Source organism: Hyla sarda, chromosome 9 (genome assembly GCF_029499605.1).
Source record: "Hyla sarda isolate aHylSar1 chromosome 9, aHylSar1.hap1, whole genome shotgun sequence".
Taxonomy (NCBI): domain Eukaryota; kingdom Metazoa; phylum Chordata; class Amphibia; order Anura; family Hylidae; genus Hyla; species Hyla sarda.
This window is the reverse complement of record NC_079197.1, coordinates 5,353,299-5,425,387: the sequence shown is the minus strand read 5'-3', so window position 1 is coordinate 5,425,387 and position 72,089 is coordinate 5,353,299. Positions and strand designations below refer to the sequence as shown.

Genomic DNA, 72,089 nt, shown 5'->3' with positions numbered 1-72,089 from the left:
AGCTGGAGGCACGCCGCATATATGTTCCTTAATACACTGCCGAAGAATAAATGTGAACCCAGTGTTAATTATAATAATTAAAATCAGACATTTTCTTTCACTATTTATTTATTTTGCTATAAGATTTAAAATAGTACAAAAAAAAAAAAAATAATACAAAAATATCTACACGGAGAGGCCAGATGTTATATTAATACAGTAAATGTCCAAAAAAACCATATATATACATATTACAACATTATATGAGTGCGGTCAAACTAACAAGAGTAAAAATATATATTTAAGCGCCGTTTGCCTATTCTTTGTGCTTTATCTTCTCGTGTATCAAACCTTCAGTCCGTTCCTCCAAACGCCATAGGAAATCAGTCCATACCTGGAAGCGCCGCTCTCCACCAATAAACCTGAATATACGTAAGATTACAGCAGGAATCCCCATCACACGTAGTCCAGAAGTTCTGTCTCCATCTCGTTCTCGCTTCCTTCAGAAGGATGAAACTCCTCCTCTTCATCTTCCTCTTCTTCTCCAGACTCGTAGGTGAGTGGCTCCTTGTTGTCATTGGGGGCCGAGGGCCCGGTGAACAGAGCTGATAGAAAAAGACAAATATCAGGGCAGTGCCTGGTGATGGCAACAATCTAAAACAGTTTCCCAAGCAGGGTGGCTCCAGCTGTTGTAAAATTACAACTGTATTCCCTTATAATCAATAATATACTATACAGTGCCACCTAGTGGAGGTATATTCTCTTATAATCAATACTATACAGTGCCACCTACTGGAGGTATATTCCCTTATACTCAATGCAATACAGTGCCACCTACTGGAGGTATATTCCCTTATACCCAATGCTATACAGTGCCACCTACTGGAGGTATATTCCCTTATACTCAATGCAATACACTGCCACCTACTGGAGGTATATTCCCTTATACTCAAAGCAATACAGTGCCACCTACTGGAGGTATATTCCCTTACACCCAATGCTATACAGTGCCACCTACTGGAGGTATATTCCCTTATACTCAGTGCTACACAGTGCCACCTACTGGAGGTATATTCCCTTATAATCAATGCTATACAGTGCCACCTACTGGAGGTATATTACCTTATAATCAATGCTATACAGTGCCACATACTGGAGGTATATTCCCTTATAATCAATGCTATACAGTGCCACCTACTGGAGGTATATTCCCTTATACTCAATGCTATACAGTGCCCCCTACTGGAGGTATATTCCCTTATAATCAATGCTATACAGTGCCACCTACTGGAGGTATATTCCCTTATACTCAATGCTATACAGTGCCACCTACTGGAGGTATATTCCCTTATAATCAATGCTATACAGTGCCACCTACTGGAGGTATATTCCCTTATAATCAATGCAATACAGTGCCACCTACTGCAGGTATATTCCCTTATACTCAATGCTACACAGTGCCCCCTACTGGAGTTATATTCCCTTATACCCAATGCTATACAGTGCCACCTACTGGAGGTATATTCCCTTATACCCAATGCTATACAGTGCCACCTACTGGAGGTATATTTCCTTATAATCAATGCTATACAGTGCCACCTACTGGAGGTATATTCTCTTATAATCAATGCAATACACTGCCACCTACTGGAGGTATATTCCCTTATACTCAGTGCTATACACTGCCACCTACTGGAGGTATATTCCCTTATGCTCAGTGCTATACAGTGCCACCTACTGGAGGTATATTCCCTTATACTCAGTGCTATACAGTGCCACCTACTGGAGGTATATTCCCTTATAATCAATGCTATACAGTGCCAACTACTGGAGGTATATTCCCTTATAATCAATGCTATACAGTGCCACATACTGAAGGTATATTCCCTTATACTCAGTGCTATACAGTGCCACCTACTGGAGGTATATTCCCTTATGCTCAGTGCTATACAGTGCCCCCTACTGGAGGTATATTCCCTTATAATCAATGCAATACACTGCCACCTACTGGAGGTATATTCCCTTATACTCAGTGCTATACAGTGCCCCCTACTGGAGGTATATTCCCTTATAATCAATGCAATACACTGCCACCTACTGGAGGTATATTCCCTTATACCCAATGCTATACAGTGCCACCTACTGGAGGTATATTCCCTTATGCTCAGTGCTATACAGTGCCCCCTACTGGAGGTATATTCTCTTATACTCAGTGCTATACAGTGCCCCCTACTGGAGGTATATTCCCTTATAATCAATACTATACAGTGCCACCTATTGGAGGTATATTCCCTTATGCTCAGTGCTATACAGTGCCCCCTACTGGAGGTATATTCCCTTATACTCAATGCTATACAGTGCCACCTACTGGAGGTATATTCCCTTATACTCAATGCTATACAGTGCCACCTACTGGAGGTATATTCCCTTATACTCAATGCTATACAGTGCCACCTACTGGAGGTATATTCCCTTATACTCAATGCTATACAGTGCCACCTACTGGAGGTATATTCCCTTATACTCAGTGCTATACAGTGCCACCTACTGGAGGTATATTCCCTTATACCCAATGCTATACAGTGCCACCTACTGGAGGTATATTCCCTTATACCCAATGCTATACAGTGCCCCCTACTGGAGGTATATTCCCTTATACCCAATGCTATACAGTGCCCCCTACTGGAGGTATATTCTCTTATACTCAGTGCTATACAGTGCCACCTACTGGAGATATATTCCCTTATACTCAATGCTATACAGTGCCACCTACTGGATATGCCTTTTCTTACAATCAATGCTCTACAGTGCTACAGAATATAAAGAAGAGTTTTGATCTTAAATAACTATAATTATGATAAAGTCTTTTTCCTTGGAGACCACAACAATCCCTTCCTCTGCCGTCTGATTATGAAGATCTCTAGGACCAATTTTCTATGTTTATTTACATGTTTATTTCTTATACGTCTTGTTTGAGTTTAGGTTTATATTATCCGTCCTGTACACAAACTCTTTCTCTTTGGGTCTCATGTATAGATCTGCGTAGGACTTTTACCCAGCGGGGATACAGTTAATTGTTGATTATGCACCATATATCTAATATAAAGTGGTGTATATAGACTTTACACATCTCTCATCTCACCGGGTCTCTTGGAGCGGATGATCTGCTTGATCATTAGGGACATGGAGTCTCGGAGCAGGTCGCTAGTTTTGGGGAGACACCAGCCGTCTCGTTCAGTACATTCAGACTCCACACCGTCGTTCCGCTTGATGATCTCCTGTAGACTAGAGCAAAGTATCCACAGTTACATCGGTTATAAGGGTGATCATAATATTGTATCTGAGCCCCATAAAGTATTGGACCAGTTACACACAGGTTACCTGCTGGGGATGTGTAGGCAACTGTAAATTAACAGGATTCTCTACACTACAGCTTTATCTGCTTTTAACCCCTAAAAGGGCTACTCCGCTGCTAGACATCCTATCCCCTATCCAAAGGATAAGCTGTCTAATCGCGGGGGCCCTGCTACTGAGACCCCTCAGCAGCAAACCGGCATTCTTAAACGCCAGGTTCCTGCGGCAGTGGTTGTGCCGTCACAGCCACACCCACTTGTGCCATCACACCACGCCCCCTCCATTCATGTCTATGGGAAGGGGTGTGTTAGCCACATAGACATGAATGGAGGGGGCGTGGCGTGAAGTCACATTCCCAGTCCCGGAAACCCGGAGGTTTCCAAAACTTGAGATTCAGCACCCGTATAGAAAGCGGGTGCTGCAGGGAGATCGCGGGGGGTCTCAGCAGCGCGGCCCCCCGCGATCAAACATCTTTCCCCCTATCCTTTGGATAGGGGATAAAATGTTTTTGCCCAGAATACCCCTTTAATATTTCCCTATTCTGATCCCTATGACTTTTTATTTTTTGGTGCTGTTTAGGTCATTTTTTGCACTGTGATCTGTTGTTCTTATCGGTACTACTTTTGCGTATATGGGCTTTTTGATGACTTTTTATTCAATTTTTTTCTGGGACGTGATGTGACCAAAAATCTGCAACTTTAATTTTTTTCTTTTTTTTTGTGTGTTTTTACATTACTGTACTTTTTAAAAAAAGCTTTATTTTTTTTTAAATACTTAAGTTTGCATGTTAGTGAAATCGTCCTATTAGCCATAGCTCTAACAGGTTTATGAGTATGGTGGACTGGGGGCGGTGATAATCCGGTAGCACGCTGCATCGGTATCATGGCGCATTGATGATCAACCATGTTTTCCTAACCCTGGTGGATCCCTATAACTACATCCCACATACCTGTCCACATTCAAATCACACAATTGGTAAAACATCTGACGGTATGGCGGTAAGTTCCCTTCCTGGAAAACGTAAACCGCTTCCTGTGATAAGACAAAGGGGGTTATAATCTTAAAATAAAACAAATTAAGATACAGCGGTCAGACACACAATCCATTATAAATCTGGACAACTAAGAAGAAACAGGTCCATTTTTGCTCTAACATGTCGCACAGTAAAATAACATGGCTGCCTGCATCATATATAGTCGCTCTGGATCCTCTAAAGTAGTGTTTCCCAACGTGTGTGCCTCCAGCTGTTGCCAAACTACAACTTCCAGCATTCCCAGACAGTCGACCGCTGTCTGGGCATGCTGAGAATTGTTGTTTTCTAAGAGCTGGAGGCTGTTTCTCAACCAGGGTTTCTTCAACTGTGGCACAACTACAACTTCCAGCATGCCCGGACAGCCGTTGGCTGTCCGGGCATGCTGGAAGTTGTAGTTTTGCAACAGCTGGAGGCTAGAACAGGAACAGCCCTATATACCATCTAGAACAGTGATCCCCAACCTGTGGCTCTCAAGCATTTGCAAGACGGCAACTCCGGACATGCCATGAAAGCCTGTGGCTGTCAATGCATGCTGGGAGTTGTAGTTGTGCAATAGCTAAAGAGCCACAGGTTGGAGGTCACTGATAAAATAGGACCCTCGGAAAGGGCTATACACGACAGCCCTTAGAGGTAAAGAATAAAGATCTTAAAGGATGGCAGAAAGTTATACAGATTTGCAAATTACTTTTATCGAAAAATATTAACCCTTCTAGTATTTATTAGCTTCTGTATGCTCCACATGAAGTTGTGTAGTTCTTTCCAGTCTGACCACAGTGCTCTCTGCTGACACCTCTGTCCATGTCAGGAACTGTCCAGAACAGGAGAGGTTTGCTATGGGGATTTTGCTCCTACTCTGGACAGTTCCTGACATGGACAGAGGTGTCAGCAGAGAACACTGTGGTCAGACTGGAAAGAACTACACAACTTCCTGTGGAGCATACAGCATCTGATAAGTACTGGAAGGATTAAGATTTTTCTATAGAAGTAATTTACAAATCTGTTTAACTTCCTGGTACCAGTTTATTTGAAAACTTTTTTTTTTCTTCTGGAGTACCCCTTTAATTTCACAACAGTTAAAGGGGTACTCCACTGGAAAACATTTATTTTCTAATCACCTGGTGCCAGAAAGTTAAACAGATTTGTAAATTACTTCTATAAAAAAAACGTAATCCTTCCAGTACTTATCAGCTGCTGTTATGATTCACAGGAAGTTCTTTTCAATTTGAATTTCTTTTCTGCCTGACCACAGTGCCCTCTGCTGACACCTCTGTCCATTTTAGGAACTGTCCAGAGTAGGAGCAAATTCCCATAGAAAACCTCTCCTGCTCTGGACAGTTCCTAAAATGGACAGAGGTGTCAGCAGAGAGTACTGTGGTCAGACAGAAAAGAAAGTCAGAAAGAAAAGAACTTCCTGTGGATCATAACAGCAGCTTATAAGTACTGGAAGTATTAAGATTTTTTAATAGAAGTAATTCACAAATCTTTTTTAACTTTCTGGCACCAGTTGATTTAAAAACAAATGTTTTACAATGGAGTACCCCTTTAACAACTAAAGACATAATATTTCCCACACTGCAACAAAAAAAAAGTTTCTATTGTTTATTTATCTTTCCAAAACTTTAAGACCATACAAGAGATGATTGGAGACTTGCCCGGGGTGGCAGCACTCACCTTCAGGCGATATTTGTTAGATGGAAGCTTTTTACCATCTTTTGAACCCAGAGAGCCCAGTCCATGGGTCAGGTCCTGCATGCTGACTGCTTGGGCCACTGAACAAAACACAGAGGGGTGCACATATTTAGTCTGTAAAGTATCAGCAAGGAATAAAAGACAAAGACAGATGATATGCATTTAACGTTACGCCTCTGCATTTACATTGGTTTTCTGCTGAGCTTGCGTTTGTACTGTACAAAGGAAAAATTGATTGGGAGCTCTACAGAATCCTAAACTGAGCATACAGTGATACACATTACCCTATGTGACCAGGACAAAAGAGAAAAAAGAGGATTAAAAACAGTCCTGCTAGGTTAAGGATATGAAGATGAAAGAAAACAAAGAAAAGACAAGGGGATATATGTCCAATAGATTAAATTTCAATTTATTTAAAATATACTAAGATGTCTTCAGCAGGGCCTTTGTTTGTACTGTACACAAGCTGATCTGAACAAGCAGACCTGCAGCAAAGAAACAGAGGATCAACCTTGGGTGTCTGATTAGATAGGAGGTTGATTTCAGAGCATCTCAGACTCAAACGTAGCTTGGGCTTGGTTCACACTCCCTACACTCTTGACCTACTCAATAGAGATCTCCATAGGGGGTCTATTAAAGGAGAACGGTAGTGCAATATAACTTATAGATCACGGGGGGGAAGGGGGGTCCGACCGCTGGGACCGATGTGCTTCAACCCGTTCAGGGTCCCTTCGGTGCAAAAAAAAAAAAAGGCGAATGGACATGGAACAGGAAGGAGTAAAACCCTGGTGTGAACTGAGCCTTAGTCTACGGGTGATGGATGACACTTTTAGGAATCCTTCACAGACTCATGAAGACAGACAAATTAAAATGAGGCCAAAAAAGTGTAACCCCAACCTAACAGTTACTGCGCAGAACAGACCTAAAAAGCAGGTATGGGTAAATGAAACACTACATCCCCCATAATAGGAGATATAGTTTTACTACAGCTGGAGAAACAGGTTGGGAAGCACTAGGGTTGTGAAGGCTTTTATATAAAAAGATGGCTGTAGAGTGACTTACCAGGCTTTTTCAAAGTGATGGGCAAGCTGTAATTGTAAGTGCTGCGTTTGGCTTTGACTGGCATTTCATTTGGGGTGTACCCTGTGTGAGGGAGAAGAGATGGTTAGAAATTATCACGACACCTTAATTCACTTCCATACAGCCCTACGTCCTTTATGGTAGGGTCACACACAGCGCATGCGCAGTGTATTTTATGCTGTGTGAAATCCGTTGCCTATGCGCTATGAGCAGACACACAGGGCTTTCATCGCAGCAGCCTTGTGTGTGCAGTAAGGTTTGGAGGCGGGCCTAGGGTGCCCACGTGACTATGAAGCATGGGGCCGCCTTCAAACCTTACTGCACACACACACAGCTGCGGCGGGGATGAGCCTTGTGTGTCTGCTCATAGCGCATAGGCAGCGTTTATCCCACTGCCTGGTGGATTCTATGCAGTGTGAAATATGCTACGTATTTGATGTGCGTGACCCTACTCTTAAACGATTACTCGCGTGCCCAAGCGTTCTGAACATTTTGTACAGAACGCTTTGAGCGGGCAGCCGTGATCATAACGCACCCTCCATTCATGTCTAGACATGAATGGAGGGGGCGTGGCCATGACTTCATGAGGGGGCATGGCCGTGACGTCACGATCACAGCTGCCCTCTCCAAGTGTTCTGAACAAAATGTTCAGAACGCTGGGGCACGGGAGTACCCCTTTAAGGGTAATTGTCATTAGAAAAAACTGTGTTCTTTTATATCTGGCGTGTTACAGTTTTACAGCATATAAAGGGTTACAGTAATTAAAAAAAAAAAAAAAAACTTTCAATATCTTGCCCACACATGTCAAAAGTTTTGATTGCACCGGGTCAAACAAACACTTGATACCCGCTGCAATTGCTAGTTATATGCCGGGGAAGTTAGGGGAAATGTGCAGCTCATTCCCTGGCTGTCAATCAAATCCGACCTTTTCTCTCAATGCACACTTGTACAGAAAAAAAGGTCGGATCTGCCGGCTGGCCAAGGAGTAGAGAACACTGCTGCTCGCTTCCCCTGCTTAAAACTCGCAATCGCAGCGGGTCTCAGGCGTGAGGGTGACGCAGTGTGACCAAAACTTTTGGCATGTGTGGGTAACATAAAAGTTTTTTTTGTTTTGTTTTTTTAAATGACAGTAAAAAAATATATTTTTATGCTGCAAAAGCAGGACTGATGTAACACGCCGGGTATTAAAGAATACAGTTCATGCCAATGTAAATTCATACTTCAGATAACAGGGAAATGTAAATACCGCTTCAATGGAGAGTTCACGAAGATGTGCTGATCCCCCACTACTTACCGTACTTCATCCCGCAGCGTATCCGGAAATCAAGGACTTGGTAAATTTTAGCTTCTGGATTTTTCCTTGGGTCGTAGCCAAACCGCACCCAAAGACTTCTCCATGGCCCAGTCAACTACAATGAGGAGCAAACACATAGTGAAGGTAGGTGCACGTGATATGCGGTTTTTACATTATCAAGATCAAGGCTGCTATTGGTTACCAAGTATTAGAGTGTAAATTTCGTTTTATTTCATTGAGGTTACACTTACATCCAGCTGCAGCCAGAACTCTGTACTTTGCTTAAAGGGGTACTCCAGAGAAAATAAAATATTTTCAATCCAACTGCTGATAGCAGATTATACAGATTTGTAAATGAATATTAACTATATAAAAATCTTAATCCTTCCAGTACTTATCAGCTGCAGTATGCTTCACAGGAAGTTGTGTAGTTCTTTCCAGTCCACTAGACATGTTAAAGGGGTACTCCGGCTGATTTTTTTTTATTTTTTAATCAACAGGTGTCAGAAAGTTAAACAGATTTGAAAATTACTTCTATTAAAAAAATCTTAATCCTTCCAGAACTTATTAGCTGCTGAATACTACAGAGGAAATTCTTTTCTTTTTGGAACACAGAGCTCTCTGCTGACATCACAAGCACAGTGCTCTCTGTTGACACCTCTGTCCATGTCAGTAACTGTCCAGAGCAGGAGCAAATCCCCCATAGCAAACCTCTCCGACTCTGACATGGACAGAGGTGGCAGCAGAGAGCACTGTGGTCAGACTGGAAAGAACTACACAACTTTCTGTGGAGCATACAGCAGCTAGTAAGTACTGGAAGGATTAAGATTTTTAATAGAAGTCATTTACAAATCTGGATAACTTTCTGGCACCAGTGGATTGGAAAACACTTTTTAGTTTCCCTTTCATATAAATCTTTAAAAAAATTAACACAAATATATTTCCTTTACTCACCATGTAATAGGCAAAATAAGGCAGCAACAACTTGAGCTTATCGGGGTGGATACTAACGTTGGCTTTGATTGCGTTCCGGGACCAAATGGGGCGACAGTTAAAGAGCTGAAGAAAGAGCATAATGATATTGTAAGACTATGACAGATGGTAAACATGGCGTCAAGGGGTCATTCCGCCAATGTAAGAGGTATCATATACACACACAAACAGTATGGCCACTTTATTACCGCCGCCCAGCTAGTAGCATGTTTGTATCCGTTAAAGGGGTACTCCGTGGAAAACACTTTTTTATTTTTTTTTATTTTTTTTAAATCAACTGGTGCCAAATAGTTTAACAGTTTTGTAAATAAATTCTATTTAAAAATCTTAATCCTTCCAGTACTTATCAGCTGCTATATGCCCCGACTGGAAGTTGTTTAGCTCTTTCCAGTCTGACCACAGTGCTCTCTGCTGCCACCTCTGTCCGTGTCAGGAACTGTCCAGAGCAGGAGCAAATCCCCATACCAAACCTATGCTACACTGGACAGTTCCTGGTGTCAGCAGAGAGCACTGTGGTCAGACTGGAAAGAGCTAAACAACTTCCTGTGGGGGCATACAGCAGCTGATAAGTACTGGAAGGATTAAGATTTTTAAATAGAAGTAATTTACAAATCTGTATAACTTTCTGGCACCAGCTGATTTAAAAAAATGAGGTTTCCACCGGAGTACCCCTTTAAACAGTTTCCATTCTATCCTATGTGTGCTGGATCCACTAAACACATCACTAGCCGTAGCGTTTGTCACCCATAGGCTATAATGGCATCTAGGTAACATGCTATGATACAGCTCACTATGTGCCCTTTAAAACAGTGTCTTTCAACCAGGGTGCCTCCAGCTGTTGCAAAACTACAACTCCCAGCATGCACGGACAGCCGTTGGCTGTCCGGGCATGCTGGGTGTTGTAGTTTTGTAACAGCTGGAGGAACCTTGGTTGGAAAACATTGCATTAAAGTGACAAAGAGACATAGGTTTTGACTGGTCAGAGTCTCTGAGACCCCCTACGATCATTACAACAACCCCGGCTAGTCTACCCCAATGACCAGGACTCACTCCAGGTGGCTCCGATCCCTGGATTGTTTGATGGGTCACGGCTCCATATGGGGAAGATCTGATCATGAGAGGCAGCGGGCTCTAATATAGGAGACATTCTTCAAAGATGGCCGACTGCTGGACTCTACTGAGACGACTCCAGAGAAGCACGTATTAAAGGGGTATTCCAGGCCAAAACTTTTTTTTTTTTATATATCAACTGGCTCCGGAAAGTTAAACAGATTTGTAAATTACTTCTATTAAAAAATCTTAATCCTTCCAATAGTTATTAGCCTCTGAAGTTGAGTTATTGTTTTCTGTCTAACTGCTCTCTGATGACTCACATCCCGGGAGCTGTGCAGTTCCTATGGGGATATTCTCCCATCATGCACAGCTCCCGGGACGTGACATCATCATTGAGCAGTTAGACAGAAAACTTCAGAAGCTAATAACTATTGGAAGGATTAAGATTTTTTTAATAGAAGTAATTTACAAATCTGTTTAACTTTCCGGAGCCAGTTGATATATATAAAAAAAGGTTTTGCCTGGAATACCCCTTTAACAGCGTCTTACCTTCTTCATCTCCTGCTCTACTTTCATGTCCATAGAATTGGTGCACAGCTTCTTCCAGTTCTTGACGGCAGCTGGGTGAGGCTGGGTGGGCACCTCTCCATCCTCAAAGTAAACAAATATGGCGTTGTGGGGTCGGCGGGCACGGCTTAAACCAATCAGGTTCTCACTGGACAGATGTGGAGGCTGATAGCCATCCCTAGAAAAAAAAAAGAGAAAAATCAAAAGCTGCAGTGAATAAGTAGAACAGTAGATGGCGCTGCAACGCTATAGGAGTTCATAGGGAACAATGTGCTTGGGTTGAACCTGCACCGTACACCGGGGGTATGAATCTAGGAGCCAGCCAAAAAAAAAATTAGGAGCCAGGATGCCGCACGTCATGTGACGTTACATCATATGAGCAGTCATTACTGCACCTCATCTCCCATGTGTCACAGCCATTACTATTCCTTTATCTCTCCGTGTGTCACAGTCATTAGTGTCCCCTCATATCTCCCTGTGTCACAGTCTCTAGTGTCCCCTCATCTCTATGTCACAGTAATTAGTGTCCCCTCATCTCTCCCTGTCACAGTCTCTAGTGTCCCCTCATCTCTATGTCACAGTAATTAGTGTCCCCTCATATCTCCCTGTGTCACAGTCTCTAGTGTCCCCTCATCTCTATGTCACAGTAATTAGTGTCCCCTCATATCTCCCTGTGTCACAGTCTCTAGTGTCCCCTCATCTCTATGTCACAGTAATTAGTGTCCCCTCATATCTCCCTGTGTCACAGTCATTAGTGTCCCCTCATCTCTATGTCACAGTAATTAGTGTCCCCTAATATCTCCCTGTGTCACAGTCTCTAGTGTCTCCTCATATCTCCGTGTCACAGTCATTAATGTCCCCTCATCTCTCCCTATGTCAAGTCATTACTGTCCCCTCATCTCCATCTGTGTCAGTTATTGGTGTCCCCTCTCTTCTTGCGCCACAGTCATTAGTGTCCCCTCATCTCTCCCTGTGTCAGTCAGTGTCCCCTCATCTCCCCCATGTCACAATCATTAGTGTCCCCTCATCTCTCCCAGTGTTACATTAGTGTCCCGTTATTTCTCCTTACGTGTCATGATCATTAGTGTCCCCTCATGTATTATATTAGTGTCCTCCTCATATCTCCTCACGTGTCACGATCATTAATGTCCTTCTCATCTCCCCTCATTTGCCACATTCATTAGTATCCCCTTTATCTCACTTCATGTGTCACATAATAAATGGCCACCATATTTCCCTCTATCAGTCATTAGTATCCCCTCATCTTCCCCATGTGCCACAGTCATTAGTATCCCCTCATCATCCCCATGTGCCAGTCATTAGTATCCCCTCATCCTCCCCATGTGCCACAGTCATTAGTATCCCCTCATCCTCCCCATGTGCCAGTCATTAGTATCCCCTCATCTTCCCCATGTGCCAGTCATTAGTATCCCCTCATCATCCCCATGTGCCAGTCATTAGTATCCCCTCATCCTCCCCATGTGCCACAGTCATTAGTATCCCCTCATCCTCCCCATGTGCCACAGTCATTAGTATCCCCTCATCTTCCCCATGTGCCAGTCATTAGTATCCCCTCATCATCCCCATGTGCCAGTCATTAGTATCCCCTCATCCTCCCCATGTGCCACATTCATTAGCGTTCCCTCATCTTCCCCATGTGCCACATTCATTAGCGTTCCCTCATCTTCCCCATGTGCCACAGTCATTAGTATCCCCTCATCTTCCCCATGTGCCACAGTCATTAGCATCCCCTCATCTTCCCCATGTGCCACAATCATTAGCATTCCCTCATCTTCCCCATGTGCCACAATCATTAGCGTTCCCTCACCTTCCCCATGTGCCACAATCATTAGCGTTCCCTCATCTTCCCCATGTGCCACAATCATTAGCATTCCCTCATCTTCCCCATGTGCCACAATCATTAGCGTTCCCTCACCTTCCCCATGTGCCACAATCATTAGCGTTCCCTCACCTTCCCCATGTGCCACAATCATTAGCGTTCCCTCATCTTCCCATGTGCCACAATCATTAGCGTTCCCTCATCTTCCCATGTGCCACAATCATTAGCGTTCCCTCATCTTCCCATGTGCCACAATCATTAGCGTTCCCTCATCTTCCCCATGTGCCAATCATTAGCATTCCCTCATCTTCCCCATGTGCCACAATCATTAGCGTTCCCTCATCTTCCCCATGTGCCACAGTCAATAGCGTTCCCTCATCTTCCCCATGTGCCACAGTCATTAGTATCCCCTCATCTTCCCCATGTGCCACAGTCATTAGCGTTCCCTCATCTTTAATAAAAAAAATAAAAAAGCTTTACTTACCTTTGCCTCCATTCCCACACTAAAGGGGAGATTTATCAAAACCTGTGCAGAGGAAGAGCGGTGCAGTTGCCCATAGCAACCAATTAGATCGCTGCTTTCCTTTTCCACAGGCCTCTTTAAAAATAAAAGAAGTAATCTGACTGGTTGCTATGGGCAACTGCACCGCTCTTCCTCTGCACAGGTTTTGATAAATCTCCCCTTTAGTGTGGGAGTGGAGGCAAAGGTAAGTAAAGCTTTTTTTTTTTTTTTTTTAAAGATGAGGGAACGCTAATGACTGTGGCACATGGGGAAGATGAGGGAATGCTAATGACTGTGGCACATGGGGAGATGAGGGGATACTAATGACTGTGGCACATGGGGAAGATGAGGGAACGCTAATGATTGAGGCACATGGGGAAGATGAGGGGATACTGATGACTGTGGCACATGGGGAAGATGAGGGGATACTAATGACTGTGGCACATGGGGAGGATGAGGGGATACTAATGACTGGCACATGGGGAAGATGAGGGGATACTAATGACTGGCACATGGGGAAGATGAGGGGATACTAATGACTGTGGCACATGGGGAAGATGAGGGGTTACTAATGACTGATAGAGGGAAATATGGTGGGCATTTATTATGTGACACATGAAGTGAAATAAAGGGGATACTAATGAATGTGGCAAATGAGGGGAGATGAGAAGGACATTAATGATCGTGACACGTGAGGAGGTATGAGGAAGACACTAATATAATACATGAGGGGACACTAATGATCATGACACGTAAGGAGAAATAACGGGACACTAATGTAACACTGGTAGAGATGAGCGGACACTAATGATTGTGACATGGGGGAGATGAGGGGACACTAATGACTGTGACATGGGGGAGATGAGGGGACACTCATGACTGACGTAAGAAGAGAGGGGACACCAATGACTGTGACACAGACGGAGATGAGGGGATACTAATGACTGTGGCACATGAGGGGAGATGAGGGAACACTAATGATCGTGACACATGAGGAGATATGAGGGGGACACTAATGATCGTGACATATAAGGAGAAATAAGTGTCTCTGCACAGGTTTTGATAATTCTCCCCCTAAGTCCCGGTCGCCTCTTCGGTGTTACATGAGCAGCAGATGTCATGTGACTTCCACAGCCAATCAGCATCTTCTGCGGTCATGCACTGTTCTCCTGAGAACAGATCGTGAGCACTATGGCGGCGGATTGCCTGTGGCGGTCATCTGCCGTCCGTTGCTCACATAACACTGCATCGCCGACCTGAGGAAGAACGAGGGAATTAGCACAGGAACAGAGGCGGTGGTAGGTTAACATGAAATCACCTAGGATTTGTCGAGTCCCGCCATACACAGTAGGTAAAGTAGACTATAATACCGCCATGCGTCACAGAGGTGTTATTACAGGGAAAGGCATTGCAGCCATAATGCAATAATACATAACACTTACATAAGGCGGCACATTATACCAGAGACCTGACTGTGCAGAACGGATGAGAAAGACTCAGCTGTGACCGACTGATACGTCGCGGTAATAACGGAACTAAATTAGTCCGACTGCGGGACTCAACCTTGAGAGATTTATAGTAAACAGAAAGCTCAAAAGGCTGTGCGGGAATGCTGGTAGTTGTAGTCACATGATGACAGCGTATGACATCACTAAACCAGGTTTAAGACTATGCAGGGATACTCAGTGGATTATATGATATTAGGAAAAGACAGTGTTTCCTAACCAGGGTGCCTCCATTTGTTGCAAAACTACAACTCCCAGCATACCCTGACAGTGGAAGGCTGTCCGGGCATGCTGGGAGTTGTTGTTTTGGAAAAGATGTGATCGGATGAGACGGATCACATGATGACACCGAATGACATCACTAGTGGATCATAGAGTATTAAGGAAAGACTGTGTTTTCCAACCAGGGGGCCTCCAGCTGTTGCAAAACTACAACTCCCAGCATTCGGCTGTCCGAGCATGCTGGGAGTTGTAGTTTTGCAACAGATGTGATAGGATGAGACGGATCACATGATGACACCTTATGACATCACTAGTGGATGATAGGGTATTAAGGAAAGACAGTGTTTTCCAACCAAGGGGGCATCCAGCTGTTGCAAAACTACAACTCCCAGCATGCCCAGACAGCAAAAGGCTGCCCGGGAATGCTGGTAGTTGTAGTCACATGATGAGAGCATATGACATCACTATACCAAGTTTAGAACTGTGCAGGGATACTCAGTGTATTATATGGTATTAGGAAAAGACAGTGTTTCCTAACCAGGGTGCCTCCATCTGTTGCAAAACTACAACTCCCAGCATGCTCGGACAGCCTTCGGCTGTCCGGGCATGCTGGGAGTTGTTGTTTTGCAAAAGATGTGATAGGATGAGACAGTTCACATGATAACACCAGGTTTAGGACTGTGCTGGGCTACTCAGTGTATTATATAGTATTAGGTTAAAGATGGTGTTTTCCAACCAGGGTGTTGCCTTCTGTTGCAAAACTACAACCCCCAGCATGCTGGGAGTTGTAGTTTTGCAACAGCATGAGACACCCTGGTTGGTCAACACTGGGTTAAGATTACTGACATGTTCACTTTAAGGAGAATACTGCAGCCTGTGACCCTCCAGCTGTTACAGAACTACGTCCCCACATATCCTAACAGCACGGGGCTCCGAGAACATGCTGGGAGTTGTAGTTTTGCAGCAGGTAACAGAATACAGGCCAAACAGTATAGAAAAGAATGCACCTGATTTATCTCAGGAGTCACAAGCCGTACCTGTGATTGACATTAGGGCGATAATAATAATCCACAGGGTTGTCCAGGCGGGAGAATATGGGTGGAGGGATGTGAAGGGGGATGTCCTGGTGGAAGAATTCCTCCTTCTCCGGCTTCTTCAGTAAAATCTTATCATAGAGGGAAGTGTGAAGCCCATCCGAGCCCCTGGAGAAAGCCAAATACTGGAAGTCTGACATCCCTGAAAGAGAAGAAATATATATAACTCAGGATCAGTACAGGATAAGTAATGTAATGTATATACACAGTGATCTCACCAGCAGAATAGTGAGTACAGCTCTGGAGTATAATACAGGATATAACTCAGGATCAGTACAGGATAAGTAATGTAATGTATGTACACAGTGACCTCACCAGCAGAATAGTGAGTACAGCTCTGGAGTATAATACAGGATATAACTCAGGATCAGTACAGGATAAGTAATGTAATGTATGTACACAGTGACCTCACCAGCAGAATAGTGAGTACAGCTCTGGAGTATAATACAGGATATAACTCAGGATCAGTACAGGATAAGTAATGTAATGTATGTACACAGTGACCTCACCAGCAGAATAGTGAGTACAGCCCTGGAGTATAATACAGGATATAACTCAGGATCAGTACAGGATAAGTAATGTAATGTATGTACACAGTGACCTCACCAACAGAATAGTGAGTACAGCTCTGGGGTATAATACAGGATATAACTCAGGATCAGTACAGGATAAGTAATGTAATGTATGTACACAGTGATCTCACCAGCAGAATAGTGAGTGCAGCTCTGGAGTATAATACAGGATATAACTCAGGATCAGTACAGGATCAGTAATGTAATGTATATACACAGTGATCTCACCAGCAGAATAGTGAGTACAGCCCTGGAGTATAATACAGGATATAACTCAGGATCAGTACAGGATAAGTAATGTAATGTATGTACACAGTGACCTCACCAACAGAATAGTGAGTACAGCTCTGGGGTATAATACAGGATATAACTCAGGATCAGTACAGGATAAGTAATGTAATGTATGTACACAGTGACCTCACCAGCAGAATAGTGAGTACAGCTCTGGAGTATAATACAGGATATAAATCAGGATTAGTACAGGATAAGTAATGTAATGTATGTACACAGTGACCCCTCCAGCAGAATAGAGAGTACAGCTCTGGAGTATAATACAGGATATAACTCAGGATCAGTACAGGATAAGTAATGTAATGTATGTACACAGTGACCCCTCCAGCAGAATAGTGAATACAGCTCTGGAGTATAATACAGGATAAGTAATGTAATGTATGTACACAGTGACCTCACCAGCAGAATAGTGAGTACAGCTCTGGGGTATAATACAGGATATAACTAAGGATCAGTACAGGATAAGTAATGTATGTACACAGTGACCTCACCAGCAGAATAGTGAGTACAGCTCTGGGGTATAATACAGGATATAACTCAGGATCAGTACAGGATAAGTAATGTAATGTATGTACACAGTGACCCCTCCAGCAGAATAGTGAATACAGCTCTGGAGTATAATACAGGATAAGTAATGTAATGTATGTACACAGTGACCTCACCAGCAGAATAGTGAGTACAGCTCTGGGGTATAATACAGGATATAACTAAGGATCAGTACAGGATAAGTAATGTATGTACACAGTGACCTCACCAGCAGAATAGTGAGTACAGCTCTGGGGTATAATACAGGATATAACTCAGGATCAGTACAGGATAAGTAATGTAATGTATGTACACAGTGACCTCACCAGCAGAATAGTGAGTACAGCTCTGGAGTATAATACAGGATATAACTCAGGATCAGTACAGGATAAGTAATGTATGTACACAGTGACCTCACCAGCAGAATAGTGAGTACAGCTCTGGAGTACACAACAAATACTGTAATATTAGATTTTTATAACAATCTGATGCCGGTAAATTTGAAAAGATCTACCGTAATCAAATTAATAACCCCACATACCTTGAAACTTATAGACTGTGCCCACTACACCCAGGATTTCCATGCTGATCGATCCCTCCGGTGCCGGTTCTCCTGTATTGGGGTCAGTTGTTTTTTTCTTACGAGTTTTCTTCTTGACGCGCAGGATCATGGTGGTGGTGGGGAAGCGGTTGGCGCACAGCGGGTGGCAGTAAGGGTCGTCGGGTCGGAAATAAAGCTCAAGCCTCTTTGCGGGGTCGGCGTACACCTGTCAGAACATCAGGTTATAGAATGTATCACATTATTAGAAGCAACGTATAGGAGATGGATGCCAGCGGGATGTCAGTAGGGTAATGTTTCCCAACCAGGGGGCCTCCAGCTATTGCAAAACTACAGCCGTTGGCTGTCCGGGCATGGTGGGAATAGTAGTTTTGCAACCTCTTCTGTTCTGTTGTGGAACTACAAGTAACAACATGTCCTCTATACAGCTCCGTACCCTGTTATGATTTAGTTGTAGAACTACAAGTGACAGCATGTCCTCTATACAGCTCCGTACCCTGTTATGATTTAGTTGTAGAACTACAAGTGACAGCATGTCCTCTATACAGCTCCGTACCCTGTTATGATTTAGTTGTAGAACTACAAGTGACAGCATGTCCTCTATACAGCTCCGTACCCTGTTATGATTTAGTTGTAGAACTACAAGTGACAGCATGCCCTCTGTACAGCTCCTCACCCTCTTCTTCTTTTGTTGTGGAACTACAAGTAACAACATGTCCTCTATACAGCTCCGTACCCTGTTATGATTTAGTTGTAGAACTACAAGTGACAGCATGTCCTCTATACAGCTCCGTACCCTGTTATGATTTAGTTGTAGAACTACAAGTAACAACATGTCCTCTATACAGCTCCGTACCCTGTTATGATTTAGTTGTAGAACTACAAGTGACAGCATGTCCTCTATACAGCTCCGTACCCTGTTATGATTTAGTTGTAGAACTACAAGTGACAGCATGTCCTCTATACAGCTCCGTACCCTGTTATGATTTAGTTGTAGAACTACAAGTGACAGCATGCCCTCTGTACAGCTCCTCACCCTCTTCTTCTTTTGTTGTGGAACTACAAGTGACAGCATGCCCTCTATACAGCTCCGCACCCTGTTATGATTTAGTTGTAGAACTACAAGTGAAAGCATTCCCTCTATACAGCGCCGTACCGTTATGATTTTGTTGTAGAACTACAAGTGACAGCATGTCCTCTATACAACTCCGCACCCTGTTATGATTTTGTTGTGGAACTACAAGTGGCAGCATGCCCTCTATACAGCTCCGCACCCTCTTCTTCTTTTGTTGTGGAACTACAAGTGGCAGCATGCCCTCTATACAGCTCCGCACCCTCTTTTTCTTTTGTTGTGGAACTACAAGTGACAGCATGCTCTCTATACAGCTCCGCACCCTCTTCTTCTTTTGTTGTGGAACTACAAGTGACAGCATGCCCTCTATACAGCTCCGCACCCTCTTCTTCTTTTGTTGTGGAACTACAAGTGACAGCATGCTCTCTATACAGCTCCGCACCCTCTTCTTCTTTTGTTGTGGAACTACAAGTGGCAGCATGCCCTCTATACAACTCCGCACCCTGTTATGATTTTGTTGTGGAACTACAAGTGACAGCATGCCCTCTGTACAGCTCCTCACCCTCTTCTTCTTTTGTTGTGGAACTACAAGTGGCAGCATGCCCTCTGCATCAGACAAGACTGCAGGAAAAGTAGTTCCACAAGTAAAGTCAAGCAGGAGGCATAACTGTCTATAGCACAATCTAAGAACACTGGGGGACAATAAATAGTGTAACACCCGGGAGCCCTTACCCGGGACACCCCCTCCTCCCCGCCTAGGGTCCGCAGCATCCGGCCCGCGTCCCGCACCAGCCCCGGGTACTCCACGCACACCATGGGCTTCAGCTGCCGGGGAAGAGACACCACAGCGGAGCCCTCCATGTCTGTGCGGCCGGGTCCGTCACTCTCTACCCGCCGCCCCGCCCCGCTCAGCGGCAAGTCAACAAGGTTCCGCGGCACAATGGTTCCCCTTCCTGGGCGCCGCTTAGAGAAAGCTATGGCTTCAGGCTCAGATCACACACAACGTTTTCTGTGGCTTTTTTTTTTTTATTATTTAATTTTATTTATTTTTATAAAAGAAAAAAATAAACTGTCCCCTCATTTTCCACTCCCAAAATGCAGTTTGTGTGGCGTTTTGTTCTGTCCAAATGTAGTGTGTGTTATTATAGGCCTTTATTCTTTATCCCCTGTGTTTCTCCCATTACATTCTCCCATTATTGGGGGGAAAAAATAACCAATTTTAAATACACATTGGGGGAGATTTATCAAAACCTGTGCAGAGGAAGAGTGGTGCAGTTGCCCATAGCAACCAATCAGATCGCTGCTTTCTCTAAAGAGGCCTGTGGAAAATGAAAGAAGCAATCTGATTGGTTGCTATGGGCAACTGCACCACTCTTCCTCTGCACAGGTTTTGATAAATCTCCCCCATTGAGGGAGTTAATTCTCTGTTGTGCAGTTTTTTATTTTTTTTTATTTTTTTTTAATGTATTCCTCTTGTCATGGGGAATGATTAGCAGATAGCCTGGTTGGCGAGCTGAATTTATCACTTGTGCAAAGATTTATTTTGCGCCAATGTACTTCAGTGACGTAGGAATGTGCGTGAGCTCATCACCCCTTGTTTGCCTTATCCGGGGGCTTTTCGTGATGTGTGCCACATAATAAATTTTGCGCAGCAACTGGGAAAACCGCACACTCGCTCAGTAGGTTTTATTTTGTGTAAAAAAAACTGCGCTAATGATTTTTTCTCTTTGCGCTAATGGCTTTTTTTTCCCCACCTATAGAATGCTATAGGAGAAAAATATGCCAAGATTTTCAGGGGAAAAACCCGCCATACCCTCAACACACTTTTGGAAAAGGTGAAAAAACGTAAAAAAATAAAAACGCCATGTTTCCTTATTATCTCCCAGCTAATATCTGGCCAGAGCATTTTTGTGGTCCAGAAAGAACTCCATACAGTGAGTAAGGAAGTGTTTCCCAACCAGGGTGGCTCCAGCTGTTGCAAAACTACAACTCCCAGTATGCCCGGACAGCCTTTGGCTGTCCGGGCATGCTGGGAGTTGTAGTTTTGCAACAGCTGGAGGCACCCCAGTTGGGAAACAGTGGAGTAAGGTGGGTTTTTTTTTGACAACACCAAGGTGGACTACATGTAGTCAATTTATATAAAACATGCAGAGTATAAAGCAGTGTTTCCCTGTGTCTCCAGCTGTTGCAAAACTACAATTCCCAGCTCAACTGGTGCCAGAAAGTTAAACAGATTTGTAAATTACTTCTATTAAAAAATCTTAATCCTTCCAGTACCTTTTAGCGGCTGTATGCTCCACAGGAAGTTCTTTTCTTTTTGAATTTCTTTTCTGTCACGACCACAGTGCTCTCTGCTGACACCTCTGTCCATGTCAGGAACTGTCCAGAGCAGGGGAAAATCCCCATATACAAACATATACTGCTCTGGACAGTTCCTAAAATGGACAGAGGTGTCAGTAGAGAGCACTGTGATCGTGACAGAAAAGAAATCCCAAAAGAAAAGAATCTCCTCTGTAGTATACAGCCACTAATAAGTACTGGAAGGATTAGGAATTTTTAATAGACGTCATTTACAAATCTGTTTAACTTTCTGACACCAGTTGATTTTAAAAATGGAGATATCCAGTGGTGAAAAACGTATCCCCCTATCCTAAAGATAGGGGGATAAGTTTCAGATCACGGAGGGTCCGACCGCTGCGGCCAGCCGCGATCTCCTGTAGGGGGCCCTGACAGTCCGCGGGAAGGGGGCGTATTGACTACCGCACGAAGCGGCGGCTGACACGCCCCCTCAATACAACTCTATGGTGCTGCCTTCGGCAATCTCCGGCTCTGCCATAGAGTTGTATTGAGGGGGCGTGTCAGCTGCCGCTTCGCGCGGAGGTCAACACGCGCTATCTGGCCAGCGAGCCGGGGCCCCGTACAGGAGATCGTGGGGGGCCCCAGCGGTCGGACCCCCCTGCGATCTGAAACGTATCCCCTATCCTTAGGATAGGGGATACGTTTTTCACCACTGGACTACCCCTTTAATGATCAGTGCGCACTTCTGCAGACAGCCAGAGGGTGGCGCCATAGCCTAAGGAAATGAATCGTCTCGTCAACACAAGAACCTCTGCAGCCGTCTTGGCTTCATAAACTGGATTTTGTGAGATTTTTTTTGCTGGGATTAGGAGGACCTTAGGTTACCAGCCATCGGATTTCAGAATATAGGTTCTTTTTTTTTTTTTATTGTTTTCTGCCTTTTTTTTGGTAGCTGCAGGGGTTAATGTGCCATAGGGGAAGGCTGAACACCTACTGTGTCATCTCTGGAGATAAAGGTGGCCTAATGTTATAGTTGGTTACACCCTCGGTGTTTCCCAACTAGCTCAGTGTTTTGCAACCAGTGTGCCTTCAGCTGTTGCAAAAACTACAACTCCCAGTATGCCTGGACAGCCTTTGGGGCATGCTGGGAGTTGTAGTTTCGCAGCAGCTGGAGGCACCCTGGTTGGGAAACACTGTTGTAGTTATATAATCAAGTATCACATGTGCTTTATCTTCTGCCTGGCCACAGAGGGGTTTATTTACTATATTGGGGCTCGAAGGGGACGAACTTCTATATCAGTGTTTCCCAACCAGGGTGCCGCCAGCTGTTGCAAAACTACAACTCCCAGCATGCCCCAAAGGCTGTCCGGTCATGCTGGAAATTGTAGTTTGCAACAGCTGGAGGCACCCTGGTTGGGAAACTCTGTACTATATGTCAGTTTTTTTTAATCTTTTCTGATAATTTCCAAACAGGGTTGTCTGGCATAAAAATGTAAAAATAAAATGATTCCCTTCTGCTCCATTTCCCAGCCCCCTCTCTATGTCCTCATGGGGTCCAGTCTTGGCTGAGCAGCTGCGCCAAAAACAGAGCAGTAGGGATGCTCAAGGCGGACGTGGCGAGGAATCGGGGCAGGTAAGTATAATTTCTTTTTTTAATTAATATCTTTTTGTACTGGCCCCAGTATTCCAGGTGGTCTCACCAGTGTTCTATACAGGGGTCACAATTTTGCTCTTCCTGCTGGTTATATTTCTAGCTCAGGGTTTCCCAACCATGGTGCCTCCAGCTGTTGCAGAACTACAACTCCCAGCATGCCCGGACAGCCAACGGCCCCAGTATTCCAGGTGGTCTCACCAGTGCTCTATACAGGGGTCACAATTTTGCTCTTCCTGCTGGTTATATTTCTAGCTCAGGGTTTCCCAACCAGCTTGCCTGCAGCTGTTGCAGAACTACAACTCCCAGCATGCCCGGACAGCCAACGGCCCCAGTATTCCAGGTGGTCTCACCAGTGTTCTATACAGGGGTCACAATTTTGCTCTTCCTGATGGCTATATTTCTAGCTCAGGGTTTCCCAACCAGGGTGCCTCCAGCTGTTGCAGAACTACAACTCCCAGCATGCGATCAGCTCACATACCATTGCTTATCCATTGACTGATTGCTGGGCCTATCAGGCCGAGTTCACACGGGCGTAAAATGTTCGGAATATTCTGCACGGTTTCTGCTGCACTGTGCACACAGCGAATTCTGATTCCAGGGAGCGCAAAAAGAATAGTCAAGTCAACGCAAGGAAATGCATTGCCGTCTATGAGACAGCACGTTTCCTAGCGCTACCCGGTTAGTCAAATGTGCGGAATGTCCACACCTGTTTTTTCGTGCAGGCATTCCGCACAGATTTCGCCTTACACAAGTAATAGCCTCATGTAATGGAGCCCAAAGCAAACTGCACATACCTGGATTAAGGGGGTACTCCGCTGTACACGTCTTATCCCCTATGCAAAGGATAGGGGATAAGATGTCAGATTGCAAGGGTCCTGCCACTGGGGACCCCGTAATCTAACATCTTATCCCCTATCCAAAGGATACGGGATAAGATGTGTGCAGCAGAGTACCCCTTTAAAGGAGAACTCCGGCAGAAATATTTTTATTTCTCTTATATACCCAGGCTGCCAGAATAAGAATAAATACATTGACTCACCTTCCTCCGCTCCCCCGGTGCCGCTGGTCTTGACTCGCCATCTTCCAGATCCTCACTGTGGTGCCCGACACGTCACACGTGTGATGTACCAGGAAGAAGGCTATGCCTGGGCTCAATCTATGCTCTGCGCACACATTAGTAACTTCTAGGAATTGATTCCATCGAAAGAATTACCATGTAACTTTGTTAGGCTGGGTTCACACCACGTTTTTCAAATACGGTAACCGTATACGGTTTTCCGCAAAAAAACGTATACGACCGTATCCAAAACCGTATGCATAGAGAATGCATTGTAAACCGTATTCCAAATGTTGTGTACGGTTGCATCCGTTTTGCTTCGGATACGGTTTTGCCGATTTTTCAACCGTAGGCAAAGACGCTGTCGACCACGTTTTTGCCTTCAGTTGGAAAACCGTATGCGGTTCTTTTAACATTGTTGTCTATAAGAACCGTACACAGAATTTCAGAATACGGTTGCACACGGTTTTTCTAATCCGTTTTTGGAGTTGACACATGCGCAGATTGGAATTTCAATAGAACAATAGTAACTTTATTAAATTGCTGGAAAACTAATTCCAACAAAATAGCAAAACCGTTGCCAAAAACTGATGCAAACGGTTAGAACCGTACGGGGAAAAACCGTATATGTTTTCATTTTGAGTCATACGGTTGTATACGGTTGCATACGATTTTTGCCATACGTTTTTTAGCTGAAAACCGTATACGGTAACCGTATTTGAAAAACGTGGTGTGAACCCAGCCAAAGGGTGCATTCACACCACGTTTTTGCAATACAGTTCCCGTATACGTTTTCAATGTGAAAACCGTACGGAACCGTATTGAAAACCGTATGCATTGACACTCCATTGAAAACCGTACGCCAAAAGATGCATCAGGTTGTGTCCGTTTCGCATCCTGTACGGTTTTGTCAGTTTTTTTTCCCGTACCCAAAACCGTAGCCTATCACGGTTTTTGGTCCGGGTGAAAAACTGTATTAAACCGTTTTTTTAAAACATGGGAGTCAATGGGAACCGTACGTTCATACGTTCCATCCGGTTTTCACCATACGGTTTTTGACTTTGCACAGTTTTTTTCTTGGAATTTCAATCAAACAAGTGAAACTTTATTCAAAATGGAGTGAAAAGTTAAAAACGTATACGTTTTTTCTTAAAAGACGGATGCAACCTAACATCATTTTTCAAACCGTATACGGGTTGAAATTTATACACATGTTTTGATACAGTTTAGTCAGGTTTTGAGGAATCCGTTTTTCATCAAAAACCTGATGCGGGAAGTGTATTGCAAAAACATGGTGTGAATGCCCCCTAAGAGAAATGGTGTTGTCCGCTCTATCCACCAACAACTTTGCATGCACACCTGCGCTATCGGACCCGCTGGTCCCGCCCCCGGCTTCACCAGCGAATTCAAAGAAGAAGAATGTCCGGCGCTGGAGATGTAATTAAAACTTGCTTTATTTATTTGCTTGGCAAGGAGTCACAATACAGACCAGGAACGTCTGACGCATTTCGCACAAACAGGTGCTTAATCGTAGCCTACGATTAAGCACCTGTTGGTGCGAAACGCGTCAGACGTTCCTGGTCTGTATTGTGACTCCTTGACAAGCAAATAAATATAGCAAGTTTTAACTACATCTCCAGCGCCGGCCATTCTTCTTCTTCTTTGGATTTACAGTATAAAACGGCGCCAATTCTGAAGAAGATCCTCGGAATCCGTACTGAAATTCAGCGTGGAAATTCCGTAGTGGGAAAAGTAACCCTTACAGATTTGACCAATTTATTTCTAGCATAAATAAGATCTCTTTTTCACTCCCAATGCCAGTAGGAGGCTAGAAAGCCTTTACTGGTCACCAGCAGGTTTTCTCTATTCTGATACTGGGATTGGAAGTACAGTGACTGCAAAGACGGAATCCATTAAAAAAGAAAAATATGTTTTTTTTTTTAGAATTTGTCAAAAAGTGTCAAAGTATTGAAGAGGAAGAAGCGCCCGGCGTGTGGTCGGTGGCGGAGAGCGCCTCTTCTTATCAGTGCCTCCCAGTATCCCATATGGAGACTACACCCCATCCTCACCCAGTTACTCAGCATTTTTTTTTTGCCAGAGCCCTCAAAGTGCAAAAACAAGGTTGAAAAAATCTGACAAAATCTACGGCAAGGGCGTCCAACCTACTGTTGCAAAACTACAACTCCCAGCATGCCCGGACAGCCGTTGGCTGTCCGGGCATGCTGGGAGTTGTAGTTTTGCAAATGCTAGAGGTCCACAATACATAGGACAATGGGGGAGATTTATCAAAAACTGTATAAAGGAAACTGGGGCAGTTGCCCATAGCAACCAATCAGATCGCTTCCTTCGCTTTTAAAAATGAAAGAAGCCATCTGATTGGTTGCTATGGGCAACTGCACCACTCTTCCTCTGCACAGATTCTGATCAAATCTACCCCATTTGTACTGTAATAATTTAAGAATATATATCATGTATAATAGGGCGAAACTCCTTTAATCTGACATTTGATAATCCAGAAATTCTCATAATCTGGCGCCCATCATTGCTAATATAGCACTCCCGATGGTGCGTCCGGCAAACCCCCCCCCCCCCCACCTATACCGCCAAGTGACTGACTGCGTATTACCACATGTCTCTGTGGCTTTATATTTTAAGCTTTCTTATTTCTGCTGTCAGGAAATGGTTAATATCTGCAATGTCCAGTGATCCCTTATTTCCCCCGACTCGTCATGTTCTCCGACTTCTCCTCAGATGGTACTGAAAGATAAATTGTGAGAAATACCGAGCGACCACGGCCTCAAATCCTTATACATGGGAATTACATATATAACTTATACCAGCTGTACATATATAATTATATACAGTATATATCCAGGTTATACCAGCATGGTCCATATCACTATATACAGGAGATATATAACTTATACCAGCTGTACATATATATTATATACAGTATATACCCAGGTTATACCAGCATGGTCCATATCACTATATACAGGAGATATATAACTTATACCAGCTGTACATATATATTATATACAGTATATACCAGGTTATACCAGCATGGTCCATATCACTATATACAGGAGATATATAACTTATACCAGCTGTACATATATATTATATACAGTATATACCAGGTTATACCAGCATGGTCCATATCAGTATATACAGGAGATATATAACTTATACCAGCTGTACATATATATTATATACAGTATATACTCAGGTTATACCAGCATGGTCCATATCACTATATACAGGAGATATATAACTTATACCAGCTGTACATATATATTATATACAGTGTATACCCAGGTTATACCAGCATGGTCCATATCACTATATACAGGACATATATAACTTATACCAGCTGTACATATATCATTATATACAGTATATACCAGGTTATACCAGCATGGTCCATATCACTATATACAGGAGATATATAACTTATACCAGCTGTACATATATAATTATATACAGTAAATACCAGGTTATACCAGCATGGTCCATATCACTATATACAGGACATATATAACTTATACCAGCTGTACATATATAATTATATACAGTATATACCCAGGTTATACCAGCATGGTCCATATCACTATATACAGGAGATATATAACTTATACCAGCTGTACATATATATTATATACAGTATATACCCAGGTTATACCAGCATGGTCCATATCACTATATACAGGAGATATATAACTTATACCAGCTGTACATATATTATATACAGTATATACCAGGTTATACCAGCATGGTCCATATCACTATATAAAGGAGATATATAACTTATACCAGCTGTACATATATATTATACACAGTATATACCAGGTTATACCAGCATGGTCCATATCACTATATACAGGAGATATATAACTTATACCAGCTGTACATATATATTATACACAGTATATACCAGGTTATACCAGCATGGTCCATATCACTATATACAGGAGATATATAACTTATACCAGCTGTACATATATATTATATACAGTATATACCAGGTTATACCAGCATGGTCCATATCACTATATACAGGAGATATATAACTTATACCAGCTGTACATATATAATTATATACAGTATATACCCAGGTTATACCAGCATGGTCCATATCACTATATACAGGAGATATATATATAACTTATACCAGCTGTACATATATATTATATACAGTATATACCAGGTTATACCAGCATGGTCCATATCACTATATACTGGAGATATATAACTTATACCAGCTGTACATATATATTATATACAGTATATACCAGGTTATACCAGCATGGTCCATATCACTATATACAGGAGATATATAACTTATACCAGCTGTACATATAACTTATACCAGCTGTACATATATATTATATACAGTATATACCCAGGTTATACCAGCATGGTCCATATCACTATATACAGGGGATATATAACTTATACCAGCTGTACATATATATTATATACAGTATATACCCAGGTTATACCGGCATGGTCCATATCACTATATACAGGGGATATATAACTTATACCAGCTGTACATATATATTATATACAGTATATATCAGGTTATACCAGCATGGTCCATATCACTATATACAGGAGATATATATAACTTATACCAGATGTACATATATATTACATACAGTGTATACCCAGGTTATACCAGCATGGTCCATATCACTATATACAGGAGATATATAACTTATACCAGCTGTACATATATATTATATACAGTATATACCCAGGTTATACCAGCATGGTCCATATCACTATATACAGGAGATATATAACTTATACCAGCTGTACATATATATTATATCCAGTATATACCCAGGTTATACCAGCATGGTCCATATCACTATATACAGGAGATATATAACTTATACCAGCTGTACATATATATTATATACAGTATATACCCAGGTTATACCATCATGGTCCATATCACTATATACAGGACATATATAACTTATACCAGCTGTACATATATATGATATACAGTATATACCCAGGTTATACCAGCATGGTCCATATCACTATATACAGGAGATATATAACTTATACCAGCTGTACATATATAATTATATACAGTATATACCAGGTTATACCAGCATGGCCCATATCACTATATACAAGAGATATATAACTTATACCAGCTGTACATATATATTATATACGGTATATACCAGGTTATACCAGCATGGTCCATATCACTATATACAGGAGATATATAACTTATACCAGCTGTACATATATATTATATCCAGTATATACCCAGGTTATACCAGCATGGTCCATATCACTATATACAGGAGATATATAACTTATACCAGCTGTACATATATATTATATACAGTATATACCCAGGTTATACCATCATGGTCCATATCACTATATACAGGACATATATAACTTATACCAGCTGTACATATATATGATATACAGTATATACCCAGGTTATACCAGCATGGTCCATATCACTATATACAGGAGATATATAACTTATACCAGCTGTACATATATAATTATATACAGTATATACCCAGGTTATGCCTGTGCAGTAGCAGAGTGGTGCAGTTGGCTATAGCAACCAATCAGACCACTGCTTTAATTTTTAAAAAGGCCTCCGAAAACTGAAAGATCTGATTGGTTACTATGTGCAACTACTCCACTTTTCCTCTACACAGGTTTTGATAAATCTCCCCTCATATCCCTATATACAGGAGATATGTACGTTATTTGCTATATACTGTTATATTGAAAAGTGTTATCTACTATACTATTTCATGCCAGGACAATAAGGTATACAGACATATACTGGCCCAATAGAGGCAAAAGGGAAATTTCTTAGGCGTATACCCTAAATGTTGTCTGATAACATAATGTGAACAAAGCCTTATTTTAGCTAAACATAAGCTCGGTGAAAAGTAACACATATAGGGACATATAGGGAATGACAAGGTAAATTCGCCATTCTAGACCCTAGTAAAGCTGGGTGACGATGCCATTGATGTATTTTTAAACTAACCCCGGATCACTTTTTTGTTCCTTGTACCCGAGGGCCATTTTGTCTTTTTTTTTAGTGTCCTGATGCCCCCGGCCGTGCCACCTCCCCCTCCTCCAGGCTTTACCCGCTGGCAGTTAGCAGGCGGTGAGGACAGATAAGGATATCACAGAACGGCGAGGAGTGGAGTCATCACTGCTCCTCCCAAACCTCCAGATTTCTGAGACAACTCACAAGACGTCCCGTCTATCCTTACAATACACCAAGTCTATTCAGCCATTTCTTACTTCTAGTTCTTTTGGGGAAATGTAGGTGTCAGCCAATATGGCCGTCATTACAATCCCACCGCTATCTCAGGATAGCAAATTTTATGCAGTAAAATACAGCTGTAAGATAAAAGTAAGTGAACCCTTTGGAGGAACGTGGGTTTCTGCATTGATTACTAATAAAATATGATTTGACAAACACAATGTAACTAAATTATTAACACGTGGACATTTGTACTGTTCGCATATTTTATTGAGCACATTAAGTAAACATCCACAGTGCAGGGAGAAAAAGTGAGTGAACCCCTTGGAATGAGCTGGATTTCTCCATTGATTTCTAATAAAATGATATCTGATTGTTCTCTAAATCACAATAGTAGACTAACACAATGGGGTGGATTTATCAATATGTCTATTTCCCCCATCAATATAGACCAAACTACAGAGCATTAGGCCGGTCTATTGTGCGCTAATTTATCCAAAGTTGGCACGGCTCTTGATAAATTCTGTGCACGGACTTCGGGATCTAGACTGTATTTAAACCTGCTTCAGCATGGTCTGACATTTCAATGTATTTTTGCCCGATGTGAATTTTCGGTGAAAAGTCGCAATTGATTAATTCAGCACCAATGCATTTTTCCATCTAAAATTGCCTAGAATGCATCATGTTCTAAAAATCCTCTAAAGAAAAAACAGTCTAAATTCTTTGATAAATCCCCCTCCCAATGTAAGTAATAACGCACAGACAGTTGTACCGTTCATGTATTTTATTGAGCACATTAAAAAGAACTCCAGGATTTAACAATGTATCCCCTATCCTAAGGATATGGGATGAATGTCAGATTGCAGAGGTCTGTCCCTGCAATCTCCTGCATGGCGAACCGACTCTGCATGAATGGGGCGTGTCGACCACCGCACGAAGCTGCAGCCGACACGCCACCTCCATTCAGCTCTATAGCAGAGCCGGAGATAGCGGAGAGCAGCGTCCGGCTGTCCCATGGAGCTGCATGGAGGGGGCGTGTCAGCCGCAGCTTCGTGCGGTGGTCGACACGCCCCATTCATGCAGAGTCGGTTCGGACCCCCCCCCCCCCCGTGATCTGCCACTTATCCCCTATCCTAAGTTGTTACATCCCAGAGCTCTCCTTTAAGTAAACATCCACAGTGCAGGAGAAAAAGTAAGTGAATCCCTGTGTTTACTGACATCTAATTGTCAAAGGGTGTTTTAGTTAAGGAGCTGAGATGTGAAGTGCAGAGATCACAGGGGCTTTACTCATTACATAAAGGCGCACATTGTCTTACGTTCACTTTTCTTCCTCATCTAGCTCAAATCATCAAAAAGATTTCTTCCAGACATCATTTATCTCTGCAGAATCTGTAGGACAAACATCTTAGGTGCTCCCACAGTAAGTAGAGAGTTGCCCCCAGTAGATAGAGCGGTCTTAGCTGCCCACAGCAACTAGAGCTGACCCCCCACCCCCATGGATGGAGCTGCCTCCTTGTAGGAAGAGCGAGCGGCCCTCCAGTAGACAGAGCTTCCCAAGTATGTAAAGTTCCCCCACAGTGGGTAGAGTGGCCCCCCAGTAAGTAGATTTGCTCTTTTAGTAGGTACAGTGCCCTCCAGTAGGTAGAATGTCCCCCTAGTAAATAGGGCTGCCCCCCAGTAGGTATAGTGCCCCACACCCCATTAGACAGACCTGCCCCTTATAAAACAAAGAATGTATCTCTTATGCTGGATGCCGTCTGTGCTCAATGACCAAAGCCATCAATTTATCATCTACGTCACTGGTGACTTCTGACCCTCAACAGGAAGGCCCCCGACATGCCCTCTGACTCCCCCTAAGACACTACCCCATGCATCATAATGTAGACATTGCATTTATCTGATCTCCGCCATGATGAGTCGTATGATGACAGGTAGATCCCTGCGTCTCAAGGGGTTAACAGGAACAAGTGATTGTAATAACCTAAGAGGAAGAATCAGATCTGCAAAGCAAATGTACGAGAGGCCGGAGCGACTGGATATAATGGCGCCATTCATCCTCCAGGCCCGAACAATGCAAATCTGACAGACGGTAAAAACTAATCTGACTTTTATTGTGCTCCGTGCGCCATAAACACAAATGAAGGAGGCGAAAACCCAAGAGGGGAATCAACAGCCCCTGAGTGACCACTGTCTGCCGCATCTCGTAATAACACATAGATAATGGTATGAAATTCAGAAATTACCATGGTTGCCCATAGCAACCAATAATGTCCTATATTTCCTGGATTTCAATTGAAAATTGAAATCTTTAACTTGATTGGTTGTTAGGGCCTTAAAATAGTGCAGCAAGAAGCGGTTGCCCATAGCAACTAATCTGATTAGTTGTTGCTTGATTGAGTAGAAGAAAGCGCATAGCAACCAATCACATTACTCCTTTCATTTTGCTGGCAGATTTGATTGGTTCTGTTTCACTCTCAGGCCAAGTACAAGGCCAAAAATGTGTGTACGGTCCACCCAGAAAACGGACGGACATTCCGTACATTTGCTTGTTTCGGTGGCACTAGGGCCGCTGGGAAATACACTGTCTCCACAGACGGCAATGCATTTCTGAGTGGAATCTGCAAGCAGGGTCAATGTTTCTGCGGGCGCTACAATTGTGATTCTTTTACATAAATGGGAATATTACCGTGGAATTCCACCATGTGAACCTAGCCTAGAAGACAGCCCATAGCAACCAATGAGATTACACATTTCACTTTGCGAGCAGATTTCATTGGCTGTTCTACTTTACTTTAACTCCACCTGGGTATAAAGAGATTACTCCTTTAATTTTGCAAGCAGATTTGATTGGTTCTATTATGTCCCAGTATGGGATATGCTCCTACAGTCCTGTCTGGTTGAGTCCCTGTATATCTTCAGGGCCCACCTGCAGTGTTCCCCCATAATGTGTGTAAGTTATATCTTAAGGGTAAAGGACCTTTGATATGGTCACATGATTATTAGTCACATGATAAGGGTTGTCAGATGTTCAAGTAATATGTTTTGTTACCCAGAGAGCACCATGTGACCAGGTGACCCACAGTTGGCCTATGGGCTCCTTGCTCAGCCCCCTTTATAAGAGGGGGAGATAGTACAATCTCTCTCTTGTGTTTCACTTTCTGCTGAGGTCTAGTCCAGTCCAGACGTCTCAGAACCAGTGTCCAGCACATCTGGAGGCCTCAAGCCTAAATTGTAGCCACAAATCTTTAAGTCAAGTCATCTTTGCCTGCTGTCACTATCTTCAGTCAAGTCAGTTATAGTCAGCCTGGCTGTGCTAGAGTCTGTCAAGTCACTGCAAGTCCCAGCAAGCTGCGAGGTCCCTCGTATTACTGGTCACCTCTCTGGGAACCTTACTACCCTGTAAAGACTGTTAGACCTGTTCAACTTCAGTAAAGCTACCCTTAACCTGGCCTTGGACTATTATTTACCCCTGCCTAACCTAGAAGTAAAAGGATTACCTTCGGGGGGGTTACATAGTGTTCGTGACGCCAGGGCGTGGTTTGCCTAAGGGGGTAACACCATCTACCCCTGGGCAACACCATCTGCCCCTACACCTCACATTGTGCCCCTGTGGCTCACCACAGTTCTACTTTACTCTTACTCCTCCTGGGTGGGACTGGGAGGATAGCTCATAGCAACCAATCAGATTACTTCTTTTATTTTTCTTGTAGATTTGATTGATTTGATTGGCTGTTCTACTTCACTCTAATTTCTCCTGGGTGTGAAAAGAGGCCATAGCAACCAATCAGATTACTTCTTTTATTTTGCTAGTAGATTGGATTGATTTGATTGGCTGTTCTACTTCACTCTAACTCTTCCAGGGTGTAAAGAGAGCCCAAGTAACCAAACAGATTACTCCTTTCATTTCACTGGTAGTTTTGATTGGTTGTTTTACTTTACTCTAACTCCTCTGAGGTGGGGCTGGGTTGAGTGCCCATAGCAGCCAATTAGATTGCTCCTTTCATTTTAACAGCATATTTGATTGGCTGTTCTACTTCTCTCCACTCCTCCTGGGTGGAACTGGGAAGAAAATCCGTAGTAACAAATCAGATTACTCCTTTCATTTCGCTAGAAAAATTGATTGGCTGTTCTACTTCTCTCTAACTCCTCCTGGGTGGGGAGGAAGCCCATAGCAAGCAATCAGATTAATCCTTTAATTTTGCAAGCAGATTTTATTGGTTCTTTTTTACTCGCACTCCGCCTGGGTGGGACTGGGAGCATAGCCCATAGAAATCAGATTACTCCTTTCATTTCCCTGGTAGATTTGATTGGCAGTTCTACTTTACTCTAACTCCTCCTGGATGGTAAGAGAGCCCATAGCTGCCAATTACATTACACATTTTATTTTGCTAGCAGATTTGATTGGCTGTTCTAATTCACTCTTACTCCTCATGGGTGGGACTGGGAAGAGAGCTCATAGCAACCAATCAGATTACTCCTTTTATTTTGCTAGTAGATTTGATTGGCTGTTCTACTTCACTTTAACTCCTCCTGGGTGTGAAAAGAGCCCATAGCAACCAATCAGATTATTTATTTCTTGCTAGCGGAGATCTAATGGGATATTCCTCCTCCAACACCTACTCAGAGTTTGTGTGGACGAGAGCCTATAACAGCGATCTCCAAAATGCAAACCTCCAGATGTTGCAAAACTACAGCTCCCAGCCGTTGGCTGTCCGGGCATGCTGGGAGCTGTAGTTTTACAACATCTGGAGGTCTGCAGTTTGGAGACTACTGGCCTATAGCAACCAATCAGATTCCATTACATTGTTCTATCAGAAATGTAATTGGATGTTCCTCCTTTATGTCAACCAATCAGATTTTAGCAGCAACCTAACCGGTTACTATGGGCTTCGACACCACTGTTTTGGTGTTTTTATCAAGCTAGTTTTCCAATGACTCCATTGCAGCGCAAGCAATTCACTAGGTATAAAAAAGTTTTATTTCAGGTAGTAATACATGGTCACATTTATAATACATAATTATTGTAAGAATATCTTAAACCCGTGAAGTTAAGCATAAAAAAATACAAATAAAATAAAAACAGTAAAAACTTAAACATGGCCGTACATCTTTGTAAAAACTCTGTAAAATCTTTGTTAAACTAAAAAAATATCTAATTTTCCGAAATAAATAATGTTTGAAATAAAAACAAAAAAACAAAAACAAAAACCAAGCAAACCAAACAACAACTTCCAGTTTAGAAACCAGTTTTTCCCTGAAAGCCATCTTCCGTCAGTGATACAAGAGATATATATAGGATATAATAGGCGTATAATAGGATAATAGGTGGGTCAGTCGGTGGAGGCACCCACCATTAGAGTCATCAGTCGGTGGAGGCACCCACCACTAGAGTCATCAGTCGGTGGAGGCACCCACCACTAGAGTCATCAGTCGGTGGAGGCACCCACCACTAGAGTCATCAGTCGGTGGAGGCACCCACCAATAGAGTCATGAGTCGGTGGAGGCACCAACCACTAGAGTCATCAGTCGGTGGAGGCACCCACCATTAGAGTCATCAGTCGGTGGAGGCACCCACCATTAGAGTCATCAGTCGGTGGAGGCACCCACCAATAGAGTCATCAGTCGGTGGAGGCACCCACCAATAGAGTCATCAGTCGGTGGAGGCACCCACCACTGGAGTCATCAGTTGGTGGAGGCACCCACCACTAGAGTCATCAGTCAGTTGAGGCACCCACCAATAGAGTCATCAGTCAGTTGAGGCACCCACCAATAGAGTCATCAGTCGGTGGAGGCACCCACCACTAGAGTCATCAGTCGGTGGAGGCACCCACCACTAGACAACCGCCAAGGCTTGGAAAATTATTCCTTGTACCAAGAAAAAGGACGTCGTCTATGTGTCGCAGCCATGTAACAAACTGGGACTGATGATCCTCACTGACACCAATGCCCATATAAGAATGGCAAGGTCTCCCTATTAACCCCTGCTTGGTCATTTTAGTCCATGTTGGTTTTCCTTGTGTCTCCGTAGGTCTACTTTGCGCTGGAAACCTTTGCCACACAGGTCACATGTAAACGGCTTGAAACCTGTGTGCTTGCGGCTGTGCGTGATGAGGTTTGAGCTCTGACTGAAAGCTTTTCCACAAACCTGGCACTTGTGCGGCTTCTCTCCTACACACGGGGAAAAAAATCATTGTTATTCTAGTAGATGTTTTCTTGTACATATTGTATATGGGGCAGTAATTTTGCAGTTATATTCTTGTACATAGGAGGCAGTATTAAAGTAGTTATATTCTTGTATATAGGAGGCAGTATTATAGTAGTTATATTCTTGTATATAGGAGGCAGTATTATAGTAGTTATATTCTTGTATATAGGAGCCGTATTATAGTAGTTATATTCTTGTATATAGGGGGCAGTATTATAGTAGTTATATTCTTGTATATAGGAGCCGTATTATAGTAGTTATATTCTTGTATATAGGAGCCGTATTATAGTAGTTATATTCTTGTATATGGGAGCAGTATTATAGTAGTTATATTCTTGTATATAGGAGCCGTATTATAGTAGTTATATTCTTGTATATAGGAGCAGTATTATAGTAGTTATATTCTTGTATATGGGAGCAGTATTATAGTAGTTATATTCTTGTATATAGGAGGCAGTAGTATAGTGGTTATATTCTTGTATATAGGGGGCAGTATTATAGTAGTTATATTCTTGTATATAGGAGCCGTATTATAGTAGTTATATTCGTGTATATAGGAGCAGTATTATAGTAGTTATATTCTTGTATATAGGAGCAGTATTATAGTAGTTATATTCTTGTATATAGGAGCAGTATTATAGTAGTTATATTCTTGTATATAGGGGCAGTATTATAGTAGTTATATTCTTGTATATAGGGGCAGTATTATCTATATATATAAAACTCAACGTGTGTATGTATATATATGTATGTATGTATGTGTGTGTATATGTGTATATATGTGTTACGCCGAGCGCTCCGGGTCCCCGCTCCTCCCCGGAGCGCTCGCTACACTCCTCTCACTGCAGCGCTCCGGTCGGTTCCACGGACCCGGGGCGCTGCGATACCGCCTCTGGCCGGGATGCGATTCGCGATGCGGGTAGCGCCCGCTCGCGATGCGCACCCCGGCTCCCGTACCTGACTCGCTCTCCGTCAGTTCTGTCCCGGCGCGCGCGGCCCCGCTCCCTAGGGCGCGCGCGCGCCGGGTCTTTGCGATTTAAAGGGCCACTGCGCCGCTGATTGGCGCAGTGGTTCCAATTAGTGTTTACACCTGTGCACTTCCCTATATCACCTCACTTCCCCTTCACTCCCTCGCCGGATCTTGTTGCCTTAGTGCCAGTGAAAGCGTTTCCTTGTGTGTTCCTAGCCTGTGTTCCAGACCTCCTGCCGTTGCCCCTGACTACGATCCTTGCTGCCTGCCCCGACCTTCTGCTACGTCCGACCTTGCTTCTGTCTACTCCCTTGTACCGCGCCTATCTTCAGCAGCCAGAGAGGTTGAGCCGTTGCTAGGGGATACGACCTGGTCACTACCGCCGCAGCAAGACCATCCCGCTTTGCGGCGGGCTCTGGTGAAAACCAGTAGTGACTTAGAACCGATCCTCTAGCACGGTCCACGCCAATCCCTCTCTGGCACAGAGGATCCACTACCTGCCAGCCGGCATCGTGACAGTAGATCCGGCCATGGATCCCGCTGAAGTTCCTCTGCCAGTTGTCGCTGACCTCACCACGGTGGTCGCCCAGCAGTCACAACAGATTGCGCAACAAGGCCAACAGCTGTCTCAACTGACTGTTATGCTACAACAGTTACTACCACAGCTCCAGCAACCATCTCCTCCGCCAGCTCCTGTACCTCCTCCGCAGCGAGTGGCCGCTTCTGGACTACGACTATCCTTGCCGGATAAATTTGATGGGGACTCTAAGTTTTGCCGTGGCTTCCTTTCCCAATGTTCATTACACTTGGAGATGATGTCGGACCAGTTCCCCACTGAAAGGTCTAAGGTGGCTTTCGTAGTCAGCCTGCTGTCTGGAAAAGCCCTGGCTTGGGCCACACCGCTCTGGGACCGCAATGACCCCGTCACTGCCTCTGTACACTCCTTCTTCTCGGAAATTCGAAGTGTCTTTGAGGAACCTGCCCGAGCCTCTTCTGCTGAGACTGCCCTGTTGAACCTGGTCCAGGGTAATTCTTCCGTTGGCGAGTATGCCGTACAATTCCGTACTCTTGCTTCTGAATTATCCTGGAACAATGAGGCCCTCTGCGCGACCTTTAAAAAAGGCCTATCCAGCAACATTAAAGATGTTCTGGCCGCACGAGAAATGCCTGCTAATCTTCATGAACTTATTCACCTAGCCACTCGCATTGACATGCGTTTTTCCGAAAGGCGTCAGGAGCTCCGCCAAGATATGGACTCTGTTCGCACGAGGCGTTTCTTCTCCTCGGCTCCTCTCTCCTCTGGTTCCCTGCAATCTGTTCCTGTGCCTCCCGCCGTGGAGGCTATGCAGGTCGACCGGTCTCGCCTGACATCTCAAGAGAGGACACGACGCCGCATGGAGAACCTCTGCCTGTACTGTGCTAGTACCGAACACTTCCTGAGGGATTGTCCTATCCGCCCTCCCCGCCTGGAAAGACGTACCCTGACTCCGCACAAAGGTGAGACAATCCTTGATGTCCACTCTGCTTCTCCACGTCTTACTGTGCCTGTGCGGATGTCTGCCTCTGCCTTCTCCTTCTCTTCTGTGGCCTTCTTGGACTCTGGATCTGCAGGAAATTTTATTTTGGCCTCTCTCGTCAACAGGTTCAACATCCCAGTGACCAGTCTCACCAGACCCCTTTACATCAATTGTATAAACAATGAAAGATTGGACTGTTCCATACGTTTCCGCACGGAGCCCCTTCTAATGAGCATCGGATCTCATCACGAGAGGATTGAACTTTTGGTCCTCCCCAATTGCACCTCGGAAATTCTCCTTGGACTTCCCTGGCTTCAACTTCATTCCCCAACCCTGGATTGGTCCACTGGGGAGATCAAGAGTTGGGGGCCCTCTTGTTCCAAGGACTGTCTAAAACCGGTTCCCAGTAACCCTTGCCGTAACTCTGTGCTTCCTCCAGTAACCGGTCTCCCTAAGGCCTATATGGACTTCGCGGATGTTTTCTGCAAAAAACAAGCGGAGACTCTACCTCCTCACAGGCCTTATGATTGTCCTATCGACCTCCTTCCGGGCACTACTCCACCCCGGGGCAGAATTTATCCTCTCTCTGCCCCAGAGACTCTTGCCATGTCTGAATACGTCCAGGAGAATCTAAAAAAGGGCTTTATCCGTAAATCCTCCTCTCCTGCCGGAGCCGGATTTTTCTTTGTGTCCAAAAAAGATGGCTCTCTACGTCCTTGCATTGACTACCGCGGACTTAATAAAATCACGGTTAAGAACCGCTACCCCTTACCCCTCATCTCTGAACTCTTTGATCGCCTCCAAGGTGCCCACATCTTTACTAAATTGGACTTAAGAGGCGCCTATAACCTCATCCGCATCAGAGAGGGGGATGAGTGGAAAACAGCATTTAACACCAGAGATGGACACTTTGAGTATCTGGTCATGCCCTTTGGCCTGTGCAACGCCCCTGCTGTCTTCCAAGACTTTGTTAATGAAATTTTTCGTGATCTGTTATACTCCTGTGTTGTTGTATATCTTGATGATATCCTAATTTTTTCGGCCAATCTAGAAGAACACCGCCAGCATGTCCGTATGGTTCTTCAGAGACTTCGTGACAATCAACTCTATGCTAAAATTGAGAAATGTCTGTTTGAATGCCAATCTCTTCCTTTTCTAGGATACTTGGTCTCTGGCCAGGGACTACAAATGGATCCAGATAAACTCTCTGCCGTCTTAGATTGGCCACGCCCCTCCGGACTCCGTGCCATCCAACGTTTTTTGGGGTTCGCCAATTATTACAGGCAATTTATTCCACATTTTTCTACCATTGTGGCTCCTATTGTGGCTTTAACCAAAAAAAATGCCGATCCCAAGTCTTGGCCTCCTCAAGCGGAAGACGCCTTTAAACGACTCAAGTCTGCCTTCTCTTCGGCTCCCGTGCTCTCCAGACCTGACCCATCTAAACCCTTCCTATTGGAGGTTGATGCCTCCTCAGTGGGAGCTGGAGCTGTCCTTCTACAAAAAAACTCTTCCGGGCATGCTGTTACTTGTGGGTTTTTTTCTAGGACCTTCTCTCCGGCGGAGAGGAACTATTCCATCGGGGATCGAGAGCTTCTAGCCATTAAATTAGCACTTGAGGAATGGAGGCATCTGCTGGAGGGATCAAGATTTCCAGTTATTATTTACACCGATCACAAGAACCTCTCATACCTCGAGTCTGCCCAACGGCTGAATCCTCGTCAGGCCAGGTGGTCTCTGTTCTTTGCCCGATTTAATTTTGAAATTCACTTTCGGCCTGCTGATAAGAACATTAGGGCCGATGCTCTCTCTCGTTCCTCAGATGCTTCTGAAATTGAACTCTCCCCTCAACACATCATTCCTCCTGACTGCCTGATTTCCACTTCTCCAGCCTCCATCAGGCAAACTCCTCCAGGAAAGACCTTTGTTTCTCCACGCCAACGCCTCGGAATCCTCAAATGGGGTCACTCCTCCCATCTCGCAGGTCATGCGGGCATCAAGAAATCTGTGCAACTCATCTCTCGCTTCTATTGGTGGCCGACTCTAGAGACTGATGTGGTGGACTTTGTGCGAGCCTGCACTATCTGTGCCCGGGATAAGACTCCTCGCCAGAAGCCCGCTGGTTTTCTTCTTCCTCTGCCTGTTCCCGAACAACCTTGGTCTCTGATTGGTATGGATTTTATTACTGACTTACCCCCATCCCATGGCAACACTGTTATTTGGGTGGTCGTTGATCGATTCTCCAAAATGGCACATTTCATCCCTCTTCCTGGTCTTCCTTCAGCGCCTCAGTTGGCTAAACAATTTTTTGTACACATTTTTCGTCTTCACGGGTTGCCTACGCAGATCGTCTCGGATAGAGGCGTCCAATTTGTGTCTAAATTCTGGAGGGCTCTCTGTAAACAACTCAAGATTAAATTAAATTTTTCTTCTGCATACCATCCTCAATCCAATGGACAAGTAGAAAGAATTAACCAGATCTTGGGTGACTATTTACGACATTTTGTTTCCTCCCGCCAGGATGACTGGGCAGATCTTCTACCTTGGGCCGAATTCTCGTATAATTTCAGAATCTCTGAATCTTCCTCCAAATCCCCGTTTTTCGTGGTGTACGGCCGTCACCCTCTTCCCCCCCTCCCTACCCCCTTGCCCTCTGGTCTGCCCGCTGTGGATGAAATTTCTCGTGATCTTTCCATCATATGGAGAGAGACCCAAAATTCTCTCTTACAGGCTTCTTCACGCATGAAGAGATTCGCGGATAAGAAAAGAAGAGCTCCTCCCATTTTTTCCCCTGGAGACAAGGTATGGCTCTCCGCCAAATATGTCCGCTTCCGTGTCCCTAGCTATAAGTTGGGACCACGCTATCTTGGTCCTTTCAAGATTTTGCGCCAGATTAATCCTGTCTCTTACAAACTTCTTCTTCCTCCTTCTCTTCGTATTCCTAATGCCTTTCATGTTTCTCTTCTTAAACCACTTATCATTAACCGTTTCTCTCCCAAATCTGTTCCCCCCACTCCTGTCTCCGGCTCCTCGGACATCTTCTCCGTCAAAGAAATTTTAGCATCTAAAAAGGTCAGAGGGAAAACCTTCTTTTTAGTGGATTGGGAGGGTTGTGGTCCAGAAGAGAGGTCCTGGGAACCTGAGGACAATATCCTGGACAAAAGTCTGGTCCTCAGGTTCTCAGGCTCCAAGAAGAGGGGGAGACCCAAGGGGGGGGGTACTGTTACGCCGAGCGCTCCGGGTCCCCGCTCCTCCCCGGAGCGCTCGCTACACTCCTCTCACTGCAGCGCTCCGGTCGGTTCCACGGACCCGGGGCGCTGCGATACCGCCTCTGGCCGGGATGCGATTCGCGATGCGGGTAGCGCCCGCTCGCGATGCGCACCCCGGCTCCCGTACCTGACTCGCTCTCCGTCAGTTCTGTCCCGGCGCGCGCGGCCCCGCTCCCTAGGGCGCGCGCGCGCCGGGTCTTTGCGATTTAAAGGGCCACTGCGCCGCTGATTGGCGCAGTGGTTCCAATTAGTGTTTACACCTGTGCACTTCCCTATATCACCTCACTTCCCCTTCACTCCCTCGCCGGATCTTGTTGCCTTAGTGCCAGTGAAAGCGTTTCCTTGTGTGTTCCTAGCCTGTGTTCCAGACCTCCTGCCGTTGCCCCTGACTACGATCCTTGCTGCCTGCCCCGACCTTCTGCTACGTCCGACCTTGCTTCTGTCTACTCCCTTGTACCGCGCCTATCTTCAGCAGCCAGAGAGGTTGAGCCGTTGCTAGGGGATACGACCTGGTCACTACCGCCGCAGCAAGACCATCCCGCTTTGCGGCGGGCTCTGGTGAAAACCAGTAGTGACTTAGAACCGATCCTCTAGCACGGTCCACGCCAATCCCTCTCTGGCACAGAGGATCCACTACCTGCCAGCCGGCATCGTGACAATATGTGTGTGTATGTTCCACAAAAACTTTCAAACGGCTAAAGATATTAACATGAAACTTGGTCACATGTTACTTATATGTCAACAACAAACATAGGATAGGTAATTTAACCCTTACTCACCCCCATTTGCCAGGGGCGGGGCTTATGTTTAAAGTCCCATACAAGTCAATGGTAAATATGTTACTGCATAACTTCCAAACGGCTGGAGATATTTCCATAATACTTGTTCACATGTTACTTATATGTCCACTTAAAATATAGGATAGTTAATTTAACCCTTAACTACCCCCATTTGTGAGGGTCGGGGTTATTGTTTAAAGTCCCATGCAAATCAATGGGAAATGTATGTTCCCATATAATTTCTGTACGACTGGAGATTTTTCAATACCTGGTCACATATTACGGGTCGGGATAGGAGGACGGGATGGGAGGTCGGGATATGAGGTCGGGATATGAGGTCGGGATATGAGGTCGGGATATGAGGTCGGGATATGAGGTCGGTATAGGAGGTCGGGATAGGAGGATGGGATAGGAGGTCGGGATAGGAGGACGGGATAGGAGGCCGGGATAGGAGGACGGGATAGGAGGACGGGATAGGAGGTCGGGATAGGAGGTCGGGGTATGAGGACGGGATAGGAGGACGGGATAGGAGGTCGGGATAGGAGGACGGGATAGGAGGACGGGATAGGAGGTCGGGATAGGAGGACGGGATAGGAGGACGGGATAGGAGGACGGGATAGGAGGTCGGGATAGGAGGTGGAGATAGGAGGACGGGATAGGAGGATGGGATAGGAGGACGGGATAGGAGGACGGGATAGGAGGACGGGATAGGAGGACGGGATAGGAGGACGGGATAGGAGGTCGGGATATGGGGTTGGGATATAAACAACAATATATGAGGACGGGATATGAAGTCAAAAGCTTCCACCTTTGTTTATTTTCCTCCCCAACAAGGATTAGGAAGGAAAAACCGGGCAACGCCGAGTACTCAGCTAGTAGTAAGTATAGGGCGGTGTAACTTACCAGTGTGGATGTACGTATGTTTCTTCATGTCAGACTTTTGATGGAAACGCTTTCCACAGAACTGACACGGATAGGGTCGTGTGTCTGAGTGGATGAGGAGGTGGGTGGACAATGTGGACGATCGCTTAAACGTTTTGCCGCACATCTTGCACTCGAAGCTTCTTTCCTGTAAAATGATCAATATTATGAACAGGAGGTTTCTGGTGTTTTGTAATGAAATTCAATAATATCACATGATACCTCACATGTTGTAGTTTTATGCGGTCTTATTAGAGTGTATGACATATAGGGGTCTCAGGAGACAATGGGGGAGATTTATCAAAACCTGTCCAGAGGAAAATCAACAAATCAGATCTCTTCTTTCATTTTCCACAGGCCTTTTCAAAAATGAAAGCAGCGATCTGATTGGTTGCTATGGGCAACTCAGCAACTTTTCCTCTGGACAGGTTTGATAAATCTCCCCCAATATGTTTAGATACAGCAGACAGTATAACACTCATAGGCTTAGATACAGCAGACAGTATAACACTCATAGGCTTAGATACAGCAGACAGTATAACACTCATAGGCTTAGATACAGCAGACAGTATAACACTCATAGGCTTAGATACAGCAGACAGTATAACACTCATAGGCTTAGATACAGCAGACAGTATGACACTGATAGGCTTAGATACAGCAGACAGTATGACACTGATAGGCTTAAATACAGCAGACAGTATAACACTCATAGGCTTAGATACAGCAGACAGTATAACACTCATAGGCTTAGATACAGCAGACAGTATAACACTCATAGGCTTAGATACAGCAGACAGTATGACACTGATAGGCTTAGATACAGCAGACAGTATAACACTGATAGTCTTAGATACAGCAGACAGTATAACACTGATAGTCTTAGATACAGCAGACAGTATGACACTGACAGGCTTAGATACAGCAGACAGTATAACACTCATAGGCTTAGATACAGCAGACAGTATAACACTCATAGGCTTAGATACAGCAGACAGTATAACACTCATAGGCTTAGATACAGCAGACAGTATAACACTCATAGGCTTAGATACAGCAGACAATATAACGCTGATAGGCTTAGATACAGCAGACAGTATAACACTCATAGGCTTAGATACAGCAGACAGTATGACACTGACAGGCTTAGATACAGCAGACAGTATAACACTCATAGGCTTAGATACAGCAGACAGTATGACACTGATAGGCTTAGATACAGCAGACAGTATAACACTCATAGGCTTAGATACAGCAGACAGTATAACACTCATAGGCTTAGATACAGCAGACAGTATGACACTGATAGGCTTAGATACAGCAGACAGTATGACACTGATAGGCTTAGATACAGCAGACAGTATAACACTCATAGGCTTAGATACAGCAGACAGTATAACACTCATAGGCTTAGATACAGCAGACAGTATAACACTCATAGGCTTAGATACAGCAGACAGTATGACACTGATAGGCTTAGATACAGCAGACAGTATGACACTGATAGGCTTAGATACAGCAGACAGTATAACACTCATAGGCTTAGATACAGCAGACAATATAACGCTGATAGGCTTAGATACAGCAGACAGTATAACACTCATAGGCTTAGATACAGCAGACAGTATAACACTGATAGGCTTAGATATAGCAGACAGTTTAACACTGATAGTCTTAGATATAGCAGACAGTATAACACTGATAGGCTTAGATACAGAAGACAGTATGACACTGATAGGCTTAGATATAGCAGACAGTATAACACTGATAGGCTTAGATACAGAAGACAATATAACACTCATAGGCTTAGATATAGCAGACAGTTTAACACTGATAGTCTTAGATATAGCAGACAGTATAACACTGATAGTCTTAGATACAGCAGACAGTATAACACTGATAGGCTTAGATACAGAAGACAGTATGACACTGATAGGCTTAGATACAGCAGACAGTATAACACTCATAGGCTTAGATACAGCAGACAGTATAACGCTGATAGGCTTAGTTACAGCAGACAGTATAACACTCATAGGCTTAGATACAGCAGACAGTATAACACTCATAGGCTTAGATACAGCAGACAGTATAACACTCATAGGCTTAGATACAGCAGACAGTATGACACTGACAGGCTTAGATACAGCAGACAGTATAACACCCATCGACTGAGATACAGCAGACAGTATGACACTGATAGGCTTAGATACTGCAGACAGTTTAACACCGATAGTCTTAGATACAGCAGACAGTATAACACTGATAAGGCTTAGATACAGAAGACAGTATGACACTGATAGGCTTAGATACAGCAGACAGTATGACACTGACAGGCTTAGATACAGCAGACAGTATCACACCCAATAGGCTCAGATACAGTAGGCGACCTGTGTATTCTTAGGACTTTACCTGTGAATGAACATTAAGATGCTGCTCCAGACTGACCGAATGACCGAAGGATTTCCCACAAGTATCACAGACGAAGGGTCGGGTACCGCTGTGGGATCTCCGGACGTGAACCTCCAATCCATGAGATGTGGAGAAAACCTGGAAGACAGAAGGGATTGTCTGGTGCCATATAATCCAAGACTAGGGTCGCCACCCGGACGGTATTTTACCCCCACTGATGGTATTTTGGTCACCCTGACGGTATATAAAAAATACTGGCAATGCAATGGGCGGTATTTATCCAACCAATCCTTTAACTCCTGGAATGTTGCACCATAACCTATACCAGTGTTTCCCAACCAGGGGTGCCTGCAGCTGTTGCAAAACTTAAACTCCCACCGTTGGCTGTCCGGGCATGCTGGGAGTCATAGTTTTGCAACAGCTGGGGGCACGCCCATGTTGGGAAACACTGACTTATACTATATACTACTATACAGTCCAACATGCTGGGAGTTTTCATTTGGGGCAGCTGCTGAGCCACATGCTGTATCAGGGCATGCTGGGAGTTTTAGTTAAAGGGGTTTTCCAGGAAAAAAACATTATATATATATATATATATATATATATATATATATATATATATATATATATATGAACTGGCTCCAGAAAGTTAAATAGATTTGTAAATCACTTCTATTAAAAAAAATCTTAGAGTAGCTCCCACAATCCTATTTTTTTCTGTCCCTCCCTATTGCCGATCTATCCCTAACCCCCTCCCTGCTTTTAATTTTTATTTTTACTATATTAAAAATAACTTTTTTTCTGCCTGGTAGTGTGCTCACTACCAGGCAGACTTCCCCAGCAGGCACCACGTCACTGATGCCTGCTGGGGGGGGGGGGGACTTCCGCCCTTAGTTTATCTACACAGGGTGCCTCCAGCTGTTTCACCACTACAACTCCCAGCATGCCCTGACATCTATTGGCTGTAAGGGCATGCTGGGAGTTGTAGTAGTGATACAGCTGGAGGCACCCTGTGTATATAAACTATAAGTTAGTGCCATGCGGCGCTACGGCGGCCCGTTCCCTCCGTCAAACCCCCTCCCCGCCATACCCCGTTCCCTCCATCCCAAACACCCCCAGGTTTTTCAGGCGTGACGTCACGCCAGGCTGCAGCCGGCCACTAGGAGGGAGACCACTAGTGGCTGGTTTTCAAATGTAAATTACACCCTTATAATAAAAAAAAATAAATTATGAAACTATATTAGAGATATGTTGTAGTACATACGTACTACAACATATAAAACAAAAAAGTTGGTGACAGTGCCCATTTAATCCTTCCAATAATTATCAGCTGCTGAAGTTGAGTTGTTCTTTTGTGTCTGGCAACAGTGCTCTCTGCTGAAATCTCTGCTTGTCTCGGGAACTGCACAGAGTAGGAGAGGTTTGCTATGGGAATTTGCTTCTACTCTGGACAGTTCCCGAGACAGGTGTCATCAGAGAGCACTTAGACAGAAAAGAACAACTCAACTTCAGCAGCTCATAAGTACTGAAAGGATTAAGATTTTTTTTTATAGAAGTAATTTACAAATATGTTTAACTTTCTGGAGCCAGTTGAGATATATATATATATATATATATATATATATATATATATATGTAAATAAAGTTTTTTTCATGGATACCCCCTTTAAAAACTAAGTGTAACTCCCGAATTTAATTAAAAAAAGCGATCAAAAAGTCACATCGAAACAAAAATGGTCCTGTTAAAAGCTAATGATCAGGGTGCAAAAAAACGAGTCCTCATACAGATGGTATAAGGAGAAAAAAAAAGTTATAGGGGTCAGAATAGGACCAAATTTTCTCCGCATATGTGTATCCTGTGATGTCACGCATACATAATTAATTATGCAAATTAGCATGGTTGGTATTTTTTTTTGCAACCCTATACATTACAGACCCTGCAGCTGCCGCCCCCAATTTATCCAGTGACCCCCATTTACCTTACTGCACTTGACACAATGGTAATTGTCCATAGAAGAAGAGAACCCCAGGCTGTAGTTTATGGGGTGATCATAGTCCTGCTCCGCAGCTGCAGGGGGGCCGCCGTATAACCCCACAGAACTCGGCAACATGGAGGGGTGCACATGGGACGGGACCTGTTTGAAGCTGTAGGCTGAACGCAGGGGCTCCCAGGAGAGGTTCTGCTTGTAGAAGGCGGAGATGGGGATAGACGGGTACAACTTAATGGGGAGCAGCGACAAAGGGATCCCTGGAGGACAGAATCACCACACACAGTTATATCAGGAGCTCATATACACGCAATGAGACCATGAGAGTTGTAGTACATTCACCTGAGCCTGAGGAGGCAGAGGAGACTCGACTCAAGTAAAGGGGTCTCTCCGAGTGGTCTTCAGAACGAATGTGCGCGCCCCTGCCCAGATACTCCGGAGCGTATTCTTTCAGCGCGCTGTCTGGGGGATCTGGGTAATATAAGGAAAACAAATTGTGAAGCCGCAGTATACAGGCCCAAATATTAGGGAAACATTTAGTAAAATTGGCTCTGCCCCTGGTCCAAAGGCCCGACTAGAGAGAATGAACAAGTGTTTCCCAACCAGGGTGCCTCCAGCTGTTGCAAAACTACTACTCCCAGTGTGCCCCGATGGCCTTCGGCCTGTACAGGGTGCCCCCTCCCCAAAGGTCCAACAATAGAGAATGAATAAGTGTTTCTCTACCAGAGTGCCTCCAGCTGTTGCAAAACTACAACTCCCAGCATGCCCGGATGACAGTCCCCATCATCTGTCAAGTCATCGTGGTCTGCATTCAATTGTCCAGTCCTACTACAAGTCCCAGCAAGTCCTTAAAGGGGTTATCCAAACTGTTTTTTTTTATATATCAACTGGCTCCAGAAAGTTAAACAGATTTGTAAATTACTTCTGTAAAAAATCTTAATCCTTTAAGTACTTATGAGCTTCTGAAGTTAAGGTTGTTCTTTTCTGTCTAAGTGCTCTCTGATGACATCTGTCTCTGGAATCTCCTCTAAACTGGGCGTTTCCCGAGACACGTGTCATCAGAGAGCACTTAGACAGAAAAGAACAACCTTAAATTCAGAAGCTCATAAGTACTGAAAGGATTAAGATTATTTAATAGAAGTAATTTACAAATTTGTTTAACTTTCTGGAGCCAATTGATATATATAAAAAAGTTTTTCCCTGGAATACCCCTTTAAGGTCTCTGCATCACTGGTCACCTCCGTGGTCCCTGGCTGAATTGTATAGACTTTACCATCTGTCTTTGTCTTTGTCTGTCTGTGTTTCCCAACCAGTGTGCCTCCAGCTGTTGCAAAACTACTACTCTCAGCGTGCCGGACAGCCTCACCACCTCTCCAAGGGCCTGACAATAGAGAATGAACAAGTGTATCCCAACCAGTGTGCCTCCAGCTGTTGCAAAACTACTCCCAGCATGCCCGGACGGCCTTTGGGCCTGTACAGGGTGCCCCCTCACCAAAGGTCTGACAGCAGAGAATAAATTAATGTTTCCCAACCAGTGTGCCTCCAGCTGTTGCAAAACTACAACTCCCAGCATTCCCAGATAACCTTCAGGCCTGTACGGGGTGCCCCATCTTTAAAGGCCCTACAACAGAGAATGAACAAGTATTTCCCAACCAGTGTGCCTCCAGCTGTTGCAAAACTACAACTCCCAGCATGCCCGGACAGCCTTTGGCTGTCCGGGCATGCTGGGAGTTGTAGTTTTGCAACAGCTGGAAGCGCACTGATTGAGAACCACTGCATGTGGACATAAGGCTGAGGTATATAATTCGGCCGGCACTGCAGAGCTGTGTGTGTTGACGCAGTGTGTGTGTGTTTGTGACAGAAACCACAATGTTTGCCCAGACACCGAGCCAATTCATGTATGTTTGAAAATCCGGCTTTGATTGAATTAAGAAAACACATCCTAGCGGTTACATCCTTCTCAGAAACGTAACGAATCTCGTACCACAGCCGCCAGGATTTTCTAGATTATTCCCAGGAACAGTGTACTGGTGTATCCAAGCCTGTCCTGTGTGATACTGTGCTGCGCAGCTGGTGTATCCAAGCCTGTCCTGTGTGGTACTGTGCTGCTCAGCTGGTGTATCCAAGCCTGTCCTGTGTGATACTCTGCTGTGCAGCTGGTGTATCCAAGCCTGTCCTGTGTGATACTGTGCTGTGCACCTGGTCTATCCAAGCCTGTCCTGTGTGATACTGTGCTGTGCAGCTGGTGTATCCAAGCCTGTCCTGTGTGATACTGTGCTGTGCAGCTGGTGTATCCAAGCCTGTCCTGTGTGATACTCTGCTGTGCAGCTGGTGTATCCAAGCCTGTCCTGTGTGATACTGTGCTGCGCTGCTGGTGTATCCAAGCCTGTCCTGTGTGATACTGTGCTGTGCAGCTGGTGTATCCAAGCCTGTCCTGTGTGATACTGTGCTGCTCAGCTGGTGTATCCAAGCCTGTCCTGTGTGATACTGTGCTGCTCAGGTGGTGTATCCAAGCCTGTCCTGTGTGATACTGTGCTGCTCAGCTGGTGTATCCAAGCCTGTCCTGTGTGATACTGTGCTGTGCAGCTGGTGTATCCAAGCCTGTCCTGTGTGATACTCTGCTGTGCAGCTGGTGTATCCAAGCCTGTCCTGTGTGATACTGTGCTGCGCTGCTGGTGTATCCAAGCCTGTCCTGTGTGATACTGTGCTCTGCAGCTGGTGTATCCAAGCCTGTCCTGTGTGATACTGTGCTGCTCAGCTGGTGTATCCAAGCCTGTCCTGTGTGATACTGTGCTGCTCAGCTGGTGTATCCAAGCCTGTCCTGTGTGATACTGTGCTGCTCAGCTGGTGTATCCAAGCCTGTCCTGCGTGATACTGTGCTGCTCAGCTGGTGTATCCAAGCCTGTCCTGTGTGATACTCTGCTGTGCAGCTGGTGTATCCAAGCCTGTCATGTGTGATACTGTCTGCTATGCCATAATTCCACTGTATCTACACATATCATAAATAATACAATATGCTGAGCTGGTGTATCTAAGCCTATCATGTATGATACTGTCTGCTATGCCACTGTGTCTACACCTCTCATATATGATACAGTCTGCTGAGCTGGTGTATCTAAGCTTATCATGCATGATGCTGTCAGCTGAGCTGCTGTATCTGCACCTGTCATATGTGATACTGTGCTGCTCACCTGGTGTATCTAAGCCCATCATGGAAGATAATGTCCTGCTCACCTGGTGTATCTACGCCTGCCATGTGCAATACTGTCTGCTATGCCACTGTATCTACACCTGTTGTATATAATACAGTGACAATCTGCCGAGCTGGTGTATCTAAGCCTGCCATGTGTGATACCAAGCAGTTCAGCTAGTGTATCTAGGCCTGTCATGTGTGATACTGTCTACTATACCATAATGACACTGTGCCTGAACCTATTGTATATAATACAATATGCTGAGATGGTGTATCTAAGCCTATCATGTGTGATACTGTGCTGCACAGCTGGTGTATCTAAGCCTGACATTTGGGGCTGTCCCTCCAGTCTCCGGCTAATTGTGTAATATAAAGAGCTTAGATACGTGATACAACCACTGAGTGCTGAATCAGCGGTGGAGACAATGGCGCACGTTTTCACATGAGGACTTTCTCCGTTTTCTGCAGAAGAGCCGGTTCTCAGGAAACAGTTACACGTCCCAGATTAGACAGAGAACGGACACAATGGGATTTGACTAGGGATAATTTGAATGCGCCCGGAGGGTGCGGAGCGCGGCTGGCACTGCGGCGTGAGTCAGGAGGCTGCACCTTACCGCGCAGGTTATTAACGCTGGACTATGGGGAAATTATCCCTATACGGCTTTTGTGTGCACATATGTCGCAATTTTTTTGTGCAAACAACAATTTATGCAAAACTTTAGTGACTGTAATTTTTCGATACCATGTGATGCTGCGAGAATTTTTATTCTTTATATGGAGGAAATAGGAGATTAGAACAGTAAGCATTCTGAAACCGGCATATATATATATATATTGTGTGTGTATCTATATATATATATATATATATATATATATATATATATATAATGCTATACGCATCAAGAAGTAGAATGAGTGAGCACTCACCAATACTGTAGTCTTCCGATTACTTCATTCGGACTGGCAGGGAGGCTGGCGTGGACCAGCAGGGAGGCTGGCGTGGACAAGCAGGGGCGCTTGGAGCGCCCCTGCTTGTCCACGCCAGCCTCCCTGCCGGTCTGAATACTTCTTGATGCTTAATATATATATTGATATATATGTGTATATGTGTATATATATATATATATATATAGATATATATATATATATATGTGTATATATATATATATTGAGAAAAGATCACCCCAGTCGTATGTAATGTATATATATATATTCACTGCATCTGCTGTTATCAATGATCCTTGTTAATAGACTGGCACCTGTGCTCTCAGCTCACTTCCTCTACTACTTAAAGGGGTACTCCTCCGCTAGACATGTTATCCCCTATTCAAAGGATATGGGATTGGATGTCTGATCGTGGGGGGGCCGGACTCTGGAACCCCCCCACGATCTCCAGCCCAAAAACCTAGTCATCCGGTGCACTAAGCAAACTCCGTTTCATGCCGAAAGACGGGCAACCACAACTGTCACGTCTCCTCCATTCATGTCTATAGGAGAAGGCGTGACAGCAATCTTCTAGACATCAAGTCCCTTCCCATAAACATGAATGGAGGGGGCGTGGCATGACGTCACGAGAACGGAAGCTCCAAGCTTCCGTGTTCCAGACGCTGCCGCTGCCGGCCTGGGGATCGCGGGGGGTCCCCAACCTCCTTTGGATAGGAAATAAGATGGTGCGGAGTTATATATATATATATATATATATATATATATATATATATATATATGTATATATATGGTATTGGTGACCCCCCTTAATATATCACTGGTAGGGATTAAAATCATGAAACCCCAGGTGACTAGCAGGGTAAAGGGGTTCTGTCATCCAGTGAACACCATGGGGGACATTTATTATTGTCTGGTTGTGGCTGCAGTACCCGGCACAGCCACAAGAGCATATATGGCACTGTTATGGTGGCACTGTGCCCTTTTCTTGCTGCTGATCCTCTGGGGTTTCATGGGTCATCATACATGGATGGAAATGCCATTTGTTCTCTATTTATTGCTGTTTAATTGTTACGTGTTACATAAACAGGGAAACAATTAATAGATGTTTATATAAATCACATTATGGACAATGTTTCGGAAAAGGAAACGGGATACGATTTATTTCCCTGTTTGCACAGAGCTGGTTAATACACAAGGCGTTATTCAGACACCAACATCTCCTGGAGGAGTCTCTGCTTGTTGTCAGTGAATTTTAACATTCCTGTTTATATCCAAAGCCAATACAGTGACCCCCCGACCTACGATGGCCCCGACATACCATATATATACAGTGACCCCCCGACCTACGATGGCCCCGACATACCATATATATACAGTGACCCCCGACCTACGATGGCCCCAACATACGATCATTTCAGCATACGATCACTCTCAGAGTCCATCGCATGGTGAAGGCAGCATTAACATCCGATGCTTTTGTATGTCGGGGCCATCGCATAAACGGCTATCCTGCAGCGCTGACTGCTTCAGCTGCCACCGGATAGCCGTTTACGGTGCGCCACGCCCTTTGCTGACGATCACTTACCTGTCCTCGGGGCTCCGGCGCGTCCTCTTCGGGATCCCCTGCATCGTCGGCGCTCTCCATCGTCGTCATCACGTCGCTGCGCACGCCGTCCCGTCATCCAATAGGAGCAGCGTGCGAAGCGACGTGATGGTGGTAACGGAGAGCGAGGATGCTGGGGAAGTAGAGGCCTTGCCGGAGCGTCGGGGACACCCCGGGGACGCGGCGACAACGATGGAAGGCGACATCCAGGGCAGTGGTGACGAGCGGTGACGGTCCGGAGCGGCGGGGACAGGTGAGTACAACTTCCTCTAACAGTGGTCTACAACCTGCGGACCTCCAGATGTTGCAAAACTACAACACCCAGCATGCCCGGACAGCCGTTGGCTGTCCGGGCATGCTGGGTGTTGTAGTTTTGCAACATCTGGAGGTCCGCAGGTTGTAGACCACTGTCCTATACTTTACACACGGATCCCTCAACATGCGATGGTTTCAACAAACGATGGTCCGTTTGGAACGGATTACCATCGTATGTTGAGGGACCACTGTATATACAGTACAGGTAAACAGTCTGGACTCCAGGCTGATACATTTTACCTGCTTTGATACATTGTAGCAAATTTTAAGGACAGGAGACAGATTTGTGCTGCTGATGTACTCACTGGAGGGGATACAACTGTAACAAACCCTCAGTTGTGCCAGGACTCAGGTATCAGTCACCTACCATGATGTAATGCGGTGAAGGGCTCCTCCTCGGGTGGTCCGGCATCTTCTGAGTAGCGATGTTGATGGTAACTGTGAGTTTTCTTCGTTTTCACCAAAAAAGACCTCGGCATTTCCTACAAAAGAAGAGAGTGGCCCTGATTTACTAAGAGTTTACTAAGAGTGTTTTTCCACAATATTTACTATGGTTTCCTTACGTTTTGCTTTTTTTTTCTACATCTGCTCTGATCTGTCGGTCTGTCGATTTTTCGGGTTTTCTCAGTAAAATGGAGAGTTAGTCGTTTTTTTGTTTTTTATTTATTCTGGTGCAATGCGCCAAAAAATGTCTCACAACTCGACGTAACATGTTGGGTTTACAATAGTAAATCAGCGGCCAATGGAGAGGACTTTATCATGGGTGATGGAAAAACAACATAATTCCACAGTGATGATTTATTATCAATTACACAGCATACGGTGCTATCAGTGATAGGTCATTTAAAACCCAGACCCAAAAAATATATACAAAGAGCAAAATTCCAAAATATAGATACCAGAAAAGTGCATATAGATAAAGTGGGTAATTCAATACCTGGGAAGTTATTGATGGTACAAGGGCAGACACAATTTAAAGTCCTGTATATACAAAACCCCATGTGTGAATCTCATGTCCCTCTTAGCTATCAGGAGGGAGTTAGGAGGTTCCAGTGTAGGATCTAGTCATAAGGACAAGACCTACAGTATTGAGGCAGATGTTACTACTAACCAGGGTAAGAGAGGGCTTCCCAGCTAACAGCAAATAATTACCCACTCACCCCGTTGTTATCTATATGCACTTTTCTGGTATCTATAGTTTGGAGTTTTGCTCTTTGTATATATATTTTGGGTCTGTGTTTTAAATGACCTATCACTGATAGCACTATATGCTGTGTAATTGATAATAAATCATCACTGTGGAATTATGTTGTTTCTTGATTTTGAGAATAGCCCTACATATTCTATATTGTCTTGACAAGTAATGTCCCTATAAGTTACGTCTGTCTATGCAATCATGGTTGATGGGCACCAGTATAGGGCTCCCCCTCTTCAAAGGCCCCTAAATATTGGCAAATAATGGTGAGAAGAACCAGCCTGGCAAACAATGGAGAGAAGGACCAGCCTGGAAAACAATGGGAGAAAAAACAGCCTGGAAAACAATGGGGAGAAGAACCAGCCTGGAAAACAATGGGAGAAAAACCAGCCTGGAAAACAATGGGGAGAAGAACCAGCCTGGAAAACAATGGGAGAAAAACCAGCCTGGCAAACAATGGAGAGAAGAACCAGCCTGGCAAACAATGGAGAGAAGAACCAGCCTGGCAAACAATGGAGAGAAGAACCAGCCTGGCAAACAATGGAGAGAAGAACCAGCCTGGCAAACAATGGAGAGAAGAACCAGCCTGGAAAACAATGGGGAGAAGAACCAGCCTGGAAAACAATGGGGAGAAGAACCAGCCTGGAAAACAATGGAGAGAAGAACCAGCCTGGAAAACAATGGAGAGAAGAACCAGCCTGGAAAACAACAGAGAGGAGAACCAGCCTGGAAAACAGAGGAGAGAGGAACCAGCCTGGCAAACAATGGAGGAAAGAACCAGCCTGGCAAACAATGGAGAGAAGAACCAGCCTGGAAAACAATGGAGAGAAGAACCAGCCTGGAAAACAACAGAGAGAAGAACCAGCCTGGAAAACAGAGGAGAGAGGAACCAGCCTGGCAAACAATGGAGGAAAGAACCAGCCTGACAAACAATGGGGAGAAGAACCAGCCTGGCAAACAATGGGGAGAAGAACCAGCCTGGCAAACAATGGAGAGAAGAACCAGCCTGGCAAACAATGGGGAGAAGAACCAGCCTGGAAAACAATGGGGAGAAGAACCAGCCTGGCAAACAATGGAGAGAAGAACCAGCCTGGCAAACCATGGAGGGAAGAACCAGCCTGGAAAACAATGGAGAGAAGAACCAGCCTGGAAAACAATGGAGAGAAGAACCAGCCTGGAAAACAATGGAGAGAAGAACAGCCTGGAAAACAATGGAGAGAAGAACCAGCTTGGAAAACAATGGAGAGAAGAACCAGCCTGGCAAACAATGGAGGGAAGAACCAGCCTGGCAAACAATGAGGAGAAGAACCGGAGTGGAAAACAATGGAGAGAAGAACCAGCCTGGAAAACAATGGAGAGAAGAACCAGCCTGGAAAACAATGGAGAGAAGAACCAGCCTGGCAAACAATGGAGAGAAGAACCAGCCTGGCAAACAATGGGTAGAAGAACCAGCCTGGAAAACAATGGAGAGAAGAACCAGCCTGGCAAACAATGGAGAGAAGAACCAGCCTGGCAAACAATGGGGAGAAGGACCAGCCTGGAAAACAATGGGAGAAAAAACAGCCTGGAAAACAATGGGGAGAAGAACCAGCCTGGAAAACAATGGGAGAAAAACCAGCCTGGAAAACAATGGGGAGAAGAACCAGCCTGGAAAACAATGGGAGAAAAACCAGCCTGGCAAACAATGGAGAGAAGAACCAGCCTGGCAAACAATGGAGAGAAGAACCAGCCTGGCAAACAATGGAGAGAAGAACCAGCCTGGCAAACAATGGAGAGAAGAACCAGCCTGGCAAACAATGGAGAGAAGAACCAGCCTGGAAAACAATGGGGAGAAGAACCAGCCTGGAAAACAATGGGGAGAAGAACCAGCCTGGAAAACAATGGAGAGAAGAACCAGCCTGGAAAACAATGGAGAGAAGAACCAGCCTGGAAAACAACAGAGAGGAGAACCAGCCTGGAAAACAGAGGAGAGAGGAACCAGCCTGGCAAACAATGGAGGAAAGAACCAGCCTGGCAAACAATGGAGAGAAGAACCAGCCTGGAAAACAATGGAGAGAAGAACCAGCCTGGAAAACAACAGAGAGAAGAACCAGCCTGGAAAACAGAGGAGAGAGGAACCAGCCTGGCAAACAATGGAGGAAAGAACCAGCCTGACAAACAATGGGGAGAAGAACCAGCCTGGCAAACAATGGGGAGAAGAACCAGCCTGGCAAACAATGGAGAGAAGAACCAGCCTGGCAAACAATGGGGAGAAGAACCAGCCTGGAAAACAATGGGGAGAAGAACCAGCCTGGCAAACAATGGAGAGAAGAACCAGCCTGGCAAACCATGGAGGGAAGAACCAGCCTGGAAAACAATGGAGAGAAGAACCAGCCTGGAAAACAATGGAGAGAAGAACCAGCCTGGAAAACAATGGAGAGAAGAACAGCCTGGAAAACAATGGAGAGAAGAACCAGCTTGGAAAACAATGGAGAGAAGAACCAGCCTGGCAAACAATGGAGGGAAGAACCAGCCTGGCAAACAATGAGGAGAAGAACCGGAGTGGAAAACAATGAAGAGAAGAACCAGCCTGGAAAACAATGGAGAGAAGAACCAGCCTGGAAAACAATGGAGAGAAGAACCAGCCTGGCAAACAATGGAGAGAAGAACCAGCCTGGCAAACAATGGGGAGAAGAACCAGCCTGGAAAACAATGGAGAGAAGAACCAGCCTGGCAAACAATGGAGAGAAGAACCAGCCTGGCAAACAATGGGGAGAAGAACCAGCCTGGAAAACAATGGAGAGAAGAACCAGCCTGGAAAACAATGGAGAGAAGAAACTGCCTAGAAAACAATGGGAGAAGAACCAGCCTGGCAAACAATGGGAGAAGAACCAGCCTGGAAAATAATGGAGAGAAGAACCTGCCTAGAAAACAATGGGAGAAGAACCAGCCTGGAAAACAATGGGAGAAGAACCAGCCTGGAAAACAATGGAGAGAAGAACCAGCCTGGAAAACAATGGAGAGAAGAACCAGATTGGAAAACAGAGGAGAGAAGAACCAGCCTGGCAAACAATGGAGGAAAGAACCAGCCTGGCAAACAATGGGGAGAAGAACCAGCCTGGCAAACAATGGGGAGAAGAACCAGCCTGGAAAACAATGGGGAGAAGAACCAGCCTGGAAAACAATGGGGAGAAGAACCAGCCTGGCAAACAATGGAGAGAAGAACCAGCCTGGAAAACAATGGGGAGAAGAACCAGCCTGGAAAACAATGGGGAGAAGAACCAGCCTGGAAAACAATGGGGAGAAGAACCAGCCTGGCAAACAATGGAGAGAAGAACCAGCCTGGAAAACAATGGGGAGAAGAACCAGCCTGGCAAACAATGGAGAGAAGAACCAGCCTGGCAAACCATGGAGGGAAGAAAAAACAGCCTGGAAAACAATGGAGAGAAGAACCAGCCTGGCAAACAATGGAGAGAAGAACCAGCCTGGCAAACAATGGAGGGAAGAACCAGCCTGGCAAACATTGGGGAGAAGAACCGGAGTGGAAAACAATGGAGAGAAGAACCAGCCTGGCAAACAATGGAGGGAAGAACCAGCCTGGCAAACAATGGAGAGAAGAACCAGCCTGGCAAACAATGGAGAGAAGAACCAGCCTGGCAAACAATGGGGAGAAGAACCAGCCTGGCAAACAATGGAGGGAAGAACCAGCCTGGCAAACAATGGAGAGAAGAACCAGCCTGGCAAACAATGGGGAGAAGAACCAGCCTGGCAAACAATGGAGCGAAGAACCAGCCTGGAAAACAATGGAGAGAAGAACCAGCCTGGCAAACAATGGGGAGAAGAACCAGCCTGGAAAACAATGGAGAGAAGAACCAGCCTGGAAAACAATGGAGAGAAGAACCTGCCTAGAAAACAATGGGAGAAGAACCAGCCTGGCAAACAATGGAGAGAAGAACCAGCCTGGCAAACAATGGGAGAAGAACCAGCCTGGAAAATAATGGAGAGAAGAACCTGCCTAGAAAACAATGGGAGAAGAACCAGCCTGGCAAAAACAATGGAGAGAAGAACCAGCCTGGCAAACCATGGAAGGAAGAACCAGCCTGGAAAACAATGGAGAGAAGAACCCGCCTGGCAAACATGGAGAGAAGAACCAGCCTGGCAAACAATGGAGAGAAGAACCAGCCTGGAAAACAATGGAGAGAAGAACAGCCTGGAAAACAATGGAGAGAAGAACCAGCCTGGAAAACAATGGAGAGAAGAACAGCCTGGAAAACAATGGAGAGAAGAACCAGCCTGGAAAACAATGGAGAGAAGAACAGCCTGGCAAACAATGGAGAGAAGAACCAGCCTGGAAAACAATGGAGAGAAGAACCTGCCTAGAAAACAATGGGAGAAGAACCAGCCTAGAAAACAATGGGAGAAGAACCTGCCTAGAAAACAATGGGAGAAGAACCAGCCTGGCAAACAATGGAGAGAATAACCAGCCTGGAAAACAATGGAGAGAAGAACCAGCCTGGCAAACAATGGAGAGAAGAACCAGCCTGGAAAACAATGGAGAGAAGAACCAGCCTGGAAAACAATGGAGAGAAGAACCAGCCTGGAAAGCAATGGAGAGAAGAACCAGCCTGGAAAACAATGGAGAGAAGAACCAGCCTGGAAAACAATGGGGAGAAGAACCAGCCTGGAAAACAATGGGGAGAAGAACCAGCCTGAAAAACAATGGAGAGAAGAACCAGCCTGGAAAACAATGGAGAGAAGAACCAGCCTGGAAAACAATGGAGAGAAGAACCAGCCTGAAAAACAATGGAGAGAAGAACAGCCTGGAAAACAATGGGAGAAGAACCAGCCTGGAAAACAACAGAGAGAAGAACCAGCCTGGAAAACAATGGAGAGAAGAACCAGCCTGGAAAACAATGGGGAGAAGAACCAGCCTGGAAAACAATGGGAGAAGAACCAGCCTGGAAAACAATGGAGAGAAGAACCAGCCTGGAAAACAATGGGGAGAAGAACCAGCCTGAAAAACAATGGAGAGAAGAACCAGCCTGGAAAACAATGGAGAGAAGAACCAGCCTGGAAAACAATGGAGGGAAATACAATATAATTTTCCCTTTGAGAGTTGTTGAAATCTGAAGTCTCCAATAAATCACAAGAGCAGAAGGGAAGAGCACACAGACTTAAGGCGTCACTCCGGGGAAGTGTCTACAGATTTGCATGGTCCTGGATTTGCATGGAGAAGAGAAAGCTGATCCCCCCGAGGCCATAATACAGCTATTATATCCAACCTGGTGTGTGTAGCTACAGTTTCCTATAAGATCCAAATCGAGATAAGATGAAATTTACATTATCCTCCAACTGTTGCAACACTACAACTCCCAGCATGCCCGGACAGTATCCTGGGTGACACTGTCTGCTGAGCTGATGTGTCATAGCCTATAATGTGTGATACTATCAGCTGACCTGATGTATCTAAGGCAGTGTTTCCCAACCCATGGGCCTCCAGCTGTTACAAAACTACAACTCCCAGCATGCACAGACGGACACCACGCCATTGCCAGACTATAAAGCAGTGTTTCCCAACCAGGGTGCCTCCAGCTGTTGCAAAACTAAAACTCCCATCATGCACGGACGGACACCATGTCATTGCCAGGCTATAAAGCAGTGTTTACCAACCCATGGGCCTCCAGCTGTTGCAAAACTACAACTCCCAGCATGCACAGACGGACGCCACGTCATTGCCAGACTATAAAGCAGTGTTTCCCAACCAGGGTGCCTCCAGCTGTTGCAAAACTACAACTCCCAACATGCCCGGACAGCCGTTGGCTGTCCGGGCATGCTGGGAGTTGTAGTTTTGCAACAGCTGAAGACACACCAGTTGGGAAACACTGCTTTAAGGCTATTATGAGTAATACTGTCTGATGAACTGGTGTATCTAAAGCTATCCTGTGCGCCAGTGTTTGCTGGGCTGATGTATCTAATCCTGTCCTGTGGTACTGTCTGCTGAACTGATGTATCTAAGGCAGTGTTTCCCAACCCATGTGCCTTCAGCTGTTCCAAAACTACAATACTTTCAACTTCTGAAAGTTGAGGTTTTGCAACAGCTGGAGGCACACTGGGCTGTCTGGACATGCTGGGAGTTGTCGTTTTGCAACAGCTGGAGGCACATTGGGCTGTCTGTACATGCTGGGATTTGTAGTTTTGCAACAGCTGGAGGCACCCTGGTTGGAAATCAGTGATCTAGAGGGTATCGGATCTAATGCCAGACATGGTTTCCTAACTCAGTGGGGTTGCCTGGCACTACACAATTCTCTAACCTCCTTTTATTGGGGAGCGCTGCTGCAGGGAGACCAAATTCCCTATGACAGCTCTTCCTGGCACTGATATAGAATCTATGGTGGAAGGAGCTTTTGTCATTTATAAATATTGACTGTATTGTTTGACAGTGTTGGAGGGAGCAGCCATGGGGAGTTTGTTGTCCCTGCAGCAGCAAAACTGTGGCTCCGCAGCTGCTTGGGAACTACAACTCCCAGCATGACCTGGTAATGAAATTCTATAACACTATGGAAATTCATAATTTACTCTTGTTCCCTGCATTGGAGTAATTTGGGGAGAGCTGCTGCAGGGAGATCAAATTCCCTACGACAGCTCTCCCTGGCACAGTCAGCACTATATAGAATGTATAGTGTCCAGCGTGCCCTGTCACTGTGGCATGGTGGGAGTTGTAGTTTCTCTGTTAAGAAATAGGTGCCATTCTTTCTACCCACCTCAGCATACAACTGATCTTCACTGGCATCAGATCTGATTCAGGCGACAAGTCATTTGCTTGGCATTTGCATTTGTCCTGCAAGGATTTAGCGCCAACCTAATGAGACACAGCCTGCCATTCATCTGCCAGCATAAAGCTGGCACCGTGCCCATGTAACCTGTTATTTGTCTCATTATATACCCTTTGTTCCAATGTTTGGGGACAGAAAAATTCAAATATAGTAGGGGAGGGCGTAGCAAATATCAACATTGGGCCCCTACTTGGGTTCATGCCATCACAGCCTCTGCCCATACTATGCCAGGGCATGTGCCAGCTTCAGTGCTGGTGTCCCCCTTTAAACCCTTTGAGGCTCCTGCCCTCCCCATGCAACTGCAATCTCCTGTATCTGCCCAAGGAGAAGCACTGACCAGACTCCCAACATGACTTCTTCTTCCAGAAACAGCGCCACCCTCTTTTTCACAGGCTGTGTTTGGTATTGCAATTGATTTGAAATTTTTTTTTTCTTCTTCTTACAAAACACAGTGCTGCCCCTGCCCATGGTGTCTGGTATTGCATCTCAGCTTCATTAGACACATGTGAATGAGCTGCATTACCACACACAACCAGTGGACAGGTGGGGCACTGTTTTAGCAATATCATTGCTTAATTTTCAGTAGCTAAGGGTGAAATCCATGGTCAGATCTTGCAGATTTGCAGATTTTGGTTTAGTTACTGAAACCCTACATCAGGTGGTCTCCAAACTGTGGATCTCCAGCTGTTGCAAAACTACAACTCCCAGCATGCCCGGACAGCCGTTGGCTGTCCGGGCATGCTGGGAGTTGTAGTTTTGCAACAGCTGGAGATCCACAGTTTGGAGACCACTGTCCAACAGGAAGCCCCAAAAAGTGAATTGTCAAACTTTATCAATTGCCAACATTAAAAACTCAATAAAAGTACAACATTCTGTCTGGGCATGCTGGGAGTTGTAGTTTTGCCTCAGGTTGGGGAACATTACAATGATTTGGGGGAAACAACCCATTCCATAGATTTGTATGGAACTGTTTTTGCAGCAGATATATAGAATCTTACAATCTTCTTAGTCTTCACAATGTGTTTTCGGTTTCCTTTACAGTGTTTCTGTTGCAGTTCATTTACGTTGGCTGTGTGCAAAAATGTAGTAAACTACACTATTGTGTACGCAAAAAAAAAATACTTAAAAAAATGTACATTCAATCAGTTGTTTATTTTATTCTTATAATGTATATAAAATAACTTTATAAATTAATTAATTAATAATAATAAATAGAACGTGAGAAACTTAGGAATAAATATATGCAAAATTTATAGTAAGGGTAAAAATAAAAGAAATAATAATAATAATGACATATATATATATATATATATATATATATATATATATATATATATTTATTATTTTTATAAATACATAATTAAGATATATATGTGTATATGTGTATATATATATATATATATATATATATATATATATATAGTATTTATTTATTTTATAATTCATTACATTTTTTACCTATCTCTCTCTATATCTTTTTTTAATTATTATTATTTTTAATTATTTATTTTATTTATTTTTTCCCTTACTATATATTTATATATATATATATATATATATATATAAAATTATAAAATTTTTTATAATTTTTTTCCTAACGCCCTCTCTCGTTATTTATTTACTAACTCTCTCTCTCTCTTTTTTTATATATGTTTATATATATATATATATATATATATATATATATATAGTTAGGAAAATCTGTAATAAATAACAATAATAACTATAAATAAATATAGTTAGCCAAATAGATAGAAATAGATAAGAAAAATAAATAAGTAGGTGTTTTTCAAACGTTCGATCTTATTTTAATTCACTAAAAATAAATATGTTCCAGCATAGCAAGAAAATTTTCACCATCCAGTTGCTCTCAAACTGCTGCAAGAACTACAAATCCCAGCATACCACGTAAAATGTTGCACATCATACATTGCACCGCAAACAGCTCTAAATTGAATATGTGCTGTGTGTATAACAATAAACTATAAAAAGTGCACAAATACTGGAAAAATAAAGGTTAAACTGCTTTGAAATTGTAATGTGTGCACATCATGATAGTAGAACATTAAATAAAAATAAAAGTTAAATGAAGAATTGGAATAGATAATTACAATGAATTGTGTCATTCTGTGTTTTCATTATTTTTTTAAATGCTGTAAATGTAAATCCGATTACCTGTTACCTGGCAGGAGGTGTAGTCGGGATGATGAGTGTGATCCCTCTGGTGTCGCACTGTCAGGATTACCTGGCAGGAGGTGTAGTCGGGATGATGAGTGTGATCCCTCTGGTGTCGCACTGTCAGGATTACCTGGCAGGCAGTGTAGTCGGGATGATGAGTGTGATCCCTCTGGTGTTGCACTGTCAGGATTACCTGGCAGGACGTGTAGTCGGGATGATGAGTGTGATCCCTCTGGTGTCCCACTGTCGGGATTACCTGGCAGGAGGTGTAGTCGGGATGATGAGTGTGATCCCTCTGGTGTTGCACTGTCGGGATTACCTGGCAGGAGGTGTAGTCGGGATGATGAGTGTGATCCCTCTGGTGTCCCACTGTCGGGATTACCTGGCAGGAGGTGTAGTCGGGATGATGAGTGTGATCCCTCTGGTGTTGAACTGTCGGGATTACCTGGCAGGCGGTGTAGTCGGGATGATGAGTGTGATCCTTCTGGTGTCCCACTGTCGGGATTATCTGGCAGGAGGTGTAGTCGGGATGATGAGTGTGATCCCTCTGGTGTTGAACTGTCGGGATTACCTGGCAGGCGGTGTAGTCGGGATGATGAGTGTGATCCCTCTGGTGTCGCACTGTCGGGTGTCATCTGCACACCCGTCTTTGGCCTCTTCCCCCCGCCCTGATTTTTCAATCTGATTACTTGTGTCAAAATCTGGTGAGTGTGTAGCCAATGGGGAAGCTGAGAGAGACAATATTTGCTTATCAGAAGTGGAGCAGCCCTTGAAGAGTCGCCCGGAGCTCCCCCGCACCGCAAACTGCAGCCGACTACATGGGAATTCATTCTCTGCTGCACAGTCCGGGACTTCTATCCCCACGTGCTAGGACGTGAAGGAATCGCATTTTTGGGCAAAGTCACTTATATGTCAGTGTTATTCAACCGGTGGCTCTCAGAATATCAGGACATGCTGGGAATTGTAGTTCTTCCCTATAGCAGTTTTTTTCCCCCAACCAGTGTTCCTCCAGCTGTTGCAAAAAAAAACTACAACTTCCAGCATGCCCGGACAGCCGAAGGCTGTAGTTTTGCAACAGCTGGAGGCACACTTGTTGGGGAACACTGCTCTATATGATCATAGAGGACCAATAGTCTGTATTCTGCATTTCTGGGAAGCTGGAGGACAACTAATACGGTGTCCATTAATCACTCAGCTTTTCAGGACTCCTGAAATCTGGCAAATCTGCCTCTAGCTAGGAGCTTGGAAAAGCTGAGTGACAGACTCGGGCTTTGACTTGGGCTTGTAAAAATAATTTTTTGAAGAAGATTCTATATCATGTGCTTAAAAAAATAAATCCTTAAATACTGAGTGCTGCTCCAGCTCGTGAGCTTCTCCTGAAATACTCTGCTCTACTGTGCAGCCCTATTCCTTCCACTATGTATCTCTGCTCCTGAAATACTCAGTACTGCTGTGAACTGTACTCCTTCCACTATGTATCTCTGCTCCTGAAATACTCAGTACTGCTGTGAACTGTACTCCTTCCACTATGTATCTCTGCTCCTGAAATACTCAGTACTGCTGTGAACTGTACTCCTTCCACTATGTATCTCTGCTCCTGAAATACTCTGCTCTACTGTGCAGCCCTGCTCCTTCCACTATGTATCTCTGCTCCTGAAATACTCAGTACTGCTGTGAACTGTTCTCCTTCCACTATGTAACCCATACCTGTGTTCAGACCACAAGATCAGCATAAGATACTCACCCCCCACCTCCCTTCTTGATATACTCTGTGCTGCTGGGGACCCTGCTGTATACACTATGTAACTCTGGGTCTGTGATCATCTCCCACAAGGTCAGCACCCTCTTCTGCTGAAATACTCTGTGCTGCTGGTGACCCTGCTCCTTTCACTGTGTAACTATGACCCGACCACAAACATATTATTAGCATATCCCTTTCCTGAAAAACTCTGTGCTGCTGCAGGCATTGCTCCTTCTACAATGTAACTCAAGTCTTTGACAACCCATAAAACCAGCACACACATTTCCTAAAATACTCTGTGCTGCTGTGAACTGTGCTGCTTCTACTATGTATCTCAGTCTGTGATCGCTTGATCATGTAATACTCTGTACTGCTGTGAACTGTGCTCCTTCCACTATGTATCTCTGATCCTGAAATACTCTGTGCTGCTGTGAACTGTGCTCCTTCCACTATGTATCTCTGATCCTGAAATACTCTGTGCTGCTGTGAACTGTGCTGCTTCTACTATGTATCTCAGTCTGTCATCCGTTGATCATGAAATAATCTGTGCTGCTGTGAACTGTGCTTCTTCCACTATGTATCTCTGATCCTAAAATACTCTGTGCTGCTGTGAACTGTGCTCCTTCCACTATGTATCTCTGATCCTGAAATACTCTGTGCTGCTGTGAACTGTGCTCCTTCCACTATGTATCTCTGATCCTGAAATACTCTGTGCTGCTGTGAATTTCACTCCTTTCACTATGTATCTCAGTCTGTGATCGCTTGATCATGTAATACTCTGTACTGCTGTGAATTGTGCTCCTTCCACTATGTATTTCTGATCCTGAAATACTCTATGCTGCTGTTAATTGTATTCCTTTCCCTATGTATCTCAGTCTGTGACCTGTTGATCCTGAAATACTCTGTGTTGCTGTGAATTGTACTCCTTCCACTATGTATTTCTGATCCTGAAATACTCTGTGTTGCTGTGAATTTTACTCCTTTCACTATGTGTCTCAGTCTGTGATCCTGAAATACTCTGTATTGCTGTGAACACCCCCCCCCCCAACAAGATCAGAACACCCCTCTCCTGAATTACTCTGTTCTTATGTATCTCAATCTGTTATCTTTTGATCCTGAAATACTCTGTACTGCTGTGAACAATGTTCCTTACACTATGTATCTCAGTCTGATCCATTATTCCTAAAATACTCTGTGCTACTGTTAACTGTGCTCCTTCCGCTATGTATCTCTGATCCTGAAATACTCTGTACTGCTGTGAATTGTACTCCTTTCCCTATGTATTTCTGATCCTAAAATACTCTGTACTGCTGTGAATTGTACTTCTTCCACTATGTATCTCAGTCTGTGATCTGTTGATCCTGAAATACTCTGTACTGCTGTGAATTGTGCTCCTTTCACTATGTATCTCAGTCTATGAATCATTATTCCTAAAATACTCTGTGTTGCTGTGAATTGTGCTCCTTTCACTGTGTATCTCAGTCTGTGATCTGTTGATCCTGAAGTACTCTGTACTGCTGTGAATTGTATTCCTTTCCCTATGTATCTCTGATCATGAAATACTCTGTACTGCTGTGAACTGTGCTCCTTTCACTATGTATCTCTGATCCTGAAATACTCTGTGCTGCTGTGAACTGTTCTCCTTCCACTATGTATCTCAGTCTGTGATCCATTATTCCTAAAATACTCTGTGCTGCTGTGAATTGTGCTCCTTTCCCTATGTATTTCTGATCATGAAATACTCTGTACTGCTGTAAATTGTGCTCCTTTCCCTATGTATCTCAGTCTGTGATCTGTTGATCCTTAAATACTCTGTACTGCTGTGAATTGTGCTCCTTTCCCTATGTATCTCAGTCTGTGATCTGTTGATCCTTAAATACTCTGTGCTGCTGTGAATTGTGCTCCTTTCCCTATGTATCTCAGTCTGTGATCTGTTGATCCTTAAATACTCTGTACTGCTGTGAATTGTGCTCCTTTCCCTATGGATCTCTGATCATGAAATACTCTGTACTGCTGTGAACTGTTCTCCTTTCACTATGTGTCTCTGATCCTGAAATACTCTGTGCTGCTGTAAACTGTTCTCCTTCCACTATGTATCTCAATCTGTGATCCATTATTCCTAAAATACTCTGTGCTGCTGTGAATTGTGCTCCTTTCCCTATGTATCTCTGATCATGAAATACTCTGTACTGCTGTGAATTGTGCTCCTTTCCCTATGTATCTCAGTCTGTGATCTGTTGATCCTTAAATACTCTGTACTGCTGTGAATTGTGCTCCTTGCACTATGTGTCTCAGTCTGTGATCTGTTGATCCATAAATACTCTGTGCTGCTGTGAATTGTGCTCCTTTCACTATGTATCTCAGTCTGTGATCCCCCACAAGATCAGGACACCCCTGAAGTACTCTGTGCTGCTGTGAACGTTGCTCTTTTCACTGCTCTGGTCTCAGTGTTACCACCTACAAGAACAACCTCTTCTCCTGAAATCCTCTGCACCGCTGGGATGACTGACCATAGGGTGTGTTATGCTTCTACCCACTACATTGCGTACAGATAGGATCCTTTCACATGTGAATCCGTGCCGCACTGAGCGGGCAATCTGTGTAGAGATGGCAGAACCCTGATAACCGCTCCTGTCATGGGTTCATGTACAGACAATGAGGAAAAGTCACAAAACCACAATACAGAGAATCCTCCCAGCCCTCCGCCCTGATATGGGGGATATCTTATCTACCAGGACAGGAAACACTCTCTATACAGAGGCTGCCAGGGGGCAGAGGGGTGGGCAGCTGGGCATCAAGAGGGTCATGGTGGGTATAAAGCAGCAATGTGCCCCTTTAAGAATCCTAGTGCACACAATACAGTATTACATATAACAATGTTAGCTACAATGCCCATATAACAATGCCAGTCACAATGCCCATATAACACCAGCCACAATGCCCTATAACAATGCCAGTCACAATGGCCATATAACACCAGCCACAATGCCCTATAACAATGCCAGTCACAATGCCCATATAACACCAGCCACAATGCCCATATAACAATGCCAGTCACAATGCCCATATAACACCAGCCACAATGCCCTATAACAATGCCCGTAGTTTCCTCTATAACAGTACCAGCCACAGTGTCCACATAACATCAGTTACAGTGCCAGTATAACAATGTCAGCCACATTATTCATATAACAATGCCACCTACATTGTCCATATCATAGTGCCAGCCACAATTTCTCTTACACTGCCATGCCTACCAATGTATCATAAATTGCATAAAAACACCAGCTCCAGTGCCCCCATAACAGGGCCAAACAACAAGCCCCTATAACAACAAGAAGCCCCTATAACTGTAAAAGCCACGGTGCCCCTATAACAATGCTAGCTGCTTCTCTCAATAACAGTACCCACCACAGTGCCCATATAAATGTGCTTGCTACAGTGCCCATATTAATATGCCAGCCTCAGTGCCTACAATACCAGCCTCAGTGCCTACAATACCAGCCTCAGTGCCTACAATACCAGCCTCAGTGCCTACAATACCAGCCTCAGTGCCTACAATACCAGCCTCACTGCCTACAATACCACCCTCAGTGCCTACAATACCAGCCTCAGTGCCTACAATACCAGCCTCAGTGCTTACAATACCAGCCTCAGTGCCTACAATACCACCCTCAGTGCCTACAATACCAGCCTCAGTGCCTACAATACCACCCTCAGTGCCTACAATACCAGCCTCAGTGCCTACAATACCACCCTCAGTGCTTACAATACCAGCCTCAGTGCCTACAATACCACCCTCAGTGCTTACAATACCAGCCTCAGTGCCTACAATACCAGCCTCAGTGCTTACAATACCAGCCTCAGTGCCTACAATACCACCCTCAGTGCCTACAATACCAGCCTCAGTGCCTACAATACCACCCTCAGTGCCTACAATACCAGCCTCAGTGCCTACAATACCACCCTCAGTGCTTACAATACCAGCCTCAGTGCCTACAATACCAGCCTCAGTGCTTACAATACCAGCCTCAGTGCCTACAATACCACCCTCAGTGCCTACAATACCAGCCTCAGTGCCTACAATACCACCCTCAGTGCCTACAATACCAGCCTCAGTGCCTACAATACCACCCTCAGTGCCTACAATACCAGCCTCAGTGCTTACAATACCAGCCTCAGTGCTTACAATACCAGCCTCAGTGCCTACAATACCAGCCTCAGTGCCTACAATACCAGCCTCAGTGCCTACAATACCAGCCTCAGTGCCTACAATACCAGCCTCAGTGCTTACAATACCAGCCTCAGTGCCTACAATACCAGCCTCAGTGCCTACAATACCAGCCTCAGTGCCTACAATACCAGCCTCAGTGCCTACAATACCAGCCTCAGTGCCTACAATGCCAGCCTCAGTGCTTACAATACCAGCCTCAGTGCTTACAATACCACCCTCAGTGCTTACAATACCAGCCTCAGTGCTTACAATACCACCCTCAGTGCCTACAATACCAGCCTCAGTGCCTACAATACCACCCTCAGTGCTTACAATACCAGCCTCAGTGCTTACAATACCATCCTCAGTGCCTACAATACCAGCCTCAGTGCCTACAATACCAGCCTCAGTGCCTACAATACCACCCTCAGTGCTTACAATACCAGCCTCAGTGCCTACAATACCAGCCTCAGTGCTTACAATACCAGCCTCAGTGCCTACAATACCAGCCTCAGTGCTTACAATACCAGCCTCAGTGCCTATAATACCAGCCTCAGTGCCTACAATACCAGCCTCAGTGCCTACAATACCAGCCTCAGTGCTTACAATACCAGCCTCAGTGCCTACAATACCAGCCTCAGTGCCTACAATACCAGCCTCAGTGCCTACAATACCAGCCTCAGTGCCTACAATACCAGCCTCAGTGCTTACAATACCAGCCTCAGTGCCTACAATACCAGCCTCAGTGCCTACAATATCAGCCTCAGTGCCTACAATACCAGCCTCAGTGCCTACAATACCAGCCTCAGTGCCTACAATACCAGCCTCAGTGCCTACAATACCAGCCTCAGTGCTTACAATACCAGCCTCAGTGCCTACAATACCAGCCTCAGTGCCTACAATACCAGCCTCAGTGCCTACAATACCAGCCTCAGTGCTTACAATACCAGCCTCAGTGCCTACAATACCAGCCTCAGTGCCTACAATACCATCCTCAGTGCCTACAATACCAGCCTCAGTGCCTACAATACCATCCTCAGTGCCTACAATACCAGCCTCAGTGCCTACAATACCACCCTCAGTGCCTACAATACCAGCCTCAGTGCTTACAATACCAGCCTCAGTGCCTACAATACCAGCCTCAGTGCCTACAATACCAGCCTCAGTGCCTACAATACCAGCCTCAGTGCCTACAATACCACCCTCAGTGCCTACAATACCAGCCTCAGTGCCTACAATACCAGCCTCAGTGCTTACAATACCAGCCTCAGTGCCAACAATACCAGCCTCAGTGCTTACAATACCAGCCTCAGTGCCTACAATACCACCCTC

At 44.6% G+C, this 72,089-nt stretch overlaps 2 protein-coding genes across 7 annotated transcripts; both read right to left on the bottom strand.

The window, feature by feature from the left end:
• Positions 1 to 98: 98 nt before the first annotated feature.
• Positions 99 to 22,414, bottom strand: GTF3C5 (general transcription factor IIIC subunit 5). Its single transcript, XM_056540137.1, has 12 exons — positions 22,408 to 22,414; positions 19,957 to 20,204; positions 18,135 to 18,360; positions 16,149 to 16,347; positions 11,025 to 11,220; positions 9,384 to 9,488; positions 8,430 to 8,544; positions 7,118 to 7,198; positions 6,038 to 6,135; positions 4,283 to 4,365; positions 3,122 to 3,264; positions 99 to 584 (listed from the first exon to the last, which is right to left on the bottom strand). The coding sequence occupies exons 1-12, from the start codon at positions 22,412 to 22,414 to the stop codon at positions 436 to 438; spliced, it is 1,650 nt and encodes a 549-aa protein (XP_056396112.1). The 3' UTR covers positions 99 to 435.
• Positions 22,415 to 35,476: 13,062 nt separating this feature from the next.
• GFI1B (growth factor independent 1B transcriptional repressor) lies at positions 35,477 to 65,520 on the bottom strand. 6 transcript variants are annotated; one of them, XM_056538748.1, is made up of 7 exons: positions 65,186 to 65,520; positions 54,986 to 55,100; positions 48,905 to 49,033; positions 48,554 to 48,822; positions 46,575 to 46,712; positions 44,148 to 44,313; positions 35,477 to 36,672 (listed from the first exon to the last, which is right to left on the bottom strand). In XM_056538748.1, the coding sequence occupies exons 2-7, from the start codon at positions 55,095 to 55,097 to the stop codon at positions 36,494 to 36,496; spliced, it is 993 nt and encodes a 330-aa protein (XP_056394723.1). In that variant the 5' UTR covers positions 55,098 to 55,100; positions 65,186 to 65,520; the 3' UTR covers positions 35,477 to 36,493. The 6 variants fall into 6 exon arrangements, with proteins under 6 accessions (XP_056394723.1, XP_056394725.1, XP_056394724.1 ...); XM_056538750.1 differs by having other exon boundaries at positions 65,375 to 65,520; XM_056538749.1 differs by having other exon boundaries at positions 65,249 to 65,279.
• Positions 65,521 to 72,089: the final 6,569 nt, after the last annotated feature.

What these genes read in the sequence shown, in the direction of transcription:
- GFI1B (XM_056538748.1), bottom strand. Translation starts at nt 55,097, where the DNA reads ATGCCGAGGTCTTTTTTGGTGAAAACGAAGAAAACTCACAGTTACCAT. An exon ending in CTTCACCGCATTACATCATG is followed by an intron (nt 49,034 to 54,985) that starts GTAGGTGACTGA and finishes TATATTACCCAG; the next exon opens with ATCCCCCAGACAGCGCGCTG. An exon ending in ATCTTAATGTTCATTCACAG is followed by an intron (nt 44,314 to 46,574) that starts GTAAAGTCCTAA and finishes ATCATTTTACAG; the next exon opens with GAAAGAAGCTTCGAGTGCAA.
- GTF3C5 (XM_056540137.1), bottom strand. An exon ending in CACAGTCTATAAGTTTCAAG is followed by an intron (nt 16,348 to 18,134) that starts GTATGTGGGGTT and finishes CTTCTCTTTCAG; the next exon opens with GGATGTCAGACTTCCAGTAT. An exon ending in CATCCGCTCCAAGAGACCCG is followed by an intron (nt 585 to 3,121) that starts GTGAGATGAGAG and finishes TTTTTCTATCAG; the next exon opens with CTCTGTTCACCGGGCCCTCG.